A 72,089-nucleotide genomic window follows, 5' to 3' on the forward strand; every position below is an offset into this window, starting at 1 on the left:
AAATAATAAATCAAAAACGACACTACAAACCTGAGGTAATTGTAAATGTCACTGCATCCTCCCAAGACAGGAAGAGTATAGGGGAAGTGATTCTTGTTGAATCTTCATTTAACTCACCTATTTAGTCTGTGTGGAAGATATATTTCCCTCAGAAAAAAACAATGGTTTATTGTAGACGTAGCAGGTAGTAACTCCAACTGCAGCTTCTGTTTCAGATGTGATCCCCTTACAGAAAGAAACCCACAGAGCTCATGGGACATGATTTGGAGCTACTAAGAGTTAAGAGCCTTTTTTTCTATATAAGGATTAGCAAAGACCATCAGCAACAGTTTATTTTCACATGATGGAGAGAGCATCATACTCCTCTGCCTTACCTTAAGCATACATGACCTATCTCTGTCATAATCTAGTGTACAAGATAATTGACAGACCTACCTTCTTATAAATTACCACATTGTCCATTATATCGATGAATTCATATGGATTGGACCTGATGATCAGGAAGTGGCAAATATCCTTGATGTCTTGGTAAAACACATGCATACCAGGAATAGGTGGTATATCTCCACAAATATTCCCCACCTCAGGGAAGTGTCTAGAAGCTCAGTGTCCTGGACATATTGGGATGTTCCTGTCAAACATAAAGACATGTTGCAGGATCTTGTAACACTTACCACCAAGAAAAAGGTATTATGTTCTGTGGGTCTCTGTGTATTTTGGAAGCAACACGTAAAACAAGTGAATTTGCTGCTCCAACCCATTCACTAAGTAACCTATAGGGCTGGCAGTTTTGAGTGGGTCTGGAGCTAGAAAAGACTCTGCAGTATTTACACGCTACTTTGCAATTTAACATAATCACCCAGTAGATGCAGTGGTGTTCAACGTATCTGAGGCAAATAGACAGGTTTTATGGAGTTTCTGGTAAGTTTTGATAAGGAACCACAGCACAGACCCAATAGCCATACTTACTTTGGCAAATAATTAATCTCTTATGAGAAAGAGCCCCTGGCTTTTTCTGGCTCCTGGTGGCAATTGATCATCTTATAAGACATGAATCATTGTCTGACCTGCCCAGTTATTAAGTTGAGGATACATAGCAGCACTCTGTTATCAAGTGGAAGCGGTTCATACAAGATTGGGCTCAAACAAGTCCTGAAAGCAAAAACAGTTACACGAGTAGGTGCTGCATATTTCCACAGCACCTACTCCAACTGCATTTCACCTCTTCCTCAACCTAAACAAAGACCACAGGGGGAATTCCCTCTGACCAACCGACTATGGGGAAAAAAATTCAGGCAATATGCTGATGTCAGTCAGGAGTAGACTGCTGCAGCATTATAGGCCCTGAAGGACCATGAGGGTGGGAAGTTCTCCAGTGGGCAGAACTGTAAGCAGTTGATCCCTTAGTCTCTTTTCTTGGAGTAAAAGAAGGATGAGAATTCCTCTACACTGAGCTAATGATTTGTCTTATTACTTCTTGGAAATAAGAATGTTAGAGAATTGGTGGCAAGAAGGCTCGTGAATGGACCGTTTGGAATGGGCACACATCTTTAGTACATTGTTGTCCTAAATGAATGCTGTATAGGAAAGCCAAGGACTGTTACTAATCAGTTGGACAGGATTAGCTGATGTTCTGTGAATGCTAGTCAGCCTTTCTTCAGCCAGTGTTTACCCAAAGTGGCATTGGCAGCAAGGATGGAGGTTATACATGAGCTCAACAAATTAAATTTACCCTTATCCAGACTGATTGGCTACTGTTACTGTTGAATGTCTAACCTGCCAACAACAGACATCAACACCAAGCACTTGCTAGGGTACCAGATGCAGAGAGGACTAACCAGCCACCTTTAGGCAGTTTGATTCTATTGAACTGCACTCACCATGGAAGGAGTTGAGATTTGTGCTCATTAGAATATACATACTTAATCTGCGTACAGGTTTGTCTTTTCTGTTTAGATTGCTCTGCCAGCATCACCCCCCAGAGTATATTGAATGCCATATTCACAATCCTGGTATCCATCAGAGCACTGCATTTGACTGAGGAATTCCTTTTACAGAAGAAAGAAGTGATGTGCTGGGCTGACCCCATGGGATTCACTGGTTGTATCATGTACCGTTTTACCCAGAAGCAATTGGCCTAATATTATGGTTGAATGGCTTATTGAAGACTCATTTACTGGATTGGCAGGGTAAAGGGCTTCCCTATGAGATGCAGTGCATACATTGAACTAGTACTGATCTATGACTAATCTATGACTAGTACTGATTTATGGCTGGCTCTCCCAAAGGTAGACAGGTTCAGGAACAAAGAGTAGAAGTAGAAAAGGCTCCTCTTACTGTTATTCCAAATGGATAACCTGAAAACTTTGTGCTTCTCATCTCTGAAATGTTAGGTTCTGCTCATACAAAGGTCTTGTTTCCCAAGGTGTTAATGCTTCCCCTGAAAGATAAAACAATGGTCCCATTGAACTAGAAATTGAGAATGTGTCCTGCCATTTTAGGCTCCTTTTGCCACCACACAAGCACTGGAGTGATTGATCTTGATTATTAAGGGGAAATTGAGTTGCTTCTACAAGGAGGAGTTTATCTGAAACCCATAGTATGTATTATAGAACATTATAGGTGATAGAATATATAATCTAAAACATGGTAAGTATATCACATACAAATATATATTCATAGCTCCATAATGCTTATTGACTGTTTGCTATGTGCTAGCATTAGGATAAATATGTTACATGTTTATCTCTTAATCTTCTCAACAGCTGTTGGGTATAGATATTCCCATTTTTTTGTTGTTTTACAGAGAACAACAGTGTTCTCTGTAACTCACATATTGAGCAACTTATCCAAAGTTGCAAAGCTATTAAGTGGAAGATCCAAGATTTGAGAACAGAGCTCTGATCCTAAAGCCCAAATTTAATTGATAAATTAAACAAAATTCCACTGTGCAAGACATAAAACACAACACCAACTTGCAACATCTACTTTCAACATTTGCATTAAAATTAAAGATGTAAAGAAAAGTAAAAACACAAAATAGGCATTTAACTATAGAAATTATACAAAGAAAATACAAACATAAGGAATACAGAAGATTTAAATCCAGTAAGACAAAAGCAGAAATTAATGAATTAGGACACAAAAATGACAGTAAATCTAAGAGATGATCCTCTGAGTGAATACAATTTGATAGTTTGTATGTAGTTTGAACAGGCATTAAGAAAATTCATGAGACTTGCTCAATGATTTAAAACAAAAAAGCTGATGAGAGGGCCACAGGTGTGAATGTAATCAATACAACATTATTCCTGTTGATTGACTAAAATTCTTCCCCCACTGAATTGATTCCCATCCTTGCATGTTATCTTGCTTCTGATCTTTTCCTTTCTAAAATATATTTTGAATTCTTTCTCTTCCAAAAATGTATTTCCTCTATTTATCTTCCATTTGTAAATGTCCAACAATAAAAATATTCTAAACTTATAGGGAATGTCAATAATTAATGCCATCTTTGAATCACACACGCACACTTTAGTCTTGTAAAATCTCTTGACCCACAGAAAGAGTAATATTACTACCTATGAACCAAGAAGAAAAAGCCAGAATACAAGAAGATATGCAAAGGTGAGTTCACAGATTTATTCTAACATAAATGCATTAAATTTTTGAAGCAGCCTCTTCCTCTTCCTGTGTTTTAAATATTACATTAGCCTGTACTTCTAATACATCATAAAGTTGTCAAGGTTTGTACTATTCTGGGAGAATAGTGAAAAAAACTGTAAAATACTCCATGCTGAAAAAGATCTGGAATACGATATTGAAACAGGTTATAGTAGCTGATTCAAGAGACAATCTGTTTCTTGACGACAAAATTAGCACCATTATTATCATTACTAGAATCAAAAAGTATTGAAACTCTCTTACATTTATTGCATTATCCTTGGAAAAGACTTTTAGTTAAACGAATTTCATTCCTCTCCACAAAAAATACAAAAATGGAAATAAATGCAACCTTTATAATTATATGAGATTTATATCATATCTACACACACCATGAGCATACAGTATCCCTAACTTAGCATGCATATAAGATATATGCAAGAATTACTTTACTTTCTTCTGTAAATGCCCACCTATATTAGAAAGTAAATGATGCAGTCTCTCTATTTTAAGATCAGGACAGGGAGGAATAAAGGTAGATACACAATGAGAAATTATTATATTGTATTTGGTTAATTAAAACAGGTTTTGTGGAGGATGAAATTTTGAGAAAGGGTTTTGAATGATGGTATGTGGAAGATTGGAAGAAGTGACATTTCTGTTCAAAAGATGCTTCCCAAATGAAGTGCATGGGTAATAATAAAGCATAGATTTGCCCGGATAGAGTGCAAAGGGGGCTCTGAAGCAGTTGTGGAGTCACGGAGTTCTGTATTTCTTTAACTTTTCCTCACACTTTTATTAGTATTAATTATATCGACTTCTGCAAAATTAGTTATTTAGGGTATTTAATCCATTTTCAATTATAAAGATGTCATGTAAAGTGGAGTTGTCTTCCAGTAAAGGTGGATAAATTAAGTATTGTGGTTTTAGGGACAGTACTTTTCAGGTTTCACAAGAACCTTAGGAGATTCTCATCTTTCTCCCTCTGGCTCTCTTTCCTAAAAGAGCAGTCTAGACTCAACACCTTGGTGGTGGTCAAAATTTTGCTACTACCTACTGTAAAACGTATTTTATAAATATATTTTATACCACAACCCCAACATACATATACACAAAAGCATGCATTATATAAACATATAAATATACATCATCTATTTTCCATATACAATCTATACAGAAACAAAGGCTTCCTGAAATAGCACGTATCTTCCCAATTGGTAATGTAGTATGTATTTTTGTACTATTCTAGTCCAGTTTATGCCAGAAATTTCTTTTTAATTTTGATTGCAATAAAATTCACGTGATGACTCACTAGTGGATCACGGCTCACAGTCTGACAATGTTGGAGCTCCTCGCCCAACACCCACTGATTTTGTCTAAAGCACCTGCTACTGCCCTCCGTGTCTCATTCTTTCCACCCTCTGGGCATCACTGCGTGGTTTTCATGCCCCTCCTCTCTACATATACTCACATTGCCTCCATTTTAGAAATGTACAGGCTAATCTAATTTCCAATTTATTTGTTCAACATTTGATGTAATTATCAATTCGGGTTTATTTTTTTCTGTACGTGACTTCATTGCCCTACCAAACTGTGTAGCAGCAACTATCTTGTGGTTCTCCTTGCATCCCCCCCAACTCTAATCACATTGAAAGTGTTTAGGAAATGGAAATCGCCCATATATTTCCTTATTTCAAGATTTAGTTTTATATTGACCTGGATATAGAACATATGGTTGAGATTTTAGAGGAATAAATGTGGTGAGAGGAGTATAATAGCAACATGGCAGAATCTAATTCCAGAAAATAAAAAAACAACGCCCAAAGTGACAACAGACCTTATTCAAGGAGAGTTTGAATCGTATTCAAAAACTGTTAAAATCTGTGTGTGTGTGTGTGTGTGCAACAAAAGCTTAGCCATGAAGTCAAGCAGAGATAAATATTTGCATCATAACTGTCTAAAGTTAAAAAATAAAATAAATGGAAATATGTCTATTGGTTTTTGTCATAATAGAAACGCAAGCTTATCCTAGGATTTTGGATAATTCAATGCACAACACTCAAAAGTAGAATGCTTACATTCCATGAAATTTAGTCAGCCTAATTTATCAATGTCTCCAAATTGATCTTAGGACTATTTATTTCCTTTTTCACTTTAACTCTATGCTTAAATTCTTTATCTGCTAAAATAAAAAATGTTAATATTTCTCTTAGTAGTTCAAAAATTGACATGTCTGCTAATAGTGATTTTTTTCGTAATTCAGTTCTGCTCCCCAAATCATCTTAATCAAATTTTAATATAGCAGAGTTGAGGAAGTTTTAGAAAGGAAAAACAATTTTCAATAAATCACAGCAGAGAGATAAAATACATGCTGCATTAATTCCTATTAAGGTGTCATTCATTTAACGGGCATTTATAATTTTCTAAACAGTGTTCTAGATTCCACTCATATTATGTGACTATTGAACCTATTAACAAACTATCATTTAAGTAAATATTATAACTGCCATTGGCAATGGCTGCTGAAGGACAAGAGAACCAAATCTAAGGGAGCCCCGAGGTGGTTACTGCTGCCTTGGGAAATAGAGTGAAGAGTGTAGCTCAGATGTAGAGTTCATTTCTCTAATCCTACACCCTGCTGGATAGGGAAATAACAAAATCACCTTGCATTGACCTTGGTTAGAAAGGCATCCATGAACGTGGATAAATTAAATATCTTAATAATAGATATTTAGTAACGACTTGTATGAACACATGCCAAGTACCTATACTTGCTAAATTTAAGGATAATACAAAAATGAAAAATGTATGCTGGATGACAAAATAGAACTCAAGAAGTTTTCTATAGATTGAAAGGTTGAAAACAGATGTCCCAAATCAGACGATGGTATTTAACACATTAAAATATAAAATTCCCCGTGTAGGTTCCAAGAATCTTCTGAGTCAAATGGTACCTGGAAAACCACAGTATTTGGCTGATTATAAGGCCGCAACGTGAACCAAGAGTGGAATCCATCTCCTAGAAAAGTGTTAACATAAGCTCAGACTGTATTAGCAGTGTTCATATGTTAAAAAGAGATTATTCCCTTGCACAGATTAAACTACGTCCAGGTTCTTCTGCTCAGCTTTAGACAAAACTCTTGAAGGACAAATCAAATTATATTGTCTAGAAAGAAACAACCAGGATGATAATGGGTTTCTGAAACTATGAGAACTAAATCTTTCCAAAATGGAAGTTTTGTCATGTGAAAGGAGGATTAGATCTATTCTCTGTAACTCTACAGAATAGAACTATGATCAATGTATAGAAAATAGAAGCATATTTTGATTAAATATGAAGAATAAAATTGTGATAATGAGAGCTGTGCAGCAATGGAACACCCACGTCATATGCTGATACGTTGAGTCTGTGTCACTGGAAGTATTCAAACAGGTGTTTTCCCATAACATTGACAAAAGGATTCATGCACCAAGAATTACATTATTATTTCTATGGCATTCTGGGATTTAACTGTATCTCACAAGAGTAGCACAGCTGCAACTAGACAGTAGAGCTCTCTCACAGAAACGTGATGTTCTTGAATTGCTTGTCTAAAAGAAAATAGTCTAGAACACACTTGAAGATGAACTTGAAAACTGACGTTCATAAGCCAGATGCAAAATCATCTCACTGCTTCATTGTCTCACTTCATCTAATATAGTGAAATTTTGTTTTTAAAAAGGTGAGTCCAAACTTTCAAAAGCTTTGGATTTTACAATATCAGCTCTCTCAAAAAAAACCCAAAGTCTTTACTATCCTTAACTTCTCAGAAGTCACTAATTTTTTATCCAAGACCTATCAATCCCAGACATACATTCCTCCAAAATTTAAAACAACAACAAAAAATAACAAAAAAGAGTAATAAAACCAGATTCACTAACACCTAATAGGTAAAATTTGTCTTATCTAACACATATGGTATAGGCTTTTTCAAGGGAAAATCTTGTGGGCTTTAATTATAGAAGGAAAAGAGACTGTAATATCTAATGCAGGAAAAAGGAGTCTGTATAAGATTTTTACAGGGTACATTCTTTATTCTGTCTCCATAATAGAAAAAATCAGTTGACTACAGGTTGTATGAACAGGCTATTAAATGAAAAGTTGCCATCTGGATCCAGGCCAGGGAATAAAAGCATCACCCTAGATATTTACTCAGGAATCACAAAAGCTCATTTTAAGGTTAAGAAATTTGCATAACAGAAAGTTCTTATCAAAGTTTACTCTAAGTTTGGCTACAGTACACATGTATAAAATGGCTAAAATTGAATCCATGATTGGGCAAGTGTAGGGCCTTTGAAGTTCCCTAAAATATTCAGCAGCGCCTTAGCATTCCTCATGGTCTGTTGTACGTATGAAGAACTTTCATTTATGTTCTTTTTAGTTCCTGTGGCCTAATGGATTTTCTTAAGAGAACTGTATTAAATAGTATCTTCCTAGTGCTTGGAATAATAATTACATAATTAAGAAAATTTGAAATTTTTAATGTTTACCCACAGAAGAAACATTTTCAAGTTACATTTAAATAAGTCCTCTTATTTTTAACCCTTAATGCTGCCTTTTAAAAATGGAAGAAAATAATATTTTATATTTATGTTTTTATTTGATATCTAGTTTTTTGAGACAATACATGAATGAATTATAAAAGAGATAATAAATAGAGTTGCATGGAATAAAATGACAAAAAAATTTAGCAAACAAAATTACATCTTATAAGGATGCGATAAGGTTATCTAAAGAATAACTTTAGGTGAAAACTATTCTTATTTGGCAATATATATAAAGACAGTTAATGTTCATATACTTCAGCGCAACAAAGTGATTCCACCTGTAGGATTTTATTCAAAATAAATGATTAAGTATGACACAATGTTTACTCAAGGCTGCTCAGAAAAATTGGAAACAACGTAAAGGGTCATCAATAATGGTTTTAAAATATACACGATTATATAACCATAGAGCAACGCATAGAGTAATTCAAATTTTAATTAACATGAAAGGATATTCAGGTGAAAAGACCAGCTTATAGAAGAATACACATAATGTGAACATTTTTATGCGCATAGAAAAAGTAGTATGGAAAAGAATCCAAACTATTAACATGATCATGGCTGAGTTTGGGAGTGAAGGGAACAGATTAGGGAGTGAGCAGCTTCTACAAAGCTTTTTAAAAATATTTCCTAAAAAAACATTTTCTAGGTCTGGCCTGGTGGCACAGAGGTTAAGTTCCCATGTTTCACTTCTTGGTGGCCCGGGATTCGCCGGTTTGGATTGGGGTGCAGAAATGGCACCGCTTGGCATAAGCCATGCTGTGGTAGGCATCCCACATATAAAGCAGAGGAAGATAGGCACGGCTGTTGGCTCAGGGCCAGTCTTCCTCAGCAAAAAGAGGAGGATTGGCAGTAGTTAGCTCGGGGCTAACCTTCCTCAAAAAAAAAAAAAAAAAAACACATTTTCTTGTCACTTTAAACTACTAAATTTCAAATTTTCACATATTAAAAAAACCTGACGACTTAAAAAGCTTTATGAAATGATTTTTTTCAATTTTATTTATTTATTTTTAATTGCAGTAACATAGGGTTATGACATTATATAGCTTTCAGATGCACATCATAATACATTTTGAATTCTGTCATGTTCACCACCCAAAAACTAATTATAGTGCATCCCCTCACATGTGGGCCTAATCACCCCTTTTGCCCTCCCCCACGTCCCCCATGGTAACCACCAATCCATTCCCCATTGCTATGTGTTTGTTTGTCATTGTTTTTATCTTCTACTTATGAGTGAGATCATATGGTATTTGACTTTCTCCCTCTGTCTTATTTCCCTCAGCATAATACCCTCAAGGACCATCCATGTTGTCACAAGTGGCCGGATTTCATCACTTCTTATGGCTGAGTAGTATTCGATTGTGTATAAATACCACGTCTTCTTTATCCATTCGTCCCTTGATGGGCACCTAGGTTGCTTCTAAGTCTTGGTTATTGTGAATAATGCTGCAATGAACATAGGGGTGCATGTATCTTTATGCCTTTGCATCTTCAAGTTCTTTGGATAAATACCCAGCAGTGGGATAGCTGGATCACGTGGTAGATCTACTCAATTTTCTGAGGATACTGCATACTGCTTTCCATGGTGGCTGCACCAGTTTGCACTCCCACCAGCAGCATACAAGGGTTCCCATCTTTCCACACACTCTCCAACATTTGTTGTTTCCTGTCCTGTTAATTACAGCCTTTCTGACCAGAGTGAGGTGATACCTCATTGTAGTCTTGATTTGCATTTCCCTGATAGCTGATGATGTTGAGCATCTTTTCATATGCCTGTTGGTCATCTGTATATCTTTTTTGGAGAAATCTCTGTTCAGATCTTTTGCCCATTTTTTAATTGGGTGGTTGTTTTTTTTTTTGTTGTTGAGCTGTATGAGTTCTTTGTATAATTTGGATATTAACCCCTTATCTGATATATGGTTTACGAATATCTTCTCCCAATTGTTAGGTTGTCTTTTTGTTTTGTTGATGGTTTCCTTTGCTGTGCAGAAGCTTTTTAGTTTGATGTAGTCCTATTTGTTCATTTTTTCTTTTGTTTCTCTTGCCCAGTCAGACATGGTACTTGAAAATATGCTGCTAGGACCAATGTCAAAGAGCATACTGCCTAAGTTTTCTTCTAGAAGTTTCATGATTTCGGGTCTTACATTCAAGTCTTTAATCCATTTTGAGGTGATTTTTGTGCATGGTGTAAGGGAATGGTCTACTTTCATTCTTTTGCATGTGGCTGTCCAGTTTTCCCAACAGAATTTATTGAAGGACCCTCCTTTCTCCATTATATGCTCTTGTCTCCCTTGTTGAATATTAGCTGTCCATAAATGTGTGGGTTTATTTCTGGGCTCTCAATTTCGTTCTATTGATCTGTGTGTCTGTTTTTGTGCCAGTACCATGCTGTTTTGGTTACTTTGGCCTTGTAGCATATTTTGAGATCAGGGAGTGTGATACCTCCAGCTTTGTTCTTTTTCCTCAGGAATCCTTTGGCTATTCGAGGGTCTTTTGTTGTTCCATATAAATTTTAGGATTCTTTGTGTTATTTCTGTGAAAAATGTTGTTGGAACTTTGATAGGGATTGCGTTGAATCTATAGATTGCTTTAGGAAGTATGGACATTTTAACAATGTTAATTCTTCCAATCCAAGAGCATGGAATGTCTTTCTATTTCTTTGTGTCTTCTTCTATTTCTTTCAACAATGTTTTATAGTTTTCAGTGCACAAATCTTTCACTTCTTTGGTTAAGTTTATTCCAAGGCATTTTATTCTTTTTGTTGCAATTGTAAATGGGATTGTATTCTTAATTTCTCTTTCTGCTACTTGGTTGTTAGTGTATAGAAACACAACGGATATTTTACATTGATTTTGTATCCCACGACTTGACTGTATTCCTTTATTGTTTCTAAAAGCTTTTTAGTGTATTCTTTAGGGTTTTCTAGATATAAAATCATGTTGTCTGCAAAGAGTGACAGTTTCACTTCTTTTCCAATGTGGATCCCTTTTATTTCTTTTTCTTGCCTGATTGCTCTGGCTAGGACTTCTCATACTATGTTAAATAAGAGTAGTGACGGTGGGCATCCTTGTCTGGTTCCTGTTCTTAAAGGGATAGCTTTCAGTTTTTCTCCATTGAGAATGGTATTTGCTGTGGGTTTGTCATATATGGCCTTTATTATGTTGAGGTACTTTCCTTCTATACAAATTTTATTGAGAGTTTTTATCATAAATGGATGCTGTATCTTGTCAAATGCTTTCTCTGCATCTATTGAGATCATCATGTGAATTTTATTCTTCATTTTTTAATGTGGTGTATCACGTTGATGGAGTTGCGGATGTTGAACCATCCCTGCATCCCTGGAATGAAACCCACTTGATCATGATGTATGATCTTTTTAATGTATTGTTGTATTCTATTTGCTAGAATTTTGTTGAGGATTTTTGCATCAATGTTCATCAGTGATCATGGCCTATAATTTTCTTTTTTTGTGTTGTCCTTGTCTGGTTTTTGTATCAGGATAATGTTGGCTTTGTAGAATGAGTTAGGAAGCATCCTCTCCTCTTCAATTTTTTTGAAAGGGTTTGAGAGGGATGGATATTAAGTCTTCTTTGAATGTTTGGTAGAATTCACCAGGGAAGCCATCTGGTCCTGGACTTTTATTTTTTGGGAGGTTTATGATAGCTATTTTGATCTCCTTACTGGTGATCAGTCTATTCAAATTTTCTACATCTTCTTGGTCCAGTTTTAGAAGTTTGTATAAGAATTTATCCATTTCTTCTAGATTATCCAATTTGTTGGTGTATAGCTTTTCATAGTATTCTCTTATTATCTTTTGTATTTCTGAGATGTGTGTTGTAATCTCTCCTCTTTCATTTCTGGTTTTATTTATTTGAGCCTTCTCTCTTTTTTTCTTGGTGAGTCTAGCTAAGGGTTTGTCAATTTTGTTTATGTTTTCAAAGAACAAGTTCTTGGTTTCATTAATTTTCTCTATTTTTTTTTTTTTTTAGTCTCTATTTCTTTTATTTCTGCTCTGATTTTTATTATTTCCTTCCTTCTGCTGATTTTGGGCTTTGTTTGTTGTTCTTTTTCCAGCACCTTTAGATACGCTTTTAGATTGTCTATTTTGGATTTTTCTTGTTTGTTGAGGCAGGCCTGAATTGCTATAAACTTCCCTCTTAGAACTGCTTTTGCTGTATCCCACAGACTTTGGCATGTCGTATTTTCATTTTCATGTGTCTCCAGGAAGTTTTTGATTTCTCCTTTGATTTCTTCATTGACCCAATCTTTGTTCAGTAGCATTTTGTTTAATCTCCACATTTTTGTGGCTTTTCTGTTTTTCTTCCTGTAGTTGATTTCTAGTTTCATACCTTTGTGGTCAGAAAAGATGCATGGTATTATTTTGATCTTCTTAAATTACTGAGACTCGTTTTGTGTCCTAATATGTGATCAGTCTTGGAGAATGTTCCATGTGCATTTGAAAAGAATGTGTATTCTGTGGTTTTTGGCTGGAATGTTCTGTATATATCTACTAAGTCCATCTGGTCTAATGTGTCCTTCAAGGCCAGCGTTTCCTTATTGATCTTCCATTTGGATGATCTATCCACTGGTGTAAGTGGAGTGTTAAAGTCCCCTGCTATTATTGTGTTACTGTCTATTTCTCCTTTTATGTCTGTTAATAATTGCTTTATATATTTAGGTGCTCCTATGTTGGGTGCATAGATATTTACAAGTGTTATATTTTCTTGTTGCATTGTTCCCTTTAGCATTATGTAGTGCCCGTCTTTGTCTCCTGTTACAGTTTTTGTTTTAAAGTCTATTTTGTCTGATATAAGTATTGCTACCCTCCTGCTTTCTTTTCTTTGCCATTTGCATGGAATATCTTTTTCCATCCTATCACTTTCAGTTTGTGAGTGTCTTTAGGTCTGAAGTGTGTCTCTTGTATGCAGCATATACATGGGTCTTGTTTTTTTATCCACTTGACAACCCTATGGCATTTGATTGGATCATTTAGTCCATTGATGTTTAAAGTAGCTACTGATAAATATGTATTTATTGCCATTTTGTTACCTTTTTTTTTCTGCTTGTTTTAGTAGTTCTTCTCTGTTCCTCTCTTTTTCTCTTGCTCTTTTCCCTTGTGGTTTGATAGCTATCTTTAGTAATACATTTGATTTCTTTTGTCTTACTTTTTTGCTTGCTTATTATAGGTTTCTGATTTGTGATTACCTTGAGGATCCTATTGCATATTCTATGTATATAACAGTCTATATCAAGTTGATAGACTCCTTAGCTTGACCTCTTTCTAAAAGCTCTACTTTTTCACTCCCTTCCTCCCACATTTTGTTTTTCAAATCATATATAGTCTCTTCTTTAGTGCATATCTATCCATTACCCTCTCATCAATGAAATAGGTGATTTTAGTACCTTTGTCTTTTAACCTTCATATTTTCTTCACAGGTAGTTCATCTGCTGCCTTTACTATATTTTTACCTTTACAAGTGATTTTATTGCCTGTTGTTTTGTTTTGTTTTGTTTTCTTATAATAATTTTTTTTTAATCTCTGTTTGTGGTCATTGCTTTCCCACTTAAATAAGTCCCTCCAGCATCTCTTGTAGAACTGGTTTCTTGGTGATAAACTCTTTTAATTGTTGCTTGTCTGGGAAGCTCTTAATCTCTCCTTCTATTCTGAATGACAACCTTGATGGATAGAGTATTCTTGGCTGTAGGTTTTTTCCTTTTAGCACTTTAAATACATCATGCCATTCTCTTCTCACCTATAGGGTCTCAGCTGAGAAGTCCGCTGATAGCTTCATGGGTTTTCCTTTGTATGTCACTTGTGGCCTTTCTCTTGCTGCTTTTAGGATTTTCTCTTTATCTTTAATTTTGGACATTTTAATTATAATGTGTCTTGTTGCGGGCCTCTTTGGGCTTATCTTGTTTGGAGCTCTCTGTGCTTCCTGAACTTTGATGTCTGTTTCCTTCCTCAGATTAGGAAAATTTTCATCTATTATTTCTTCAAATAAATTTTCTGCCCCTTTGTCTCTCTATTCTCTTTCTTGGACACCTATAATCTGAATGCTAGCATTCTTGATATTGTCCCAGAGTTCCCTTAGACTGTTCTCATTCTGTCTAATTCTTTTTTCTTTTTTCTATTCAGCTTGGGTGATTTCCTCTAGTCTTTCGTCTAGCTTGTTGATCCATTCTTCTGCATCCTCTACTCTGCTATTGAGTCCCTCTAGTGAATTTCTCGTTTCCAGTATTGTATTCTTCATTTCTGAATTTTTTTAATATCTTCCAGTTCTTTGCTGATGTGCTCACTGTGTTCATCCAGTCTTCTCCGCATATCTGTGAACATCCTCATATTTTGTTTGAACTCTTTGTTGAGTAGGTCACTTGTTTCTGTTTCATTTAGTCCTTTTTCTGGGGTTTTGTCCTGTTCCCTTGCTTGGAAATTATTCCTTTGTCTCCTCATTATGCCTCTTTCTCTCTGCTTATCTCTATGTATTAGGTGAGTCGGCTATGTCTCCTGATCTTGGAGAAGTGGCCTTATGTATGAGATGCCTTATGAGGCCCAGCAGTGTGCTGTGCTCTCGTCACCAGCCCAGAAGATCCAGGTGTGACCCCTTTGTGGGCTACTTGTGTTCTTCTGCTGTGGCAGGGTTGCTCCCACTGCAGGTACCCAGGAGTCTAGTCTTTCCTTCCCTGGCCAGTTGTTTGTAAATCTGGTTTGGGGAGCCTCAGCACTGTTGGCTACAAAGTCTATCAGCACACTCCTATTGCAGTTTTCCTCTTAATTGGGTTGGTATCCAGTGTAGCTGGTTGCTAGGCTCAGGGGCTTACAGTTGTGATAGGCCTCAGGCCTACAAGGCTGTTGTCAGTTCTCTTAGGAGTGCAGCTGAGTGGGGCTGGCCCTAGGCACTCAATTGTTTCAGGCTTTGGAAGGTGGGGCTGATCCTTTTTATGGCTATTTGTGAAGCACAGGTCTTCTGCCACTGATAAGCCTCATCCCCCACAGGACCACACACACTGTCAACATAGTCCTGGTCCACGCACACTTCTCAACCCCCTGGAGCATACCCCAATGGGGCACTGAAGAGGCCCCCACCTCTCCACCAATGCCCCCCACAGTTCACCTGGTCCTCACACAGGCTTTGCCCCACAGAGGCAGACACCCTTGCCTGCCTGTAGAGGATCAAGACACCTAGTCAATGCAGGCTGAAAAGCAGCCTGAGGGCTTGCTGTTAGGTGGGGCCAGTCCTAGGGCAGGTTGCTGGCCCTGGCTGAACTGGATTAAATCTGTGCTCTAGTGGGCGTGGCAGACCCCTGGGCTAACAGGCCAAGGGGTGAACCTCAATGGTGCCCACCGGGGTCTGTGTCAGCACGCCTGGAGAAGTTCAGAACAATGGCTCCCGCCAAATGTCTCAGTCTCCGGAGAGGTCCCTCCTCTGACCAAGATGCCCCCAGAACCCACCAGGTGAGTCTCCTTTCACCAAAGGACTGTCAGCCCTCTCTCTGGTGATTTTAGGTTGCTGCAATGAGTGAGTCTGTGCGTGGGCCCTTTAAGACCTGGGTCTTTTCAGCTTTCAGCCAATAGCTCTTCTGGGGGTATCCTCTCTGCAGTTAACAGCCAGCAAAGCCAGACAGTAAGACCCCCGTCTCAGTTGGGCTGCATCTGAAGGATGCTTATAGCAGTATCGCCCCAGCTCCGGACCTTACTCCTCCAGGGAGGGCTGTGTACCTTAGGGTGGCTCCCGCCTGCCAGCTAAGAAGCTCTGCTGCTCCCAAAGGTGGCTTTTTTCCTCTCCAGCAGGAATTTCTGCCTCTTCTGACTTAGTCAGGACTGTCCCTTATTGTGGGGGTTCTTTTTATCCAGTTTTCAGTTTTCTCTCCGGGGTCATTTTTCCAAAAATACTTGTAACCTGGTTGTGTTCTTGGGAGGAGATGAGTTCAACGTCTGCTCACACCGCCGTCTTGACAAGTGAAATGATTTTAAAAGTAGTTTATTTTCAATGTAATTTTTAATCACTCTAAACAAAGTAAAATATCCTCAAAATATTAATAACTATGTTCCTGTTGTATTCTCGGGTGCTAAATCTTTTGCTGCCATCTTCTGGTACTTAGTTTTTAATGCATGCCATAGGATTTCCTTCCCCTTTTGGAAAAGATTTCCCAAAGGAGAAAAACTCATGAAGGTTTGTGTAAAAACATGAAAATGAGTGATTTTTCTTCTCTATCCCAAAAACAGATTTGTCTCAAAGGGACAGTGTACAAAGGAGGAAGGTATCAAGCAATTCCAAAAAAGTAACTGAAAGGGGGAGGAGGACATGGAAGAAATGACACATAAAGAAATCTTATGCAGCATGTGCTACTAGGAAAGAAAGGAAACATTAGATGAGCTAAGTAAGAATAATTTGGTTTTGTATATAAGAAACGCTATTAAATGTGAAGATTTCTTAAAACCTCAAAACATAATGAAGACTATACGCCAAATCAGTCTTGCTGGGACATTTCACAAACAAATATAATATTTCTTCAAACCGACCTGTGTTTTGAGATATTACTGTACCTCTCTCCTTCTCTTTACCACTAACTTCTGGAAAAAATACTGGTCTCTCTCCACCCCACTTCCTCATCTCCCATTCATTTCTAGATTTAATGCAATTATGGTTCACCTGCCTTCTCACCCAGTGGAGGGCTGGTAAATGTTTAACTCTGGGAGTGGGTGGGTAAGAGAGAATGCCCTGATTTGTAGCATTGTAGCATTTGCAAATTTTAAATAATTCTGTCATGACTGATTTCAAGCTACCAACTTGATGTTGCTGAACACAGAATTGGGACTAAATGTGCACAATAGACTCTCCTGAGAAGGTAAGAGCAGGTCCCAGCACATGTGTCTCACCCTTTCCTGAAACTGCCCTCCCCTATGCATGGTGCAGGTCACAGTGGCCTCCTAACTGACAAATGCAAACTCATAGTTTCCACCTCTAGCTATGTGACTATTAGGCAGCATTGGCCACTACCTTATTCATGAACCATTCTCCTCCTTTGTTTCTTTCCCGATTTCTCTGGCAGTCATTTCTCTTCCTATGCTTCCTACAGCCCCTGTCCATGCTGGGTTGATGTTTCCCAGGGTACCAGCCTCCATTCCCTTCTGTATTCACTCCTCATTATCTCAGCCTCACACCTACTCCCATATGTCGCAGACATCTCAAACTCACCAAGTCCAAACCCAGCATCATATTGCCCTTCCTTCCTCTTTGCTTCCCCCAGCACACACACCTTTTGCTAAATTTTCAATCACATTATTTAAAATACTTTTTAAATGTATCCACTCTTTTCCATTTTCATTGCCTTTGCCTTATTTCATGTACATGTCACATCTCTCCTGAGTAAATGCTGTAGCTTCCTGGATGATATCTTCCTTCTTGCCTCCTTCTAAGTTCTTTGGCCTCTAATTCATCCTTCAACTAACTGCCCAAATTACTTTTTTCTTTTTGAGGAAGATGAACCCTGAGCTAACATCTGCTGCCAATCCCTCTCTTTTTGCTGAGGAAGACTGGCCCTGAGCTAACATCCATGCCCATCTTCCTCTACTGTATATGTGGGATGCCTGCCACAGCATGGCTTGATAAGCAGTACGTAGATCCACACCCAGGATCCAAACTGGTGAACCCCAGGCCACCGAAGCAGAACATGCGAACTTAACCACTGCGCCAATAGGCTGGACCCCCAAAATTACCTTTTTTTAAGCATAGTCAAGTGATGATATTTTCTTGTTTTTCCTATTTTCTTATGGACTAAAATATGAATTCCACAGCAATTACTTCAAGGCAATTATTAATTATCTAGTCAATGTCCTAGGGAGCCATGTTTCACACTGACGCTAGCATTTAGCCCCAGAGTAGGTCATAATTGTCCCTGCTGTCCTGCAGTGTGTAGCAGGCGCCAACAGAAATAAGACATAACAACATAGAATTATGTAAATACTGCCTAGTTTTTTCCATTCTGAGAAGAAGAAACTTGCCTGAAAATATCATGGATATGAAAAGAAAAATATGGCATAGAGGTTGTATTAATTTCCTATTACTGCCATGGCAAATTACCACAAATTTACAACAACACACATTTATTCTCTTACAGTTCTGGAGGTCAAAAGTCTAAAAGGGTGACTAGGGCTGTGCATCTTCTGGAAGCTTTAGGGGAGAATGTGTTTTCCTGGTCTTTTCCAGCTTCTAAGAGTCTGCCCACAGATTTTGGTGCACGGGCCTGCATCACTCCAACCTCTCTTTCCATTGTCATCACATCTTCTTTCTGATTTACTCTCCTGCCTCTCTCTTGTAAGGGCCCCTGTGGTTGCATTGGGCTCACCCAGATAATGCAGGATAATCTCCTCATTTTAAGATTATTTAGTCATATCTGCAAAGTCCTTTTTGACGTGTAAGGTAACATATTCACAGGTTCTGGGGATTAGCACATGGACTTTGGGGGGCCTACCACAGGGGTTAGTTAAGAGCACTGGTTATGAGTCAGCCTGCCCAGGTTCAAATTCTGGTTCTGTCAATTAATACCTGCAATATCTTGGGAAAAATATTAATTTTTCTATAGCTTCCTTTTCCCATCTGTAAATGTAGACACAAAGGACCAATTTTACAGAGTTTTATAAAGACTAAATTAAATGAGTACAGTTGAAGAATATACTAGATACAGTATAGTTAGCAATACATAGGTAGTAGAGACAGTGTCCACCCACATCATGCATTTTTGTCTAGAAGACTATCTGTAGGGAGCATTTAACTGAAGACATTTTTCTGATGCAAAAACAATTTGTTCAGAATGACAAGTTCTGAGTTTGAATGAAGAATCATTTTTCTCTTGCTGTATAATAATTCATGTATCTCTATGTAACAACCCAAAAGAATACACATTTTATATTTGACTGACAATGGCCAGTATTCCATGGTTCACAAGGAGCTGATAAACTCTTTTAACCGGTGTAGTTGGTCATGGTTGGCTTTCCTCAAGATTCCAATGTCTCCCTTCTATAATAAGTCTCCTGCTGTTCTCATCCCACAAGTCGGCATTGGTATTGGTAAATGCACTTGTATCTGGGTGCTTACTCTCATTCTCTTCTGACTTGAGCATTCAACATTTAATGTGAATATAGTCGTTATCAATTGACACCCGTGGGGATTTGCCTTCCGTAGTGCACTTCTCAAAATGCTAGACACATGCTTCATCTTTTCAACCAGGGCTGCCTGTGGGCACAAGGTTGTTTGTCTCTAAGTGTGCTGCCAGTCACAGGACAATAAACAATTTGCCTGCTGAGGTGAGGGCAGGGAACTTCTGAAGAAGAGTCACTTCTCAGTTGCTTTGTGATATCGAAACGGATCTTCTCAGTCTCCTCTCATGCCCATTAGGCGGCACAGTCTGAGCACCATTAGCATCTCTCTGCTCAAACACTTAAACTCACAATGCTTGTGGTAGGCTCAATATTGCTAGGCCATTTCCTCTGGTTAAAGCGTACTTCTGATTCTTCCTTATCTTCTTCCTTATCCTTCCTAAACTCATTTACCAACTCAAACTTACTTTCTCTATGAAAACTTTCTAGAGCCTCCAGGAAGAATTCTTCCCTCTCTCGAGAGCTTCTTACTTTGTACTTCTACAGAGAAATTACCAAAATGTGTAGTCATTATTCGTTTAGCCTTCCAGCTATCTCTAGTCTATAAAATCCTTAGGCAGGGATCTCATCTCATTTACCTTCAATCTTGTGAACTTTGACCCTGAATATTATTGACATAGGTGAACTCAACGAACGAATGAATGAATGAATGAGTGAGTGAAGGCAAGGTTGAGAAATGAAAAGGGGATTAAACTCAGAAAACGGTTGCTCAAAAATTTGATCTGAGATCAAATATATACTAGAAAAATGAAAAATAAAACAAACAGGAAATGTTACATAAGTCACTGAAATTTTATGTTGTGTGTGTGTTTTTTTTTTAAGTGAGCATCTGTGAATTTCTTTTGGAATGTTTCAGAAATCATTTTTCACTTTAAAATTCTATTCTTTTATTCACGAGTTCTTTTATTCAGCAATTGTATATTTATTGCAAACTATACATTAGACAAAATCATACTATTAATTCAGGTATTATACAATGTTATTAGTAACATATTATACTGAAGCTACCTGAAAATATTAATAAAGTGTTTAATATTCTTCTGCTTAAGATAGGAGAATAGTAGAAAGACCATTCTTTAGGTCTTGTGGAGAAGTTAACTAGCTCAGGTTAACTGTTTTTGTTTACTGTAGCTTTGTAAGGCATAACTTGATATCACTTATTAATTATTTTGTATTAAGTTGAAAATAAAAATATAGTGGGTTCTGTAGAAAAGACAGAATCTTCTACTAAAGGCTTTTTTCATTAACTTTTTTGAATCTATTTTCTTAAGTCATATCTAAAGGAAAACTATATTAGTTAAGTGATTGAAAAAAATGAATAGAACAGAGATTTTTTTGAATAAACATAAATATTTGAACATGAGTAAATGAGTATTTCACATATAAGGAAAACATAGCTGTTGTCTTCTCACTCTGGGCACAGGTACTATGACAGAATCATATTTGTTGATTAACAATTTATATGATCAGAAAGATAGTAACTGGTGAGAATGGAAAATCTTTCTTTTATACAGAGACTCAAAAATGTTTGAAAACATCAAAATTTAGCAAATGTTGATCAAACAGTTTTCCAATCAACAACAAGTGGAGCATACACTGAACACGTTTTAAAAAGTTGCATGGAGAATATTGTTAAAAGCACATTTTCAACAAAATTTCACATTTCCTGTTACGCACAATAGTTCTTCAATATTTTGACTTATTAAATTTATATCTCAATGTGATTTGCTTATAAATAATTGTCGAATAAGTGAAAATTAATAAATTTTAGAGATATGGGGAAAAATACCAGGAGCGAATTTAATTACTAGTCAATGAATTCATTCAGACAATTTAGCTAAGATTAAGCTTCTTTTAAATTAAAAATAGTAGAAATCCATGTTATTTCAAAGTCTTTAAAGAAGCGTTTTTGTCTATTTTTTTAAGGATTACCTATACTAATTAAATGATGTTAATTTTGGTGACTTTAGTAACACACGATCTTGGGGGCTATTAGGTCATTTTGTCTGCTGACTGGTTTGATTTTAACTACATTATCCACTGCGTGTACAAAGAGAGAATCTTCACACTACAGAAACACTTGGAATGGGTTTTCAGCTATATCGACAGGGGACGACTTCCGTCCCGGTCTTTTGCGGCTGAGTTGCGTAAAGAGCGTATCTATTATTGACTGACTGCAGTCCCAGGCACTCTTGCAAGTATTCCACCTGTATTACTTCATTCAATACTCACAGCAACCCTAAAGGTTGCTATTATTACCTCCCTGTATTCAGAAGAAGAAACTAGGGCAAAAGAGACGTTAACTTGCACGACATCACATGGGTATAGGGAAGGGGCGCCAGGATCCAAACGTGCAGTTTCACTCCCGAGCCTGCAAACGTCGCTATCACGCTATTCTGTCCCATCTGTCAGTACAATATTCCAGTTCACAGAACTTCATGTCTTAACTGTGGCAAAACGATGACTGTGCTTTGGCTTACGCGGTCTCTACGGATAAAGACGCTCACTCGGCCGGAGAGCGAGAGGCTCCAGGCGCCCCGGCGGTGCTGGCCGGGTCCCGGCTCCCAGGCCAGAGCTGAAGCACAGGCGGCCGATAAAGCACCCGTCTCCGCAGACTCAGAACGGTGATGTCATTTCCTTCGTCTGGGTGGTTGCCGGGCGACGCGTTGGGCAGAAGCACTGCGTTGGGTACCTGAGAGACCTGGCGGTGGGGAAGTCACTCCCTCCCGGAGACGCTGTTTCCTAGCAACCGCCTCCCACCTCCGTTTTTAGTCCCGCCCCTTGCGCAGTCCCGGGCTGCGTCTCCCGGGGCCGCCAGGTCGAGGCCGGAGCGCGGGGTTCCTGCCCAAGGCCAGCTGTTCAGTCATCACGGGCGCTGGGAGTCCGCCGCAGGAGTGGCGGGGTGAGTACCGAGCAGGGGACGGGGAGTCGGGGAGGGACGGGGCGGGGACGGCGCCCGGTGAGCTTGGGCTTGAGAGCGCCGGGTCCTCGGCGGGCGCAATGCGGAGCGGGCGGCGACCCGGGCGCCACCGGCCAGGCCCGGAGCGGCCCCGGGGCGTGCATTGCGGCGGGCGGCCGAGGCTCTGGCCTCCGCCCCGAGCGCAAGAGATGATCGCGGGCCCCTTGGCACAGGGATTTTAATGCAGCTCATCGCGGAGGCTTCGCTGTGTTTTATCTAGTCCTATGAACACTTTGGTGAGAGGGAAGAGTGACTGGGAAAAAATATTACCATTTGTGGTTTAGCAGTATGATCTTTTTCTTTCCTAGCGCTGTACGCAAGCAATGTTTTTCCTTTTTTTGGTGGTGCATTTAGTTATATCTTTTATGCGGACTATCCTCGTGGTAGCCTTTTGAGTAAGTATAACTGCTTCCGAGGCAATGTTATGCTTCTTGAATAGCAGAGACGTGAAAAATACAGTTTCTAATTGAATTGGCATCATTTTATTGTTTTAACCTATTGCGGTCATTTATTTGCTCATCTGTAAAGCAGTTGCAGCATTATTTTAGGATAACTTCAATTAAAATTTCTTTTTGAAAACAAACTCAGGAGAATTTTATATTTCTCTGCAAGAACTCGCTTTACATTTTTAAGTGAAGATGTAGCTCAGTGTTCATGTGATGCTTTTCTTGTTTTCGTTTGGCTTTTTGGGGGGGCACTAAGTGTAGTAATAGAAATTCTCAAGCGTGCAAAAAAGTTTAATTTGTTTTTTGTATATTTCAGCTCCCATCAGAAGTTAAATTATTCCTGTCACTTGTTAGCCGTTGTATAAAGGTAAAGAGTTAAAACAAAAACCGAAAACACTATGTCTGATGAAGTTTTTAGCACAACTTTGGCATATACAAAGAGTCCAAAAGTCACCAAGAGAACTACTTTCCAGGTAAAGTATTTCAAAGCGTTTTTATTTTGAATGATTTCGCAAGGTAAACACTGTATTAGGAGTGTTGGGCCTGAGTGATTCTAGGAACAGTCTCTATCAAGCAGGAGTAAATCTTGCCTTCCTTTTGAGATTTTGTAGATGATGGTGTTTGAGCTCCAGTATTACCAGCTCTTCTGTGTGGCTTTCTATCAAACTAGCTGCAATACTAGGTTCTTACTAAGTTAGAAGTGAAATCAGCTTTTACAAGTTAAATTGCAACTTTAAATTGCTATTTCCATATAAAGTGTTTTTTTTTTCTGTTGTAACTTAATGACATTTAAGTTTTCTGTACCCAGTGACTATAATTTTGAACTCAGCCTCTAAATTTGCATTTTTGAAGAGATCCGTTACTGCAATATGTTGAAACGAAAGATCTTAATAGGTAGCAGTTTCTTCTGAAATGTCAGTTTGTAATAAATCTCTCTAAATTGAGTCCCCTCAGTTAATTTATTTGATATTGTCTGTCTCCTCCAATTTAATTGTGAGCTCCCTGAGGAGAGGGATGTTGTCTGTGATGTTCTGCCCTGATGAGTCTGAGGGCTTGGGTGCATGGCATAAGCCAGGCTTTTGGTGGGTATTAGTTAGATGATTGAAACCTAAGTTTGGAAGCAGTTATTAATCAAGCATTTGTTTAAAGAATTAACCCTAAATATGAGGCCTCCACATTTGGGTGGAAATTGATTTTAGTTCTCTCATTTCAGGATGAGCTAATAAAAGCAATTACAGCTCGTTCAGCCAGACAAAGGAGTTCCGAATACTCTGATGACTTTGACAGTGATGAGATTGGTATGTGAGAATATGGAAAAGTAAACCACTTTTCTTCTTTCTGTTTCCTTAGTTACATTTAACCCATCCCTCCAAAAAAAATCACTGGGTTAAAATAATACCTGTGAATTCACTGACTTTACATTTGCAACTTTTGGGTTTTTTGCTGAGGAAGGTTTGCCCTGAGCTAACATCTGTTGCCACTCTTCCTCTCTTTTTGCTTGAGGAAGATTAGCTCTGAGCTAACATTTGTTCCTGTCTTCCTCTATTTTGTATGTGGGTCACCACCACAACATGGCTGACAAGTGGTGTAGTTCCACACCCTGGATCCGAACCTGCAAACCCAGGCTACTGAAGTGGAGCTTCACTGAGCTTAACTGAGCTGAGCTTAAGTACTATGCCACAGGGCCAGCCTGATTTCCAAATTTTTAATGAGTAGAAAGCCACTTATAATTTTCTAAAAGTTGTATGATTGACCTTGATTGTTTCTGAATGTGTACATTAACTGACAGCAGCTTTGCAGTAAAAGGATGCTAGTCAGTGGGAAACCACATTGGAGACAAGAAGTTCATCTTTAGGATCAACCCTATGAGACCCTACAGCAAGTTAATAACTGGGGCCCGTAGAACTAGACTAGGTGCACATCAGAATCACTTTTCTATAAAAAGTGCTTTTTATGAATCAGATTTTTTGGCTGTGATAGGGGCTCAGTTTTAATAACCCAGTCTATTAGTACTGATATGGGTCATTTAGTTTCTTTGGATTATATAAAAATATTAACATATTAGATTTCAGGTGTAAGAATGCAGAATTCTAAACTTGAAATTCAGTGTTTTATGCTTTAATATTCAGTGAATAACTCAATATTCTCTGTAAAAATAATCAGAACAATAGTTAAATCATTGCTATGTAGTTAAGTTAGCGTTCTTTATTATTCCTTCATAGTAAAATCTAATACTCTAGTATGGATGGAGTTGTAGTTCCAAAGTTTGTACAGAAAAAAATGTAATTAGCAAATAACTAGTTAAATTCGTCCATTTACAAATGTTCCTGACGTTATGTAATGAAGTTTGCAAATAAGAGCTTTACAGTCCAGAATCTTATTTAACTGTCGCATGGCTGAAGGTTATTTTCATGAACCTTTGGATGGTTTTTCTCGAGTAAGCGCAGTGCTTGGCACAGTGCTCACATTCAATAAGTGTGTTTTGAATAAATTAATGAAATTGAAATTTTTATTTCATAAATAGCCAATAAAAACTGTCTCAGCTGTTTTTCAGAGCTGCAGATCTATTTTACAAATGCATCTATTCATGGTTGTAAATTCATTTCTAGTCCTTAAGGTAATCTTTTTCATTAGTGTAACCTTCAAAACTTTAAAATATGCTAATGAAAACGTTTTTTCTCTTCCATTTTGCGGTTTCCTTAGGTGATTTTTCTGACACCTCAGTAGATGAAAATTCAGTTAAGAAAAAAATGAATGATTTCCGTATATCAGATGATGAAGAAAAGAATTCTCCAAAACGGTCTTTTTTGAAAACCAAAAAATTGAACAGGGACGTAACAAAAGATGAGCCAGTATTCTCCATCAAAAACGATGAGCAAGTGGCACCTGCTGGTTCTGAAGACGTGGTCATAAATCCCTTATCTGAATCTCAAAATAAACGTCAAGCAATTGAGAAAGAGAAAATTAAAATGAAACCTAAACCCCGAATTCTTCCAGTCAAAAGCACATCTTCAGGTAATTTGTTAGGTTCCTATAATTGCATTTCTTGAAAGTTTCTTTTAAGATAATCAATCACAAAATGCCTTCATATGGTAGCTTGTAAGTATTTAAGAAAAAAAATAGGACTTAAGTTTTCAATTTTACAGATATAAATCAAGACAATAGAACCATAGAGAAAACCCATAATTCTGATGTACACTTGTGTGTTCAGTCTTGCATCTGTGCTGGTAGAAGGCCAGAGTACCTTCAGTCGTCCACAGCTGGGGCCCCCAAAGCTCCTAGGTCCAGCCTTGCCTAGGCCTGTGAGCTTCAGTTTCATTTTTAAGGATAGAACTGCAATGGAATCCTTTCGGATCCAACTCACTCCAGAGGTTAGAGTTATAGCAGCATTGGGACTAGCCCTTAAAACAGTCATTTCCGTGCCGCTATTTGCCAGAATATTTTTTTGACATTTGTATATTTAAAGGGAGAGAGTTTTGTTGTTGCCGTTGTCGTTTAACCCTCCAGACTTTCCTTAAGAAAAGAGAATCTCCATTCGGTTTCTCTATCCCTAGGAAAATCCACCAAAACTCTCTTTCCTGAGGAGAACTTCCTGGTGAGATCTGGGATCATAGTAGTTTCTCTAGAATTATTCTAAACTCTAGGCACAATGGAGCAAAAATGGAGTGAAGCAAGAGCCAACCCCTCTGAGGTCCCTTGGACCCCCACACAGACACGTGGGTATAGAGGGTTAAGAGTTTGGTGTCTTCCTGTCTTTCTCTTTCTGGTTTTTTTGTTTTTGTTTTTGCTGAGGAAGATTTTCTCTGAGCTAACATCTGTGCCAGTCTTCCGCTATTTTTTTTTTTTTTTTTATATGTGGATCGCCACCACAGTATGACAGCCACCGAGTGGTGTAGGTCCATGCCCAGGAACCGAACCTGGGCCTGTCTGTCAGAGCACACTGAACTTAACCACCAGGCCATGGAGCAGGCCCCTCTTTTTCTATTTTATAGAAAAATTTTAGTTGATGCTAACCCTCATAAAAATCTCTTCCATTTACATCATCATTAAGTATTGTACTGGTAAATATTTCGTACTTGGCAAATTAGATATCATTGGTAACATCAGACAAAACTTTTTCAGACATGTATTAGGGAACCACTCCTTCCTTCCCATCACCCCATATTCACGTTAACTTTCAAATGAGGAGAAGATATGAACAGAGCAGGGAATACTAGGAAAAAAGCCACTGTATATTAATTATGTGTGACCTCAGCAAATAGTGTAAGCTTTACTGTTCTTGTGAGGAAGAAGATAAAACCTGCTTTTCCTGCCGTAAGAATTTTTTTGAGACTCTATTGAGGTATGTCGCATAAACTATAAAATTCTACAAAAATGTATTTACAAGGCATAATGAAACAGAATTAACTTGCTAAAATGCACCTTTCCAGTTTACAGAGTATAGTCAAAAATGGAGAGAAGGGGAACGTTATTGAACTTGGTGAATAGTCCAATAGTTCACCATTTCCCAAAGTGCATTCCACAGTTTGTTAATTGATATTATGGGGAAATCACAAAGTTACAGAAATTTTACTGATTTCTCTTTTTTTGTTCAGATTGGCACCTGAGCTAACAACTGTTGCCAATCTTCTTTTGTTTTTTCCTCCCCAAATCCCCCCAGTACATAGTTGTATATTTTAGTTGTGGGTCCTTCTAGTTGTGGCATGTGGGACGCTGCCTCAACATGGCCTGATGAGTAGTGCTATGTCCGCGCCCAGGATCCGAACCCTGGGCTGCCAAAGCGGAGCACTCGAACTTAACCACTTGGCCACGGGGCCAGTCCCATAAACTGATTTCTTTATGAGAGAACTTCATGGAGCCATCAATAAAGAAATATGCACAGTGACTCTTCAAGAAGGACAGAATAGGCAGCGTTTCCTAGTCCTAGGTGAGTTTAGAAACCTATTTTTGTGGATTCTATTTATCCTATTTGTCTTGATTCTGAAAATCTTTTCATTAGGTTAATAAAATGTGAGCATATAGAAGCTAAAAATTGGTCAGATATAGGTAGAAGTATATAATTAGAACTTTATGGTAGATAATCGGCAATAATCCACCTGTTTAATACCATTTTTTTTAGCCTGTGGCAAGTTAAAATGAAGAGAGAAATACTGTTTTTTAACCACAAGATGGCACCAGGATTCTAAATGCTATACACAAATATGCAGTACATACTGTATTTTTAAACAATCATTAGCCATTTGCAATTCAGTATATGTAATATAAAAATAATCACCAAAACAGGTAATTGTTTATGTTTGATTATAAGACAAAGCATGTTGAAAGTGTACAGGCATGTTTTTTTTTCTTTCTGAAAACTCAACCGTACTTCTGGAAGTGGAATTTTAGTATAAAATATATTAAAATCGCTATTCCTAGATTCTTCAGGTTGAAGAAAAGAATTGAGGCTAGTGGTTAGTGTTAGGCATATAGAATTCATTAAGTATTTGAATGTATAAATGAATAAGTGAATAATTCATGAAAGAAGGAATGTATTTCATGCTTTATTCTTCTCTAAATTTTTAGACTTTTTTTTTCTTACAGAGTTTGGAAGTTAATATTTTTAATATGGTGAGATATTGCTGAGTAGCAATTAATACTTTATAAGAATATTAGAACCTGAAAGTTCCCCTTGTTCTTGCTTGTCTTTTGTAAAAAGTGCAATAAGCAGACTCTTTGACTTTATTGAGCAGCTGTCACATGGGTAGTGATTGTAGAAAGTGATTTTTATAGGATATGTTGTTTTTATTTTAACATTAAACTGACTGAAGTCATGAACTTTGGAGTCAGGATGCTGCTCCTTTAATTGCACAAGGTAGAGTTTATGACCGTGGGAGCATGACCTCTTTATTCCTCGTTTTATTTATCTGTAAAATGGGGATAGTAGTTCAGCCACCACTAAGGGTTTGAAGCAATTAAATGAATTCATATATTTGAAGTGCTTAGGACAATCTTGGTGTGAATTAAGCACTCTATAAATGTTTTTATTATTCATTTCATTATTTAGTGTTTGTTCATAAGCAGATCATTCTATTTATCCACACATCTTTGTTGTGAATACAATATATTTCAGTATGTTAGAAGCATTGTGATGGTAACTAAGAATATGACATTAAAAAGATTCAGTACCAATCCTCCAAGACTGTCTTAGTCCATTTGGACTGCTGTAGCAAAATACCACAGAGTGAGTGACTTATAAATAACAGAAACCTGTATCTCACAGTTCTGGAAGCTGGCAGTCTGAGGTCACAGTGCTAGCATGTCAGGTAGGGACCTCTTCTGGTCAGACTTCTCATTGTGTCTTTACGTGGATGAAGGAGCAAGGGAGCTCTGTGGAGCCTCTTTTATAAGGGCATTCGTCCCATTCATGAAGGTTGTGCCCCCATTACCGAATCACCTCCCAAAGGGCCTGCCTCCTGATAGCATCACCTTTGGGGTTAGGATTTCAACATAAGAGTTTGAGGGGAACACAAACATTCAGACCATAGCAAAGACTTTACAGTTTAGTGGGGAGGTGGACAAAAGGTCTAGTAAGAACACAGGAAAGTAGGCACCTAAGTTTGCCTGAGGGCATCAGGGAAGGCTTCCTAGAGGAGATGGCCGTATTAGCAATAACTGGCAAATAATAGTATCTGTAGTCAGGACTCTTGGTTTCAAATGATGCAACTCAAGCAAACTTCAGTGGAAGGGGGAATTCATCGCCTTCTTGAGCGTGGATGTCAGGAGGCCTTGCTTTAGGTGTCATTAAGTTTAGAGACTCAGTACTTTCATGTCACCTGGATTTTCTCTCTTTACTTCTGCCCACCCTCCCTGACTCCCTGACCCTCTCATTCTCTCCTCCCGCAACTGTCAACTCCCCAGTTACTCCATCCCTGGGTCCTATTTTTTTGTCATTTGGTCTGTGTCTCAAACAGCCCTTCCCTCAGCAGGGGAGAATGCCACTAGCAGTCTCCAGTCACATCCTTCCAGCTCCATGACTATGACCGCATATCCTTTGACTCCAAATAGAAAAATACTCACCGCCTGACCACCTGCTGTGGCGAGGGGAAATGAAGTTTCTGTGATAAGCTGGGGGAGGGGTGTGCATCATGGGCCCACCCTTCTCACTGAGGTATGGAGGAGATACTTGCTAATCTACCAGAATCACATGGATGGAGAGAAGGAGAGACTTCCCCAAAGAAAATAGGAGTGATAGACAAACCAGTAAAAAGAAAAGTTAATGTTCATTTACCATGTATCAGGCACTGTGCTGTGCACTTTATGTATATTATCTCACTCAAGTCACACAGGCATCTTAGGAATTATGAATTTATTTTACCAATGGGAAAACTGAGGTACGTGGAGGTTATGATTTGTGTAAGGTTACAATGCTAATGTGTCACAGCCAAGATTCAAATCCGAAATATCTGAAAGAGTCAAACTCATACACAGAGGAGGTAGAATGGTGGTTGCCAGGGGCTCTGGGCCGGGGGAAGGGGGAGGTGCTGTTCAACAGGTGTAAAGTTTCAGTTATGCAAGGTAAGTTCTAGAGATCTATGCGACGCTATGCCTTTAGTTCACAATAGTATATCGTGCACTTAAAAGTTTAAGAGGGAAGATCTCTTGTTAAGTGTTCTTACCACAATAAAAAAAATTGACTCCATACCTTCTTTCAGACATTTTACAGTAGTCTGCTTAAAGTGAGGCTTGAAAGACATGCACCCATTTGTCAGGAGGAGAAGCAGGAGGCGGACAGTCTAGGCAGAGGGATCAGCTTGGGTAAAGGTGTGACAGCAGCAAGGACGGTGGCATAGCTGAAAATAGCAGTTAGCACAGCATTTCCGGAACACAGATAACAAAATGGGTGTGCCAGTGAACAAGGCAGCACGTGTAGCCAGGGACAAAACCACGAAACCTTTTATATTGTTCAGAGGCAATTAAGCTTTTATTCTGTAGGATTGGGTGATGGGGAGCCATTGAAGAATTTTGTGGAGAGGAGTGATGTGAGCTGATTTGCATTTTGTAAATATCGCTGCGGTAGTAATCTAGGCAAGAGTGGATGAGGAGCTGACTGCGGGGATGTAGGAAGCGGGGTAAATGAGAGAGATTTAGCAAGTAGAATCAGTAGGGTATAGTGATGCTTTGGGCATAGCAGGGAACAGAGGGGGGACTCTAGGTTGACTCTGGATTTGGGACTGAACCTTTGGCCAGAGTTTAGGACTTAACTAAAATTGGCAATGAAGCATTGATAGTGGTAACGATTTGGTATGGTGGTTGGCTCTTCTAGCACCACTCCTAAGCCCATTTATAGGTAAAAGGAAGAAGATGTTAATTAGTTTGGTTGTGAAATTTTGTCAGCAGAGCGCATTGGTAAAATAATGGAGAAATGAATATGTATAACAGGTAAAATTTATGCAAAAAGGTTATGTGAAAATTTTTCATATAGTGTTTTGAAGGCTGGAAGCGTACCAGCATTAGATTCTTGTTTTAAACTTTGAAGGAATGGAAATAGTAACTGAGAAATTTTAATAACTGCTAAAGAAGTTGTAAGGACTCAATGAATAGTGACACAAATCATCTAGTTCTTCATTTCTCCCTCCAGTCGGAGTTGGCACTTTGATGCTCTGTACTGACACTGTCATCTTCATACTTACAGCGGCACCTACCCTTGTCTTGCCATTTTATTTCTTTAGAATTGTCACCCTTCCCAACCTGTAAAGTCCTTGGACAGGGACGTTGTCACTGTCTTGATTATGAGGTCCATAGTGTGAGTAATGTGTACAGGACCTAGCAGCAGATACTCAGCCAAGGTTCGATGGATGAACCCCTCATTTCATAGAGGTTGAAACTGGGACATGATTTTGTTTAATTTATTTTAAAAAGTTTTTTTTAATATTAGGAGAGTTCATAAAGTTGAAGAGTTAACTTCTCACAAGGGCCGGCCGCATGGCCGAGTGGTTAAGTTCGTGTGCCCCGCTTTGGCAGACCAGGGTTTTGCCGGTTCGGATCCTGGGCGCGGACATGGCACAGCTCATCAAGCCATGCTGAGGCGGCGTCCCACTTGCCACAACTAGAAGGACCCACAAATAAAAAATATGCAACTATGTACCGGGGGGCTTTGAGGAGAAAAAGGAAAAATAAAATCTTAAAAAAAAAAAAAAAACAACCAAAGTATACTAGTTATTTCCAGGATGGCAGCTATTTTTAAATTTTGATTCTGAACTATGGCTTATTTGTGCTTATGGGAGCTCTGTGTAGGGAAAGGTTTTGAGCTTCTGGACTCTCCAGGACAGAGGGCCAAGGTGCATGGGCACAGGAGGGAAGTGTGGTGGTATGCTGGGGTGTAGTTGAAGCCATAGTCATTTTTTTGTACACCCACCTTAAAACATTTTACTTTTCAGCAGAAAATAGTAGCAGCCTTGAGGCAGACAACCACTTTAAGCCTTCACCTCGGCCAAGGAGCATGTTGAAAAAGCGTAGCCTCAGGGAGGAGAAAGCAGGGCTGGGAGAAGACAAAGAAGCGGCCCTCCATGAAGAATTAGCAGCACGTTCTGCGCCTCTACCCCTCCCGAGGCTGAATGGCGGACACCTGGGAGCTGAGAAGCAGGCCTTCTCTGAAAACCCTGATCCTGAGGTTAGCACCACAGCTGAACTGCTGCAGTGTGTTCTTAAATTCAGGCTTTTGCATCTGATTTTGAGAGAGAGAAAGAAAATAAATATTTGTGTGAATGCATGTGTGCATGCGTTTTACTTGTTTTCTCAGACACTTGATAAGAAAATAAGGTTAAGTTTTTTTAATATACTGTATTCCATTCAGTCTAAAACTCCATTTGTAAGATAGTTATTTTACATGCTGCTAAGAAAGAGGAAAACTGACAACTAAGCTGTAACACACCAGCAATTAGATGCGTCCAGTTTCAGAGAAAGTAAAATGCAAAAAAAAAAGGTCACCTTTTGAATCTATGCAGTACTGTATACCTTTAATTGTAAGAATTTATAGTTTTATTTAGGTATCTTTGAATTCTATAGTTTATGCCTAAGGACAGTAGAGTCTGTCATTCTTTTGATTTCGTTCACTCAGCAAATGTGTATTGAATAGTCATGGTCCTGTATTCTTTGGCGCGTGCCAAAATAGGAGTAAACGTGATTCTTCAGATTTTCGTCAGGTAGTTTACTGTGTATTCTTATTGGGGGAGAATGCTTGGCCCCCTCTTTGTACATTTCGCTGTGGTTATTGAACTTCCACCCCACATTTCAGAAGGAATAAGTTTCAGAAGAACATTCCTCCTCCATAATCAGCTTGAGCAGCTCAGGGAAAAGGAACTGAATGGTACCTGCTAAGCTGCTTGCTTTTTCTGCTCATTCCTCTGTGGTATTGGTGGGTAGGGATTTCCTTGGGAGGCGGTAAAAGAGCTGGGAGGAACTCTTTGGTACTCGTGCTAAATGGCTGAATCCCTCTCGTTCAGACCGGAAGTACGAGCACAATGGGCAGCTGATTCAAACCTTGTTCTGTAGTTCAGTTTTACCAGTAAAGTTGACAATTTGATATATACATCTACCTGACTGCACTGTGCTGTTTCCTAATTTGTTCTGAAAATCAGGAGAAGAAAAGAGGGTGTTAGCAAACCCAAACCATTATTTTATGTTTAGTAAAATTATCCAGTGAAGAGGATATTGTGTTTACTGTAGGTGCTGTAGCGAATTGCCACAAACTGAATGGCCTAAAACAACAGAAATTCATTCTCTAGGTTTTGGAGGCCGGAAGTCCAAAGTCAAGGTGTAGGCAGAGCCGTGTTCCCTCCAAAGGCTCTAGGAATGAATCCTTGCTTGCTTCTCCCAGCTTCTGGCAGTTGCCAGCAATCTTTGGCAATCCTTGGCTTGTAGCTGCACTACTCCAGTCCCTGCCTCTGTCATCATGTGGCCTTCTGCCCTGTGTCTCTGTGTCACCCTCTCTTTTCTCTAAAAAGACACGAGTCATTAGATTTAAGACCTAGCCTCATCCAGTATGTCCTTGTCTTAACTAATTCCATCTGTAAACACCTTCTTTTCAAATAAGATCACGTTCTGAGATTCTAGAAAGACATTAGTTTTGAGGGGACAATATTCAAACTGGTACAGATACCTAACTTTAAACACTCTTTGCTAGCATTTCTATGTCCCTCAATTAAAAAAAAAAAAGTTTCTAAAATTATTAAAGTAACATATTATGAAAGAAGACCTAATTGAAAAATATCTACCCATAATTCCACCATGTAATAACAACTACTCGTTATTCTTTTCCCCTTTTTAGCCTGTTTTCCTATACTTGTTTTATCATATTTGTCATCATAACATTAATAATGTTTGGTATCATGCCTTTTCTTTGTCTCTTAGCAATGGATCATGACATATTTCCATGTTGCTGGGTGATCTTCAGACTACTTTCACTTTAATGACTGTAACAGAACTATTATCTTATTGTTGGGTATATTGGATACTTCTATTTTTAATAATTTAAATTTTCTGTATTCCTCATTGTAAAAATCATGCTGACTGTGCACTGAATCTTCTTTAGTCCACCTTCTCAGGGATTTCCCATCTATTTTTTTTTCAACTCTTCTCTTTCCTGTGTCTGTAATCTTTGGCTCTTCCATTGAAGAGTCTTTGGAAGGGTCTTTTTGCAATCAAGACTGGAAGGGTCTGTTTCCATCCACATTTAACTGTGTTCAAACCTCTTTAATTTTGTATATACTCTCACTTGGCGCTGTACCTCTCCCCCTACTGCCTTATCTTCCTGAAATGTCACAGCCAGATATTGAAGGGTGACATTTGCTTTCTCACTACATCCTCACCTCCCACCTTTCCTTTGTGTGTGTGTGTGTGTGTGTGTGTGTGTGTGTGTGTGTATGATGATACATATGTATGTTCAGATGATAAACTAACCTGATGTTCCTGGGATACAGTCTGGTTGGTCATAGTGTAAGATTTTATTGTGGGATTTGATTTGTTAATATTTTGTTAAGACTTCTGATCTGTATTTTGGGTATGAAACCAAAATTTGAGGGCCAGCCGGTGGTGTAGTGGTTAAGTTTGCACACTCCACTTTGGTGGGCCGGGGTTTGTGGGTTCAGATGCTGGGTGTAGGCCTACACACTGCTCATCAAGCCATGCTGAAGCAGTGTCCCATATACAAAGAAGAGGAAAACTGGCACAGATGTTGGCTCAGGGACAATCTTCCTCAAGCAAAAAGAGGAAGATTGGTGTCAGATTTTAGCTCAGGGCCAATCTTCTTCACCAAAAAAAAAGGTTTGCTATGATTTTTTCCTTAATTGAGAGACTTCAGCAGTGAAATGATCTGGGTCTGGAATTTTCTTTGTGGAGAGGTCTTTGACGCTAAATTTTTTTTTTTGATAGATATTTCAGTACTCAGATTTTCTATTTCTTCAGTTTGGTAATTTATGTTTATTGAGAAATTTGTCCGTTTCATGTGTGATGTTGAATTTATAAACAAAGTTTGTTTGTGATATTCCTTTGTCCTTATGAGGACAATAGGATTATGACATTTCATCTTTTATTTCTAATATATAGTTTGTGTTTTCTTTCTTTCTTGTTAAATGTTGGTAGGCATTTCTCAGTTTTATTAAACTTTTCTAAGAACCAAATTTGGCTCAGTTACTTTTCTCTATTGTTTGTTTCCAGTTTCACTAATTTCCACTCTTTATTATATCTTTCTTTTGCTTTGTTTGGGTTTAATTTCGTTACCTTTACATTGGGCAGGTTGTCCATTGATTTTAAGCCGGTCATCCTTTCTATTAAAACCATTGAAAGCTATACATTTCCTTCTATGCACTGCTTTAGCAACCCTCAATTTTTTTGATGCCTTTCATTTTCATTATCATTTCTTTAAATATATGTTCTAATTTCCCTTGTAATCTCTTCTTTTACCAATTGGTTATTTTGTGGTGAATGATTTTATTTCCGAATATTTGGATCTTCTCTAGATATACTTTTGTATTGATTTATAATTTAATTTTATTGTGGTCAGAGAATATATCTTATATGATTTCACATTTTTAAAAATTGTTGAGGTTTTTTTTTAATGGCCCATCCAAAATGGTTCTTGTGAAAGTTCCATTTGCATTTACAAAGTATATGTGTTCTGCTAGCATTGGATGTGATGTTCTGTAATTTCAGCTTGGTCAAGGTGGCTGGTAGTGTCATTCAGATCTTTTCCCTCCTTACTGAGAGTTTGTCAGGTTGATTTACTGATTACCAACTAAAGGCTGTTAAAATCTCCAGTTATGTTTGTGAATTTCTCTGTACTCCCCTTTAGTTCTGTCAGTATTTTATAACTTTGTTATTAGGCACATACACATTTATTATTATTATGTCTTGACCCTATTTAGCATTCTGAAATGTTTCAACCTCTGGTAATTCTTCCCTGATCTTGCAGAGTATTTAATTCATTTACTTTTAATATAAGTATGTGTAGGCCCAATTCCTTGCTATTTGTTTTCTCTTTATCTGTTGTTTCTAATTGACGTTCTTCTTCTTGTTCCTCTGTAACTCTTTTCCTGCCACTTTTTTGAGAGTTAATCACGTATGTTTTAGTTTTCCATTTTGATTCCTCTGTTGCCTTTTTAGTTATACCTATTTGCTTTATATTTTTAGGAGTTTCTCTGTGGATTACAAGATGCACCTATAAATTATCACAATCTACTTAAAGTTGATATTTCATTAATTCACGATTAATATGGAAACCTTGCAGCAGTATTGTTCCATACGCTCCCTCGTCCACTGTGCCGTTGTTGTCTTATGTATTCCATCTACAGGTGGTATAATTCCCACAATGCAGTGTTTTAAATTTTCTTTAAATAGCCTTTTAAACTTTTTGTCTTGGACTTTTAAAGAAATGAAAGAAGATAAATCAAATTTTTACAGTTTTCTTAAATATGTCTACCATTTCTGGGAATCTTCATTTCCTCCTGTGGACCCAGATTACCATCTAGCGTTATTGCCCTTCAGTCTTCAGAACTTACTTTTACATTTCTTGTAGCAGGTTTGCCAGTGGCGGATGCTCTCAGTCTTTACTTATATAAAAAGTTTTTATTTCATCTTCGTTTTTGAAGGATGGTTTAGCTGAATGTATGCTTCTGGGCTGGCAGTTCCCTCTCCTATCCCCAGCTCATTATAGATTTCCATTGTTCCTGGCCTCTATTCTTTGTTGAGAAATCATAGTAATTCATTTTGTTGTCCTCCTATCTATAACATGTTGGATTTTTTCTGGCTGCTTTCAGGAATTTTTTCAAGATTTTTGTCTTTTTTCTTTTAGTTACAGTTAGACTGTAAGGTACCTCAGCGTGGTCTCCTTTATATTTATCTGCTTGGGCTTCACTGACTTTCAGGATCTGTAAACTGATACTGTCCATGAAAATGGGAAGTTTTTAAAAAGTTTTTCCTGCCCTATTTTTCTTTCCTCTCCTTTTAATACTCTAATTATATTTGCATTGAAATTTTTGATATGTCTCACTGATCTTTAAAGTTCTGTTTGTGCTGCTTCAATCTTTTCCCTTTGTTTTTCAGATTGAATAATTTGTATTGTTCAGTCTTCAAGGTCACTGGCCTTTTTGCTATTTCTCGTCTGCTGTTAAGTCTATCCAGTGAATTTTTTATTTCAGCAGTGTAGTGTTCAACTCTAGCCTGTCTATTGTTTTTTTTGTGTTTTCTAGATCTCTGGTAAGATCCTCCATCTGTTCTTTCACCACGCATATATTTCCTCTAAGTGCTTGAACATATTTATAATGCCTACTTTAAAGTCCTCATTTGCTAATTGCACATCTGGGTCATCTCTGGGTTGATTCCTGTTAACTGTTTTTGTTTTTGCTTTCATGGGTATGTGTCACCATTTTTTGTTTCCTCACCTGTTTAGTAACTTTCAATTGAATACTAGATATTAGGAATGATATATTGTAGAGATTCTGGATTCTTTTGTGTTCTGCTGAACATGTGTTTGAGCACACAGATATTATGGCTGAACTCAAATTCCCCACTCTGTCTCCCCTGCCATGGATATCAACTGAAATCTCTTCTTAGTTGTTTCAGTTTCTGGGTGCTATGATTGTTACAGGACCCTCTGAGGTCTTCCTCATGCCATGTGTAGATGAGCCAAGGCCTGTGGATTAATTTTCTATGCAGATTTTAAATGTCACGCCCTCTGCAGCTCTTCCTCTAACTTCCTGGATGATATTCCAGTCCAGTCCTAAAGTCTGTCCTCTGATCCCTAAAGCCAGTACAGTAAGGCTGCAGTCTTCTATTACTTGAGCTGCACAGATAGGGGAATGCCTTCAGACAAAAACCCACTGACTCGCAAATCTCCTCAGGCAAAGCTTTGTCTCAAGGCAGGCTCCAATGTCTCGGCCCTTCTGCCATCTTCTCAGATGATTTCTGTCTGTTGTCTTTGACATATACTTGTCTTTGTATCCATAAAATATGTTAGGAAAGAAAATTAAAATTTATTATTTCTGCAACAAAATCAAGCTTCTTACATTATAATGTCATCACTGTTAGGCTAGATTTGTTGTTATTACATGCCGTCTCAAGTCAGCTCCAACTCCTGGTGACCCTATGAATGAGTGATGTCCGCAGTGTCCTAAAAGATGTTTAGTTTAGTCATACAAATGTAATTATTTCATTTCAGAATTCTGAGGAAAACTCAAGTGCATGAAATCAATGTGCTTTTCCTATCTAAAATATTTGGTAGTGGTCGTCTACTTGGTTTTATAAATTGCTTCACTTGGAAAACTAGTAACATTTGCTTGAAACTAAAGGTTTTTAACTACTGTTTTCTCTATACTTTCTTAGGAAGGAGAATTAGAGAAAAAGATATCACGTCTTTGCCTCAAATATTTATAAGATTTGATTTTAAAGCAGCAGGAGTTTTGAAAATTGGTAAAAACAAATATAGAAGTGGCAGCTAAAGAACTAGAATAGCTCTTTTAGTGACCCCTTTTAATGATCAGAACATCAAGGCTTGAAAGGAAAGCATGTATGCCTCTATTGGTTTAACACCTTTATATTTCAGCAGCAAATTCGTAATAATGCAAATTTCAGAGTTAAGAAATAGTCTTAATAATGCTACTGCCCCCAACAAATCTTGAGAACTAAACTTACATGGTAAATACATTTTTTTTAAAAACAGGATGCAAGTCTATCATCATTATCCCTTAAAGAAAGTGTTGAAGATTCCTTTTCACCAGGATCAGAGGAAAAAGCATCCATAAAAGGTGGTTATACCTAATTATTGTATCTTATTTTATTTGTGAACTCTGTATTTCTTAGAATCCCCTTTATAAAAGAAATAATACTTTGCAAAGTTACAGGAATGATATGTTTGTGTTTTCATGGGTTTTAATCTCAGCTATGCAGTTTACTAACCATGTGATATCAGATGCAGAACTTAATCTCTCAGTGCCTCAGTTTCCCCCAAGATATAAGACCTATCTCATAGAGCTGTTGTGGAAATTGAAGTGATGCTGTGCATTTTGGCCACTAGCCCAGTTCCGGGCACTAAATATGTACTGTTATTATGCATGTGTTGCTGTGATCATCTGCAGTACAACATAACAGTTGGGTGGACTTTTAAAGTGAGACTAGGCTGGATTTGAATCCAGACACAATTATATGAGCAAAGTAGCTAACCTGTCTGGCCCTGTATATTGATCTCTAAAATGGAGACAAAAGAGCAACCTACCTCATTGGGTGGTTCTGCGAATTAAATGAGTTAATAATACATGTAAAACACTTCGAATAGTACCATAGTAAGCACACAGTAAGTGGGAGGTGTGAGTTGTTATTTCTTTCGTTAGTCCTATGACATGTAGCTTAATGAGAGCTAAAGGGCGTGGCTGTGTCTAAGGCTGGGATATGTAACATTTGTTAAGTGCTTACAATGTAGTATACTTTTAGTCATTTTACATATGAGAGAAGCTGAAATGCAGAGATACTAAGAAACATATCCAAGGTCAGTGATGGAGCTGTAATTTGAATCTTTGGCTCCAAAGTCTTTGTTCTTTTCACTGAATACACTGGTTAGCAGCTTTAAAGAATCTAATAGTGATACTTTTGAGTCATAAGTACTCTCCAAATGTGAATGTATAACTGTGATTATAAAGTGATTTTAAATCTAGCTTACCTCAAAACGAGTTCTAAAAAACGACTGTAGTGAAAGCAGCAGAATTAAGACTTTGGCAGTGAAGATACAGATTTGAGCAGGAGGTGGATCCTGGGAGAACTGAAACTTGGTGATCAACACGGAAAGCACTGATTTATTTCTGTCGAGCCTTCTGAAGTGTGGGAGAAGCAGAATATAAGAAACAGAATATTAGAAGCAGAATTAGAAGTTCTGTAAAAGCAAAACTGAATCCTCTCCTGCCAGAGCCTGAGCCTATCCTTGGAGCACTGAGAAGGTGTGTAGTTGGCCTGCCTTCAGTGCCCCTTGTGGGATCAGAGGCAGCACTGCCTCTTAGTGGGAATACAACCAACTAGAGGATGGTTTATTCTCTGGGTGGTGGACTCTTCTAAAATTGCACGAATTCTTGATTCTCTCTGCATCCATACAATTTTATAACTGCACTGCCAGTAACTGTAGTAGCATAGAGATGTGTGCATCCTGCTTACACAGCCTCTTGTTCCAGCTGAGAAGCACAGGCTTTCAAATAGAACCTTTTACCATCTCGCTTACTTCAATAATACGTCAACAAGCTCTTTTGGTATGTCTTTATTTTAGGGTAGCTATTTCATTCTGTCAACTAATATGTTGTTTGTTTTTAAGCATTAGGTATCTCAAATGCTTTAATAGATTGAGTAGCTATTTTTTCTTTTATAGATCACTTTGGAAAAAGTTTATTCAAGTTGAATATGATAGTTTTCTTCATATTTTGTTTTGCAAGAAAAAAAGGATTATAGACAGTCTTCATTTAGTGGAAAGAAAATGATCTATTATCCACCTTCTTAATTCAGAAGGGACTTTTAGTGCTGTTACTCCTTCTTAATTCAGAAGGGACTTTTAGTGCTGTTACTCTGTCTCAAAATAGATCAGAATGAAGAATTCACTGAAAACCATAATTCTTTGAAACCAAATGAAAATGAAGAGAATTCATCTTTGATTGACTTTGCTACTACTGCACTTGAAAAATCCAAGGAAAGTCAAGTAACTACTGATGACCTTGAAGAAGAAAAGGAGAAAACCGAGTTGATTATGAATGATGATTTAACAGTTAATCCACCACTACTGAAATCTCAGAGTATCTTAATATCTCCCAATGCAACTGAATCTGCAGAGGTATTTATATCAAATTACACCTTTTATACTCCAGCTTAAAACTCAAAATAGAACACTAAATATTTTATCTTCCAAGTTATGTACTTCTGAATTACCTGTGGAAACTAATCTTTTGATGGTGGTATTATATTGTCAAATAGTTATTATTTAATTCAATAGAATTTTAACTTCAGGGAAGGTTTGCAGTGAATACAATAAAACTCAGTGTTTTCATTAAAAATTGTCTGAGGTATATGATCATAATATACTTTTATTTTTATTGTTTTTGCTGAAGAAGATTCACCCTGAGCCAACATCTGTGCCAAACTTCCTCAGTTTTGTATGTGGGACGCCACCACAGCATGGCCACCGATAAGTGGTGTGGATTCACACCCAGAAACTGAACCTGGGCTGCCGAAGCAGAGCACGCCAAACTTAACCACTAGGCCATGGGACTGACCCCCATAACATACTTTTAAATATTTCAGAAATACATACCCATAAGTGTGTAGGTTTCTATGGGTCTTCATGTTGTAAAAATAAGCTATCTGGAACAATTTCTAAGGTTCTGAATTAGTTTGTTATTCCTTTGGATATCATCTTTAAACATTTAAAAAATTTTAATGAAAATCTTTAAGAAATGTTTATCAACATCCATCCTTATTTAAGTGGAGGGACAGGGTATTATCAGGAATGTTATGGATCTTGAGAACCAGACTTGCGGTGTATAGGATTACTTGTCCCTATGCTAAACTGCACCCGAGCACTATGCTTTTAAATTTTGAGCCAACTAGTGGCATAGTGGTTAAGTTCAGTGGCATGGGGCTTACGGGTTTGGATCCCAGGCACGGCCCTACACACAACTCATCAAGCCATGCTTTGGTGGTGTCCCACATACAAAATAGAGCAAGATTGGCACAGATGTTAGCTCAGCAACAATCTTCCTCAAGCAAAAAGAAGAAAGAAGATTGGCAATAGATGTTAGCTCAGGGCCAATTTTCCTCACCAAAAAAAAAAAATTATAGCATAGCATTTTTAGTCTTTCTTTCTCCTGAATTTAGTCTTTATCTCTTCTAGCTCAGTTAGCTGGTGATTATGTGTATATTCGTATTTGGGGAGGACGATAATAATAGCTGAAAACTTGTGGTTGAATAGGACTTTTATATACAGAATATTAGCTTTTTATTAAAATTTATGGAGATGGTTCATTAAACCATATTCCAGGTATATTGTCCTTAGCTGTTTTGCTTAGAAAAAGCCCACTAATTTCATATTAGGGATGTGTCTACGTCCGTGCTGTCACTTTAATCTAACACACATCTATCTGTGTAAAGTAGAAAAGTTATTCCTTAGAAGGAAGAAGAGTATTCTGGAGTTTACAGACAGGATCTTGGAAATGTCTAGTAGAGGTAATTCTAAATTAGAACAATTTGTATATAACAATTTATATATTTATATGTAATTTATATAAAATCATAACGTATTTCTTTTAACTGGATCCTTGGCTTTATTCTTACTCTCTACTGAGTGATCTTTCTTAAGTTGGAATCTAATCATTCCCCTGCTATGGCCTCTGTTGGATTTTCATCATGAGAATAAAATCCAAACTCCTTACCGCTTCCTAAAGACCGCTTCCCGACCGTGTATTCCTCCTCTCCCCGCCATGCAGTGTGCTTCAGCATCCTTCACCTTTCCCTGGTTCTCACAAAGGTCAAGCTCGCCCCTCTCAGGCTCTCAGCACTTACTCTTTTTTTCCACAGCAGGCCACGCAGCCCCTCTCCACCCATCATCGTGTTGGCTCTGAGGTCAGCCCTCAGGGTCGCCTCCCTGAGCCTTCACTAAAGGAGCCCCCAGCTCACTCCAGTCACTCTCGTCACTGGACCCTGGTTTATCTGCTTCATGAGTCACGTTTGTTTGTGTGTTCATTGTCAGTCAGCCCTCTCTGAAATGTCATATCCTGAGGGCAGTTTATTCACTTATTTGTTCCCACTGCCTACAGTACTTGACACGTAGTAGATGCTTAAAAAATGCTGATTTACTGGCAGTTTGGCCCCCAAGCCTAAGTGTGATAGTTCTAGTTTGTAATCAATCCATCTATGAATTTTTCTGTTTAATAGAAAACAATGGAAGATAGGAATATGAAGAATAAAAAGTCAACAAATAATAGAGCATCCAGTGCCTCTGGCAGGTAATAATGTTATCAATATCTTTCACTTATGGGTTTACATTCTAACAAAGCTTGTTTTAATATAACTTCCATAAAGTAGATTTCATTTGCTGTTACTTATTTTCTCTTAATTTCCATCTCGTGAGCCGAGTGGTGTAGTTACTTCATGATAAAAACCCTCAGTTGATTGTATTCTTTTATAAAAAGGAATTGATTAAGGATTCTCCATACTCTGCATTGCTCCCAGGATAGAATTTCTTTCTCCAGTTTTTCCTGACACGGTAGACATCAAACGGCAATGCAGCTGACATCCAGCATTATCCTTCTCTATTAAGTGTCTCTGTCTAACAATGAAAAGTTGTTCTTAAAGCCTTGAGGTTCTATGGACTAAATTGGTTTATTAAAATGATGAGAATCTGTATAGCTTCATTGACACTGACGATAATGAATGCCTAACTCGTCCATGCTAATTACAACCTTCCGAATCTTTTACATTATCATTAATCAAATGCTCATTAATCAAATACAGCCAGGCTCAGCAAGCTTTTTCTGTAAACGGCCAGTGAGTATGCATGTGAGGCTTTGTGGGCCGCACAGTCTCTGTTGGAACTGCTCACTTCTGCTGCTGTAGCAGGAAAGCGGTCATAGGCGGCACATAGATGGATGAAGGTAGTCGTGCTGCGGTCATGTTTACTTGCCCATCAGACGGTGGGCCAGATTTTCCCACCAACCCCTGGAATAGAGCATGCTATCTAACTTGATGTTTAGAATGGTTTATGTAACAAAATAATACAAGAAACTATTAAAACCTACTTTATTAATATTGTGTTTTCCATGTAACTTGAGATACAGTCCATGTTTCTTCTAAATGTTCTAATTACAAACACCTAAAACAGCAATCACTTTGGAGCTATATAACTTAGTTATAAAATTTAAATTATATTGAATAGGGCTCTTTGAGTACTGAGAAAAGACCATGTATCATTTTCAAAGTAATTATAATTTATTAAATTATCATGTAGTTTTCAAAAGTAGTAGTTACAAATTCTGATGAATCTTTCTTCTACTGAGTACAATTGTAATATTTTATCTTGATTCGTTTGGGTCTTTTCAGATTAATGACCTCTGAGTTTTTGAAGAAATCTAGTTCTGTAAAGAAATCTCCATCGACAACTACCTCTTCTCACTATCTAGGGACTTTGAAAGTCTTGGACCAGAAGCTCTCACAGAAACAGAACATGGAACCTGACAGAGCAGATAACATAAGGGCAGCTGTTTATCAGGTAAAAAGGAAAATATTAAAAGTTGAAAAATAAGAGGAATTAATCACTTGCATAATGTTACCTGCTCATCAAGGAATAAAATGGCCCATCAGAGATGATGATTTAATACTTAATTTATTGGGAAAGATTTTCCTTTATGAGCAATCCAGAGCTTTTTTTACTAAATCGTTTTCTTCCAGGCTTTGTTTAACTTATCATAGTTGTTTTTTCCTTAAAGAGAAGATGCCATGGCAATTTATAAAAATCTAGCAAAAGAAAATATATCAAAGTCTGTATATGCTTCTATACTTTTTATCCTTATAGTTGATATTGTTATGAACAAAAAGAATTTTAAAATGTTTTAAACTTAAAATGTTTAAAATTTGATACTTTGTATTTGAATTAGGCTTACACAGGAAAAGGTATTACTAATTTTTTTACAATTCCAAAAAAGGTCTTTTTTTGGTATTATTATACAGAATAGTACAATTTAGAAAACTGTACATCTAATTTCAGAGAAAAATGTTAATATGTATAGCTATTATATTCAATTTTTGAAGTATGTTAATACTAAGAAAGCATGCTTATGATTTTCTTAATTAGTACTCTTTATATTTTAGGATATTATCAGAAAAATAAAAATGATACTAATGTATATAGAATTTATAAATTTTGTGTTTTGCTTCTTTAAAGTTTTAATCAAATATTTCAACATAGATAAGAATTCTAACATTTGGGAAACTTTGAATATCACATGGCCTTTTTCTTGTTCTTACAGGAGTGGTTAGAAAAGAAAAATGTGTATTTACATGAAATGCACAGAATTAAAAGGATTGAAAGTGAAAATTTAAGGATCCAAAATGAACAGGTATTCTGAAATATAGAAGAGAAAAATATTCTGGATTTTTATGTCAATAAAATATCTCTGAATATTTAACATTTCTAAATCAGCTGTGTTTTTAAAATTTTTCCTGTGTTTTTGTCTATGAGGAAGATTGGCCCAGAGCTAACACATCTGTTGCCCATCTTCTTCTTTTTACTTGAGGAAGATTGTCGCTGACCTAACATCTGTGCCAGTCTTCCTCTGTTTTATGTGGGATGCCGCCACAGCATAGCTTCACCAGTGGTGCTAGATCTGCACCCAGGATCTGAACCTGCGAACCCCGGGCTGCTGAAGCAGAGTACGCAAACCTAACCACTACGCCTCAGGGCTAGCCCCATAAATTAACTGTTTTTTAAATGGCCAAGTAATTTGTATATAAAAGAATTGATTTCTGATTTTTACTTCTCTGGTGCTTTAAACAATTTTACTTTGATATGAATATATTATACCTGTTGTACGTGGAAACACAGACTCACAGAGATTTTTATTTTTTATATGTGTGGAATAGCTTTGGCACTACTGAGTATGAACTCATTATTGCTTGTAACCACCTACTTACTCCACTTTTAAAAACTGACTTCAGTCTTACAACTTAGCCAAGAATATAAAGGATCATCAGACATTAACCTTCAGTTTTCCTCTTTCCCATCTTGAATTTTATGTGTATCTTCAAGACCAGCCCCTACCTGAGCTCTGGACCCATATCCTTCCTGATGCCTGACTCTTGTTTTAGTCCCTCCTGAACTTTCAGTCTCTGCCTTTAACTCCCGCCTGTTAGCCTCTTCATCTTCCCCTAAATCATCTGAAAAAAAGCCTTCTTGTGCTGTTCAGTACCGAAATTGATTTAGAATGAAACATATTTCCCAAATGCGTGGCACTGTATGGAGCCGCCCTAGGGGGAGTGCCTGTGCACCTGTGGCTGTGTTGCAGCGTTATACTGCTGTGGTCAGGGCCAGACTCCTTCCCTCTGATCGCCACCACTCAGTGAGGGAGGCAGTATTTTTACTTCTAAATTATGTATCTCCATAATAAGGCTTTGTAGTATTTAACGTTAAGTAATATTGTAAAGCAAACATAGGATATTATGGGATTAGATTGAAGTAAGTAAAGTAATAACATACTCACCCTCACCTACATATTTTCCAGTCTGGCACACCTTTTCAACATTTGGGATGTGTTTGGTAAGAATTTCATGCTTTGATGGCCAAGAAAACTCAGGTTCAATGCAAAGAGCTACGACTTACTGAGGGACTTGGTCAATTTACCTTCCTCTGACATACTTTATAGGCCTGTAACTTTCCTCACGTTTTTCCTTTACTGAAATAGTTTATTATGAACATTTTACAGTACCGCTTAGCCTATTACAGTGTATTTTGCTAACATTTGTTTAGTACATTTCCAAAAAGAAAGTTGACTTTCTTCCCATGGATAGTAGTATATCAATATCTAGTAAGTGCTTTCAGAAAAGGACATTTGAAAATGGCAATGAATAATTCAGATAACATTTTTTATAAATTAACTGGTCTACACCATTCTAAATAAATTATCTGCCTTGAAACCTCATTTCTATATATGATGAGTCTCAAGGGAATTAAAGATAAATACATAGGTGTATATCAATATCTATCTATATTTGTCTAGCTATTTATAATACATATATCTGTTTATTACTTTTCCAAAATAGAAAAGAGCTGCTAAGAGAGAAGAAGCATTAGCATCATTTGAGGCCTGGAAGGCTATGAAAGAAAAGGAAGCAAAGAAAATAGCTGCAAAAAAAAGGCTTGAGGAAAAAAACAAGAAGAAAACTGAAGAAGAAAATGCAGTGAGAAGAGGAGAAGCCCTACAAGTATTCAACAGCTTTGAATGTCTTTCTTAATTATTTTTAAATACTTGGAATCTAAATTAGTGACTGTGTTTTCACTTATTTTGTAATGTTCACAGTAAATAAGAAAATCATTCTGAACTTTTTCAGGCTTTCGAAAGATGGAAAGAGAAAAAGATGGAATACCTTAAAGAGAAAAATAAAAAGGAGAAAGAATATGAAAGAGCAAAGAAACAGAAAGAAGAAGAAACTGTTGCTGAGAAAAGGAAAGATAACTTAACTGCTGTTGAAAAATGGTACTCCAAAATAGGGAATATTTTGAAAGATTTAAAATTAACAACACTTTAGGCTTTTGTAATATTTATTTACTTGAAATTTACTAATGCTTCTCAATCTTGTTATTGCAAAGATATATTAGGGAATCTGTATTATAAATTCTCCTTTAACTTCCCAGTTTTTTGTACTATCCTACATAGGAATGAAAAAAAGGAAGCTTTTTTCAAAGAAAAAGAAAAGGAGAAAATAAATGAGAAAAGAAAGGAAGAACTGAAAAGAGCCGAGAAAAAAGATAAAGATAAACAAGCTATTGATGAATATGAAAAATGGCTGGTAGGTATTATTTGTTAACACACTTGTGTCTTTTTAATGTATTTTTGGGGGATTTTTCTGTCCCTAATTCCAATTCTATTTGTCCTAGCCTACTGTCCATTTCTACCTGGAAGCTGTCTTGTTGAATTCATCCTTCCTACATATATCATATTTTCTTTACTTTCATCATTTCTATTAATGCTTCTACTATTCCTGAAAGTACTCAGGCTTAAAACTTCAGTCATAATATTCTTCCTCACCTGCATCCCCACATTTAGTCACTTACCTGTCATGTCCGTTCTTCCTCTTAACAATTCTCATATCTAAAAATCATAGAAAGCTGATAACTGTACCACTGTCACAGATTCGTTCCACCAGATCATTTTCGGTGGAACTTGGTCACGACACACACTAACAGTGAATTTAATGGTAAGAAAGTTATTCACTTTTTATTCTCTTTTGATCTTTCTGATGACCTCAAGGAGAAGGTCTTGTTTAGGTGCTTTTTAATGAAAGAAGGCAAGTATGAAGTTTGCAAGGAAAATATCTAGCTGGACTTTTTGTTTTTTTATGTTTTTTTGTTTGTTTCAGAGTACTTATATGTATACTTTTCATTGATGTCAAGCAAAATACTGCAGTTAACATATCACAGGTTTCAGCAGTCAAAAGTGTAAAATTTCTCCACAGGGTTTAGGATCCATTGGGGTTTCTTTCCAATAGGATTTATCAAACACTTTTTGAATTCATGCCAATCTGCTAGTTAAAAAATACTATCCAGGATATTTGTAGTTGCATTTCTCTTCTTAGGATCGAGGTTGAGCATCTTTTCATTTGTATAAGAGTTATTTTTTTTTCCTTTAAGCTGTCAATTCATGGAATTTGCACATTTTTCTATTGTTTTTTTTCTTACTGATGTTTAGAAGCTTGTTTATGTACTAGGGAAATTAGCCTATCTTTTCTGATATGGGCTACAAATTTTTTTCCCATTGTTTTGTTGGTCTCTCAGCTTTGCGTATAGTGTTTTATGCCATGAAGAGTTTTATTTTATTTTATGATGTCAAATTTATCAGTCTTGGGTTCTGACTTTCAGGCATAGTTGAAAAAACCTTCTCCATAACTTGAGGTTAAACGATGTCCTCCCATTTTTCTTCTAGTAACTTTATGGTTTTAATATCTTAACATTTGATCTACTTAGAATTTATCCTGATGTATGGTGGGAAATACGGTTCCAACTTTATTTTTTCCAAATACATCTTTTATAAAGTAGCTCATCTTTTCCCCACTGATTTCAGGTACTGCCTTTATTATATATACATTCCCAGATTTTGGGGTCTGCTTCTTGACTTTCTGTTCCATTGATCAGTCTCATTGTACATGTTCCAGTACCATGCTGTTTCGTGATATGTCTTCATATCTGTTTGGGTTAATCTTCCTTCATAGCTCTTCTTTCAAAGTATTTCTGACTATTACTGTTTACTTTTTCACATAAACTTTAGAATCAACAGTAGCTAGAGAGGCATATATATGGGACCCAAAACAGGCTATTTAAAGGTAGGATAAAAAGATGAAAGACTTAGGAATAAACTTAAGAAATGTGCAAGACCAATATGAAGAAAAGTATAGAACACCCCTGAAGGACACAAATGAAGACTTGAGAAAAATGGATCAAAACCGCTCTTGGATAAAACACTCGATCTTATAATGGTGCTATAAAGATGTCAATTCTCCCTGAAGTAATTTAAAAATTTAATGTAATCCTAATAAAATTACCAACAGAATTTATTGTTGTTTATGTGTTGACTTTGCTGCTGCCATATGCTAATTCCATGCAGAAAAATAGTAATAAAATAAGGGGATCCAAATGAGGAAAGTAGTATTTCATGATGATTTCTTAGATTTCTTTGGCGTGTCCGGCACGTGGGTCCTGCGAGTCGAGCAGGTGGTTCCGGCGTGCTCGGCAGGTGGTCCAGGCGTGTCCGGCAGGTGGTTCCAGTCTGTCCAGGACGTGGTTGCAGCGTGTCCGGCACGTGGTTCTGGTACGTCTGAGAGGTGGTTCCTGCATGCCCGGCAGGTGATTCCGGACTGTCCGCCAGGTGGTTCTCGCATAGCCAGCTGTTGATTTTGGCCTGTCCGGCAGATGGTTCCGGCGAGTCGAGCAGGTGGCTCCGGCGTGCTCGGCAGGTAGTTCCGGCATGTCTGGCAGGTGGTTCCGGTCTGTCCGGTAGGCGTTTCCGGCGTGTCCGGCACATGCTTCCGGCACGTCTGAGAGGTGGTTCCGGCATGCGCAGCAGGTGATTCCAGAGTGTCCGCCAGGTGGTTCTGGTGTACCCGGCAGGTGATTTTGGCGTGTCCGGCAGGTGTTTCAGGCGAGTCGAGCAGGAGGGTCCGGCATGCTCGGCAGGTGCTTCTGGCGTCTCCGTCACGTGGTTCTGGTGTGTCTGAGAGCTGGTTCCGGCATGTCCGGCAGATGATTCCAGAGTGTCCGCCCAGTGGTTCTGGCATACCCGGCAGGGGATTTTGGCGTGTCAGGTAGGTGGTTCCGGCGAGTAGAGCAGGTGGTTCCGGCGTGCTCGGCAGGTGGTTCAGGCGGGTCTGGCAGGTGGTTTCCGTGTGTTCGGGGTGTGGTTCCGGCATCTCATGCACACGGTTCTGGCACGTCTGAGATGTGGTTCCGGCCGGCCCGACAGGTGTTTCCGCAGTGTCCGCAAAGTGGTTCTGGCGTAGTTGGCAGGTGATTTTGGCATGACCGGCAGGTGGTTCCAGCAAGCCCGGCAGGTGATTTGTTCTAAGAAAAATGAAGTCTTCTAATATTAAGGAGACGTGTACTGACTCTGCTAGCATCACTTAGAGTAATTAAATGTAAATGTTTAAGTTTTCAGTTTTAATTTCACATACTCTTAAAAATGGAATAGAATTTCCTTAATGACTAAGTGACAGTTAGGTACATTATGTTTTATTATAGTGTTTAGTCACTTTTTCATTCTAAGCAATCTTCTGGAGAACAAAAATTTGTCAGACATAAGACGAAAATAGCTTGTTTCAATATGGAGTATCACCTCTACAAATATAGTGCTACCTATAAAAACATCCATATGCAACGTGTTACAGGTCTACTTCCCTTTTACCAATTTCTTGTTGGAATTCGTTTACAGATAGGATGGAAAAATACCCCTGTAAGAAAGTCTAATGACTTCAATTTTCATGTAAACTAATATCTCAAAATTTTGGTGGACAACCTAGCTTGTGTAGTGAGCATTTGATGAGTCATTGATTTGGGGGAAAGTTGTAGCCAAAGATCAGTAAGAGTCTCTTCTTCGTGCTGGTTCCCGGAGTAATTCAGAGTTAGCTTTAATAAGAAAATAAGTAAAATGTTCTGTCCCTGGGGCTGGCCCCGTGGCCGAGTGGTTAAGTTCGTGTGCTCCGCTGCAGGCGGCCCAGTGTTTCGTTGGTTCAAATCCTAGGTGTGGACATGGCTGCTCATCCAAGCACGCTGAGGCAGCGTCCCACATGCCACAACTAGAAGGACCCACAACGAAGAATATACAACTATATACTGGGGGGCTTTGGGGAGAAAAAGGAAAAAAATAAAATCTTAAAAAATAAAAAAATTAAAAAAAAGGTTCTGTTCCCAACAGAAGGACTTTTCAACAAGTTTCTTTTAATTCTTACCCCAAATAACATTATTAATCCATGTTAATTGATATTAAGGTTGATAATTAATTGTTTATTTCGTGTCCTTTTTTAGCACCTGCTTGTAAGATCAAACTTGTTTTTGAGTTCCTTTCCCCATGTTAAATAGAATGGACAGAAAGAGGTGTGTTCAGTTAGTTTCTGTGGACACAGCCTGGTCAGTGCTTTTCCCCCACCTAGCTAGAGAGTCTGCCTCTGTCTCAAATACTACAATGATGGACAATGATCCAATTACAGCTCTTATTTCCTCAATTAGGAAATTTGAAAGGAGGCCCCCTCTTTGCTTTGTAAGAGTAGCAACCATGCAAACATTCTCATGACATGGAGCAAAATGTTAAGACAGAAAAAAAATCTCATACTTCTCTTCACTCCTTTTGTTGTATGTGAAGCATTGTATGCTAATGGAAACCTTGCATTGTCAAAGTCTCCTTGTGACATTGATCAATGCTGTGTATGTACTGATGAAAGAAGCACAGACACCTAATAATTTACCAGAATACCACCCCTCCCAAGTCATCCAGCCTGCAGAGGCAGGGCTGTCCAAGATTTCCTGATACTGCTGCTCTTTGAGGATTATGAGGAAATCACCAATACGAGGTAACCACACCACTCTATCGTTTTAGCAGAGACTTAAAGAAATGAAGAGATAATCCAAGCTGCAGGATGGAAAGGCCAAATGCTATTAAAGTTTCAAGTATTCTAGATTAACGTTCAGATTTCATATGAGTCCTCAGATACTCATTTCTTTGAAGGGAGTATGTACAGGGGAAGAAAATGGTTTGAAATTCACCTGGTATAATAAAAGTATGAGAATTTGGAAGATAATATTTTCAAAATAATATGAAGCAAGACTGTTCCTATCAAACAATAAAATATGAACTTAACCATCTCACACTCTGTGAATCAGAATTCTTCTACCCTCCTGCATTATTCACATCATGTCCCAGGATACGTTATCTTAAATAAAAATAACCCCTCTCAATTCCTTCTTTCTCTCCAGATATGGTCTCACATTTTGCTGCTCTTTTTATAGCTAAACTAGAAAGTTTTGCTTATACTTTCTTGGTTCTCCATATCCTTTTCATCCTCAACGCACTACAGTCTTGTCTCTTTCCCACAACTATACTTTGAAAGTTATGGTTTTGTCAGGGCTTCTAGCCAATCAAATGTATTCTTTTCTACTCTTTTTCTCGACTTCTGAGCATTCTGCACAGTTGACTCCCTTCTGCTTGCAACTGTCTTTTCCTCTGGCTGTCATATTCCCGCAGCCTCTCTCTCACCCCTCTCCCTTCCTTCTCTGAATCACTTGTCGACGTCTCTTCTTTTACCTGTGTTCTAAATGTTGCCGTGGCCTGCAAGGCTCCATATAATCTTACTCATCTACCGTTTTGGTCTCCCGTGGTACTCCTCTTCCATCTCCCACCAGATTATAGTCACACTCTTGTTTCCTCTCACATCCCAAGATTTTTCCACTTGTCAGAGCCCTCCACACTGTTCTCTCTGCTTGAAATGCTCTCTCCTCAGTGCATATCATGAGGGGCTTCTCTTACCCATCATGTCTCACTTTAAAGTGGCTTTCCCTGAGTCCACTTTTCTTTGAAAGTAAGTACTCCCTTTTATTCGTTATCAATCACAACAGTTTGTTTATATGTTTCATAGCGATTCACACAATTTAAAATTATCTGTTATTTATTTACTTTTTTATCAACTGTCCATTTTGAAAGTTCCCTAAGGGACAGGGACTGTATCAGTGTGTTTGGGTTTTATAATCACCTTATGCATGGCGCCCACTATGCTGCTGGACCCAGAGTGGGATCTCAGCTCATAACAGACGGATGAGTAAACAGAAATTGAAACAGTATAGTATCAGTAGAATAATAGACCCACAGGACACCTCGGGACCAATTACAAGTAAGGATGTGTTATATAATAAAGTAACACAAATTAATGGGTGCAAGGAAATAACAGTTGGGATTATTTGTGTGACATTAGGACATAAAATCACCTCAAAGAATTACCCTCAGCTATAGAAACTCCAGAAAAATTAAAGCATTAAATATAAAATGCCAAGCAATGGAAGAACCAAACGAAAATATTAAACTTAATATTTATCAAATCTCATGAGGATGAGATGCTATTCTAACCTAGAAGTGCTATAAGAAATAAAGGAAAAGATGAATAGATATTGAATTTAAAATCACTCATATAGCAAAATAAAAAGTCAGTGTAGGCGGTGGTTGGAGGGTGAATTCCTGTAGCCTCTTTGGAGAATAAATCATCATTGTCCAGCGACGTTGAACATATGCATACCCTACAAACCGGGAATTTCACTCCTAGGCATGTACATGAAGGGGAAATCTTGGCCTTTAAGCACAAGGAGTCACACAGGGATGTTTATAGCGACATTGTCTTTGTGTGGGGAAAAAAATGTGAATATCAGGTCTTCAACAAAAAAAAAAAGATTAATAAATTGTGGTATGTTGATATGCTGGAATTCAGTACATCAGTAAGCTAGAGCTACAGATCCATATAGATGGATGTTAGAAATATGATGATGACAAACGTTACAAGGAATATATAGCATGATACATTTTAGTACGAATTCTGAAAACCTGCAAAACAAAATTATTTGTGGTTTGAGGATGAATACATGTGTAGCTAAAGTATTAAGAGATGCACTGCAATGATAAGCATCAACTTCAGAGTAATGGCTACCTCAGTAGGGTGGAGAGAGGAAGGTGCGATGAGAGAGTGGACGCGGAGCTTCCAAAGTGTTGGCGATATTTTATTTCATAAGTCAGACAGCGGGTGCACAGGTTTTCATTACATTACTCTTTGAACAGTTGTCTAGGCTGAAATATTTAATTTTATTCTTAAAATTAAGGGCTAAAAGTAATATAGATAAAATGTTTCCTGCAAAAATAATATTTATTGTATGAAAATACTCAAATTGCTAAAAAGTAAAAGCACTCATACACATACAGTTAGATGAGCCAAATAATTGAGCAAAAACTTCACAAAAAGGCGAAAGTAATGAAAATGTGCTCAAGCTCAATAATAAGCAAAGAAACAGGAAGCTGAATTTTCAACTATTTGCAAAAGAATTTGTAGTATCCCGTGCTGCTGTGGCATGTTCAAGCTTTGCATTCAGTAAATTCTGAGAATGTGTTCTCAGAAAGTTGTCACTAACTTCTAATAATTATTTTTGTTGCAGTGTGGAATTATAGGTCTTTTGTTTCTATTTTACATAATTATTTTAAAATATCACTTTTAATATTGACAAAATTAAGCAGTGCATTAATACCTGTTGGTAGTATACTTGGTAATTAGCCATATTCCCTAGCTGCTGTTCCTTTATAACCAATTAAACTAGGAAATGACATTTAAATATCCTCTAATAGATTATTTTATTCTTCAGCATGCAACTTAATTTGAAAATAATGTTCATATATGTATATAAATTTATAGTTTTCTATTTTTCTCTTTAGGAAAAGAAGGAAAGGCAGGAAAGAATTGAACGGAAACAAAAGAAACGTCATTCCTTTCTTGAAAATGAGGCACTTCCCCCGTGGAGCCCTCCAAGCAGAACTGTGTTCTCAAAAGTGTTTTGATAATTCCAATTCTTACGTTTAGTTATTTATCAATTTGCCAATTTTAGCCATAGGTTTAAAACTATTCATTTAATTATTTACCGTTAGAGGAGTCTATTTTAATTAAATGCCAACTACTTCTGCTCACAGTGAAAAAGATGCTTTGGAGTTTAATCACTGAAAGCATTTTTTGAACTGTAGATAAACTGCCTCAAATGAAAAGCTAATAATCAGATTGCTCTTACCATTAATATATAACCTTTATCATGTCCTGATAATTCTTACAGTTGGATGATCCATGATCACTTTCACTAAGCTGTGCATGTTATTTAAGTATGTTTATTCCCAATAATAAAAAGGAAACCATCTAGGTACCATAATTATAGAAATAATTGAATTGGGGAGTAATTATGCATCTAGCTTCAGGTTTTAAAATGAATAGTTGCTGGGGAGTATGCATGTATATTTCTTCTAAAACAGATCTTTAGCTCAAAGCAGTTACATTTGCACTGTGAAAGATAGAATTTTGGTCAATTGAGGCAGTAGTTCAGTAGAACTCTAATTGTAGAGGCATTTTATTTAAGAATTTGCCTTACATTTTATATATGAGTATATTTTATCTGTTCCAGGCTTACGTGACAATCATAGGCACTATATAATGAGCAGACCTCTGAAATTTGTCTTTCTAAATTGTCTCACTTTATTATTTCAGTGATACCAAAAGATATCCTTTTCATGATAGTAATATACTTACGCATTAGTCAAGGTCATTATCACTATTATTATTTTGCAGACTAAAGCCATAAATAGGTGATAAAGGCAATTTTTGTCTTCTTAATTAATCCAGAGTCTTATAGCTTATATTTAGAAGACAATTGTATGGGAAGGTAATTTGTAGACATTATCCAAAGAATCTTCATTTATTTGTTTGATCTCTGCATGTCCTTGTATTAATGGGACTCATACTTGAACTGGTCAGCTAGTTTAGCACAGACCAAACGTGGGCTTTCGGAGTAAAACAGTTACTTTAACCAATGCTGCAATGCAATGATGGATGAGAATACACAGTCACTATTAAGCATCTCTTGTATCCTCTCTGCTGGATCTTTACAAGTGTTATTTCTCGTCTTTACAACAACTATTCAGGGCAGGTGTTATTAGCCTCATTTTGCGGTTAAAAATACTGAGACTCAGAGAAATCAAATAACTTGCCACATATTTAGCATGTGACTGAGTCGAGATTAGAACTGATTAAGTCTGTCTCCCTCCAGAATCCATATGTGCATTTTCATGTTCTCATGTGGCCTCAGAGAATTGTAAGTTCTGTCCAGACCTCTGTGTTATATCAACCTTACAAACGTATTTTACCTCCCAGATCCTAAAGTCATGTTTTCTATCTGGAGATTATCTGTCCCTTAAGAGATAGCCATTTGTGGGGCCAGCCCACTGGCGTAGTGGTTAAGTTCATGCTCTGTGTCAGTGACCAGGGGTTCGCAGGTTCAGATCTCGGGTTCAGACCTGTGCACCACTCATCAAGCCACGATGTGGCGGCATCCCACATAAAATAGAGGAAGATTGGCACAGATGTTAGCTCAGTGACAGTCTTCCTCACCAAAAGGAAAAAAAAAAGAAATAGCCTTTGTTATTAGAGATGGTGAACCTTATGAGATCTAAAAAATGAAAAAAGAATTTATACTATTTAAGGAGCTAGTCATACAGTTTGTATCCAGTATCAGAATGTCAGAAAACCCAGGAGGTCATGAAACAGAGGCTTTGAGATGGTCGCTCAGGAGGTTTCACGCTGAAATTAACCTTCTTGCTGCAGTGTGTATGCAAGAAAGTTGTCATGGATCACTTTGTAAGATCACCTTAGTGCTATAGATAAATAATAGAAATTTCATAAATGAAACTAGAAGCCTTTCCATGTTGCCGACACTAGAATACTTCATGAAATTGTAATTATTACCAACAATACGTATTATCAGCAAGGGATTTAGGGCCTCTCTTATTCATCCGTGTGTCCCCCATAGCGCCAAGCACAATGCTGATTGTATCCGATTAGCTATTCAGAGCTAAAAAGACATTTTCAAATTCCAGGGAAGTAAAAGGAAAAATGGAAGAAAGTACTACTACTTTTAGGGATGTAAGATCATAAATTTCACAGTAAATATTTACCTAAACTTCTGATCATTTTCTTCTACATTATTGTATTTAGTGGCTTACCATTATCACTTCTTACTTGTGAGAATTGAGTGAGATTAGCTAATTAATGTAAAGCATATGGCATATAGTAATGACTTGATAAATGTTCATTGTTTTCACTTATTTACCACCATAAGCCCTACATTTCCTCACTTTCATGTGTGTGAAAAAAGGTAAACATAGATGGGGTTGATGATGGGGTTATTTGATGTTACACATTTTTAGCATACGAGAAGAAATCTCTGCTTTTCTGGCCCGTCTAGGCTGCAGCACTCAGAAGAGAATAGAGAGGTTGCCTGTATTAGAGACTTCTTGAAAAGAAGTCTAAACACTTATTTCTTAGCATTGCTTTTGAGAAAGGATGAAAAGGGAATTTGAGGTGTTTGCAAAGACCCAACAAGTCATTTCCCTCAAATGGGTATTTTTGTCTTACTATGATAAGTAGTATTTTATTTCCTGTTTACAGCAACCTGTGCTGCTTTAATTATGTAATTGAATGAAATCTCTTCCCCTTTGGCAGGGAAACTGAGTTTTGAGAGCTGGGTGACAATACAGTACTGTTCACTTTCTGGGATCCAAAGGGGAGAATCAAGCCTGATAATATTCTCTGAATCTATTTCTCTGTTTAAGGGCTATGATTTCCCCATATTTCCTTAAAATGTATGAAATATCAATATAGACATTTGTTCTTTAAGTTGTCATTAATTTATAGTATGAGGGAATTTTAATTCAAATTGAGGACACTAAAAACCTATAGATTTTCAGATTTAACTTCTAGTTTTGTAAATTGTATTGAACTTGAAGAATGCTGACACTTCAAAGTAAAGGAAATAGTAATTTAATGAATATTTTATTACTGAAAAGAACAATTTCTCTAGAAATTTAAATATTAATACCAAAAAAATTAATTTTATACAGAATTTAAGTTCCATAATAACCAAGAAAATAGTAGTGTTACATAAATGAAAAGAAACTGTGGCATTTTAGATCAAAAGAAGATTGAAGTTTTCTTAATGAAAGAAAATAAGAAATGTTCAGGGATAACAACATTCCAGTGGTTTGTATCGCATCACATTTGAAAATGTGAGTAGTTTACTCATTGTTTTAAATAGCGCTAATCTGCTATTTTTCACTGTTGCCAAAGCAGGACCTGATAGTTGTTCGCAGTTGTATGTACCTCAAAGTGATAGAACGCTGCATCAGAAAGGAATTTTAATAATTTAACAAACCTGCCCCAAACTCTGTTTTTAGTTGAAGAAACTGATTTCCAAAGCCTTTGACTTGCTCAAGCTCAGACACGACTTAGCATCAGAAATCGAGAATGAGAACTCAAGCATCGGGCATCCCCGTTGTGCTCTGCCCACCATCCACAAATGTGATAATCTGATAAAACTTTCACCCGGCTCTTGTAACTGTGGTCATTATTGACTTCAGCTGATTTTTATCCTCTCAGATGTTCCCTTATTCTCCCACTGACTTCTCTATAACTGTCCACGGATCTAAGCTGGTTGGGCACCTACTCTCCTACTTAAGGTGTGGGGAAATACTCAAGTTTCTTAAATCCTGAGTCATGGGCTAAAATACAGTAGAAAAATGGAATTTCACAAAATGGGAGAAATTGCATGTTAGTCAAAATAGTTTCCAAGAATAAAGTAGTACAGGAAATAAATTTCCCTGATTCAATCTTGGCTCTGATTTCAACAGTGTTATATTAAAAAGTATTTAAACCCATACGCTTCCATTCTACACAAAGCAAAGATGTTACAAGCTTTCCTGCTTCCTAGGTACGTTGACAAAATAGTAAATGCTATGTAAATGCTTAACTGGAGACTTCTCTGAATTCTTTTTACTTTAAAATGTCATGTGATTCGATTATTTTGAAACATATATGTTACATGTAATTGTATAATGTGAACTTGTGTGAACTAAATTCTTGGAATTGAATTTAGGATGTTTTAAGAATTATTCAAGGAGATATACTTAATGTCTGCTTTTTAGTAGCATATTTTCATGTAATGCTTAATTAAAGTGAACCATTCAGGATTCATTGGGTGAAGTTATTTATTGACTGCCAAAATTTCATTTCATAATGATAGGAAATGTGGTATGAATTTTATTTGTAGGCTAAAGATGAAATAATCATATTTTGTTGATATACCTTTTAGTAGAAATGACTGAAAATTTAAATATAAAACTTTTTTTTTGCCTAGAACAGTACACAGATTACAAAGGTAATGTAATTATATAACAATCAAATAATTAGAAAATGCAAATAGCAAAAATTACCTGCCCTGTCATCTCCCAAAGACAATCACAGTTAATGTATTATGTACTCTTCCAGTTTTTAGTTTCCAGTGCATGTTTCCCTGAAGCTCAAATTCAGCTGGGAGTGAAAAGGATAGAGATACAGTTCACTCTGTCTCCCTCTATTTTTCTCTCTGTCTCTCTGTCTCTGTGTCTCTGTCTCTGTCTCTCCCATGCTACCTATATGTGTGTGTGCATACATGTGTATATGATGTATATATAAAATACAAACGTGCATATATACATATATTCAAACATATATATTTTTATTCTTTAAAATAAAAATGAGATCAAACTACATGTTTGGTAACCAGATTTCCCACTCAACAATATATGTTGAACATATTTTCATGTTATTATACCTTTCTAATAATCTTTGATGCTGAAACTAACCTATTTTTGGGCAGTTTGTTTCCTTACAAATGTTTACTATAGTAAGTAACAATACATTCATCATCCTTGTAGTCAGTATGCTTGTTTTAAGATGTGAGGAACCTCATTAAATCTCAAAAATGAAAAAAGAATTCATAATATTTAAGGAGTTAGTCACAGTAACTCATAACTAACTAACTAACAGTCTTGTATCTAGTATTAGAATGTCAGAAAACCTAGCAGGTTATGGAGCGTAGGCTGTGAGATAGTCCCTCAGCAGGTTTCACACTTTGAGGATTAACCTTCTTGCTACAGTGTGTGTGCAAGAGAAGAAAGAGGTCGTGGATCACTTTGTAAGATCACATTAGTGCCATAGATAAATAAGGGAAATTTCATAAATAAAACTAGAAACCTTTTTAAGTTGCCAGAACTACAAGACATGGAATGGGAGTCATTTAACGGGCATAGAATTTCAGTTTTGCAAGATGAAAAGAGTTCTGGAGATTGACTGCACAACAGTGTCAATGTACTTCACACTACTGAACAGTACCCTTAAAAATGGTTACGATGGTAACTTTTGTCTTATGTATATTTTACCACAATTTAAAAAAATTGCACAGCAAAACAAACAAAAATGCTTACTCATTCATCTATAGGAGGGATACAGGGAAAACTTCTCCCTTAATTATAGAATATGTCTTTTCTTTTAGTCTGTCAGATCAATTTGCTCAGCTCAGACAGATGACTCATCTTTGATTCCGTTACAGTTGCTAGAAGAATCATATGCTAATGGCTTACACCTAGAGTGAATGTTGAGTAAGAAAGCAACAATTCAACTAAGGCTTTCAATAACTCTTCCTTTCAAATGTTTTTTTTCTTGGGTATTCTTGCCCACTTAATTTTTGAGATAAGCTTTAGAGTTCTTTTTAAGCTTTTAAAGCAAAATTATGGTTTTTAATAGAATTGCAGTAACCATGCACAATAAGAAAATCTGTTGGTTTGAAAAAGGTAGGATGAGACCACTCCCTTTCCAAAGGCTAAGTTCACTTATATTTTTGTATGTGTAGCAGTTTAACTTTTTAAAATAATTAACTCTGTGGTGGTCATGGATTCCCTTTGGGGGAAGTCTACTGTGAGCCCAACCCATCCTACACTCGCCCAGAGTAACTTAGTTACTCTCTTTTCTACGCTGTGTCCTCACCCCAAATAACTTATTGGATGCCTCAGCTTTGTAGGTGTATGTATGTATTTCCTCATTTTAAATAAGAGCTTTATGAGGACAAGAACTGTATTTTATACATCTTGATATTTCTAGTTTATCAGTGGGCTCTGGATAAATATTCCGTGGCTGATAAATGAGCAAGTTAAAAATAGAATATGAAAGAGTGCACGTGTATTTGTGATGACTATATAGTATGTATATGAACAAGGACTCTAGTATTTGATGTAATTATAAGAATGGTGTTACAAATTGAGTATTATAATAACTATTGCAAATAGTTTAAAATTTTATTTTAAATACTACGTATTTTTTTCAGTCCTAAACAAAAACAAAAATTTTTTAAATGGAAAATTGTGTGTGATTGCATTAAGTTGGAAAAACTCACATATATTCTAATATTTACAATTAAATAGATTGAGCCCTATTGAGAGAACTCTTTTCTTTCTTTCTTGGTGTCCTTCTTCCTGTGGTGTATTATGCAACAAGAAAGTTAAGGAAAGAAGGAAGAAAGGAAGAAAAAAGGAAAGAAGGGAGGGGGGAGACAGAGAGAGAAAGAGAAAGAAAGAAAGAAAAGACACAGAGAGAAAGAACAAAAGAAAGAAGGAGAGAAAAGGAAAGAAAGAGAAAGGAAGGGAGGAAGGAAGGAAAGAAGAAAGGAAGGAAAAAGGAGACCAGCCCACGGCTCAGTCTCAAGAATGAATCCCAAGTAGAATTATCTTTTGACTAGAGCTGAAATTCAGATATGCCCAAGTACGGATGCTGAAATCAGACTCTGCTGTGATGTGTCAAACCTGGTGAGTGGAGAGCGTGGTCGCTCTGTGGCTACTGTTATCTCATTACTAGATCTTGAGCTCAGAGTTATTATACGTTTAAAGCTTGTGATTGCGATTTCTACAAATGCTGCTAGACGTTGATTGTTCGATATCAAAACTGTTAGTTCATCAAGCAGTGAACAAGCTGTCATGTGCCAGGCTCTTCTATGAACCTTATGGATATGGATTGCCATATAATAATAATAATAATAATAATAGACATAATCCCTGCCTTCAAGGAATTTACATCAGTTTGGGAGGAGACAAACAAAAATCACTAAACAAACATGCAAATAAAATAATTTCAGTCTCTGATAAATTTTATGAAGAAGATAAGATGGTTTAATGTGTTATAGCATGATTGGCATGTAGAAGATTGTTTTTTTTAGCATTAAGATTAGAGAAGGCCTCTCTGAGTAAATCACATTTGAGTTGTGACCTAAAATGATGAGGAAAAAACAACACTGGGATCACACTGGAAGAGCAGTCCAAGCAGAAGGCACATCTAGTGCAAAGGCTTCAAGGAGGGAAAAGCCACCGTGGCTTGGTGATGAACAAGGAGCAGAGAGGAAGGAAATGAGGCCAGAGAGGTAAGTAGACTCTAGCTTATGTAGCAAGTTGGAAGCCATTTTAAGGAGTCTGTATTTTATTCTAAGTGTAATGAGAGGGTTGTAGTTAGGGAGGGAAGTCATGTAACTCATACTTTTAAAAGTTTTTAGGTTACTATGTGGGGGATAGCTTGTTGGGAGGCGTCTTTACCAGTCCATGTAAAGATTGATGGAGTCCTGGTCTGGGATTGTGGCAGTGAAGATAATGAGAAGTGGTTGGATTTGAGATACATTTGGGAGATAGAAAAACAAACTTTCTCAATGGATTCAATATGAGATATGAAGGAAAGAGAAATCATCAATGACTTCAAGGTTTCATCATAGCCTGAGAGAATAGATGGATGGTGACGTCCTTCACTCAAATAGGCTTAAAGGTGACAGATTTTGGGGTGCAAAAGTGGGGAGCAGATAACAGATTTGATGGGATTAGTCCTAGAAGTCTCAGAGTCTAGCGAAGAGATTAGGGGAAGGAGATGTTGATTGACCTGAGTATATGGCTGACTCTGTTTGCTCTTTACATACCATACAGAACCCCATGACACACTCACAATTCCAGAAGGTTCAGTTCAAGGGGCACTGCTAGCCTGGGCCATGATGTGTGCAGGGAGCCATCACATCCCATGACGACCTATGCCTGGTGTTGAACCGAATCATAAGTCCAATCACCACTTCCCTTGCTGTTTGGTAAGCCTTTTCTGTCTTCTCCCACCATATTTAGTAGGGGCCACTTCAGTGTATCATGACAAGGGGTAATGAAAGAGATGGTGTCTCTATGTTTTTACTTCCAGAAAGTTGCTTGGCCCCTGTGGCATTTTTCTCACTCTCACTTTTTTCAGCAACTTTCCAATTTTGTATATCAATCAGTATATGGGAAGATCAGTGTTTGTCAAGCAAAACGCAAACACAAACTTAACATCCTATTCCAGAGCTAATAGCTGATAGATTCACAAAGTACTGAATTCACAAATGTGATATTTGTGATTTATAATAAGAAATACATATTCAGTCTTAGTTCACATTTCTTCCACAGAGTTCCTAAAACCCTTGGATTTGCTAAATGATGAGAGCAACATAGATGTCTTTTGTTGTGCTAATGAGGTGACTTTTGGACCATGGCTCTTTCTCAGCAACAGAATTCATATTTTTACATATTTGATGAATTTGTGTTTTTCAACATCAACAACTACATCAACTAAACAAACAAAACTCTTAGAGTTGATTAACACTGTGAGGTCCAAATGAAAGAGCTCTGGTGGTTTTCTTTCCAAATTCCAAACTAGTGTGTTAAGGTACATGTGAATAAGCCAAAGCACACTGGTGTGGCATGAATGCTGCAGGTCTGTCTCTCTTTATCAAGGCAGTCAGCGGAGTCTTGGGACAGAACACTGGTTGAGCAATCATCTCCAGTGCAGACTACTTCCTATGGGCTTCTAGGAGGGTGCCACAAGATGACTTGGGTTTGCTGATATGCCATTCTGTACCTGCAGATTACTACACAGTGAGAAACAGTGGAAGTCATTGCTCTGCCTCAACTCTAAAGATCTTCAGCCATATGGAATCTATTTCAGTAGCCAGCTGCATAGTAGGCCACTTCCCATGGACAAGAGTCCATGAACTGCTGGAGGAGACCATATCTTGGGTGCCCAAGAAGCACAACTATGGTGGGCAGCCCAGGTAGGACCAATGGAAGTTGGATGTGCCTGGAGGCCAGGTGGAGTCTCCTGGAGGCACAGTTCTGTCTTCAACTATATGCTCCCTTTCATAGTTTCTGTGAGCTTTTAGTACAAGCTAACTGCAGGGTGATGGCTCTGACCATTCCAATCACTCAGGTGCCATTCTGCAAACCAGAGTTCCATGATTATTTTGATATACTATATTTGACATGAAAATAGTCAATATGATTTGAAGTCCCTTTACTTTGTAACAAGAAATTTTAACATTATAATTGTTCATGAAGGAAAAGAAGGTTGTTTGGTGCTTTAAATACAATTCCAATTGTAAGATTTTGATATGTACCAATCAAATTAGTACAAATAATTACCTATTTGTAAGGCACAAAATATCTCTTCAAAAATTTTATCAACTATTTATGCTAACAATATGTCTCATCCACAAGGATGACTGAGAGTTTGATGAGATTGTTTAAATGTCATGATAAGGATTGCATATGGATGTCTCAAATATAAAACCTGACAGGAAAAAGTCATGTCGACAAAAGCAAATTCAAGTTTCTCATTTTAAATTTTAAAACATTTTATTATGAAACTTTATATAAGTTCATTATTTAATTTATTCTCTAATTTATATTTTTTACTTTTGTGTAAAGAAAATACAATTAATTTTGTTAACCAAGCCTATTACAGGCACCCTTAAACACTCAGGGTCATGAATAATAATACTGTGTTCTCTGACACCATAGGAAATATCTTGGGAAACACAGCTCTACCCTTCTTCATGATTGGATGTCTCTTGTCTCAGAAATACATAACCAGAGTTGTGATTCTTCTAGAACAAAGAAGATCTGTCCAGGTCAACTCATTTTCTCCATGCTAGTTATAGAGTTGGATGGCAAAGTTTTCGATGATGCCTTTTTTCGTTAAAAGAAGAAAGAGAAGATGTTTAATCACCCTGAGTAGTAGACAAACAATAAAAATTCCAAAGACAGAAAAATTAGCATTTTTGTGAGATATAGGGATGTCTTGGGCAATATTAATGAGTCTACATAATATGGAAGCCCAGTAAGTGGACTGGATGTGCCAAGTGCTGGTCTAGGTAATGAGTATACCCGAATGGACAAAGCAAAGTTTGTGACCTCATGTAGTTTATATTATAATAGGATAGAGAAACACTGAACAAACAAGTACATATATAATGTCACATCCATCAGTTCCAAGTACAATAACCTCTTAGCAGGGTAAGGAGAGGAGTGATAGAGGCTGCTATGAAGGATTATCAGAGGTCTGTCTGAAGAGAAGTCTGAGCAAAAACCTAAAAGGAGTGAATGACAAACCATGTGTGTACCTCGAGGAACAGCATTTGGACCCGTAAGAACTCACTGGGCGTGATAGCAACTTTGGTTTTATATTAAGTATCATGGTAAAATTGGAGAGTTAATAACAAGTTCTTATGATACGGAAAGTTTCCTCAGACAGTTGGGTGCACAATGGAGTGTAGGAGGGAAGAGTGAAGAATTTGGAAGCTATTGCAATTGTTCAGAAGAAAGACGATCGTGCTTGAAAGAGGTGCCACGTCATCAAATTCCAGATGTGCTTAGAGGGAGAAGCTGCAGGATTTACTGACGAGTTGGATGAGGATATGGAAAAGATAGAAGAATCAAGAATGGGCTGAGGAGCTGAGTGAATGATGCTTCCATTTATCAAAATGGGAACACTGGAGAATCAAGTTTGGGAGGGAAATGAAGAGTTCTTTGCTGTAAATGTTAATTCCAAAAGGAGAGATCATGTAGCTATTTGATTTGGTTATTCAAATCAAAGGAGAGATGCTCCAGAAATGTACATTTGGGCATTATCAGCATACAGATGGTATGGTGTGGAGTCATGGGATTAGGTGAGATCACCTAGAAAGTGAGTATAGATAAAAAAGAAAAGCAGGTCCTAGACTAGACCCTAAGGTCACCCAACATTTCAAGCTCAGAAAGAAGAAAGGTCCAGCACCTGGGCCTGAGAAAGACGGGCCAGAGTGGTAAGAGGAAATGCAGGAGAGGTGGATTCCTTGGAAATCAATGGAGTAAAATGTTTCCAGAAGAGGAATGATGCAGCGTCGAATCTTTCTGATGGATCAAGAGACTGACAATTGACCTATCCTGTAAAAGGAAAATCAGTGTGACCTAAAAATAAGATTTCAGCAGAGTGATGGGGATGAAGACCCGATTAGAATGTTTCTAAAAAAGAGGGAAGAGAGGACATTAGGTTAGAAGTAGAAACCACTCTTTGAGTATGCTTTGCTGTGTCCAGGACCAGAGAAATGGGAGGAAGCATCCTAACTGAAGGGGATGTGGGGTCAAGCCTGGGTTTATCTGTTTTTATCATGGAGAATTTATAGCTTATTTGCAACAATTATTTAACAAAAATGGAAAAGAATTGTGACGTGTGCTTTTACAGGCAGTACATATTGTAGAAATCAACTAATTTACATAAAAATTATCCATGCCATTCTGACAATAATGTTAGTATTTTTCCGCCTTAGCGAGCACAATCTAATAAGAAAAAAATATCTTGAGTAATAAAATTAAAATGCAATGCCTGTGTATCATAGAAATGATTTGATGTCTGTCAAGGTTCTTTCAAGTCAATGTTACACATTTCTGTCCTTGCTTTTTTTATATTAATCAGCCATAAAAGTTGGAAATACTGAATGTTTACTTGAAATATTTACAGACAAAAAGTGCAAAGCTTTTGATAAAATTCCCTAAGTAACAAATATTTCTATTTGGAAATTCATTTAAATAATTATAATTCACTGTAGATTAACATGTAATCACAGAAAATGTATTAAATAAATATATCCACAATTAATTTTTATGTTGAAAGAAACACAAGGAAAATAAATAGAATATATAAGTACTATGTATTCATACGTACTACATTAAAATTTTCATTAGTTGCTGAATGTCTCAGCTTAAACTACCCCCACATCAAAAAAAGAAAGAAAATGTCAATTTTCAAATAAATGATAATTATCATCTATGAGTCATGAAAGCAAGTGAAATCTGTCATAAATATAATATATAAAAGCTACTTCCAGATGTTTTTGACTGGGTAAAAGTATGTTTTATTTATGAATCATACAGGAGAATTGCTTAATTGGAAACTCCCGGTAAGATAAATTTGAAAGAGAAGCTAGAGTATTCTTTGTTGCCATTATGCACCCGAAGTAACCAGGGAGATTATTAACTGATCAGTTAAAAATTAAAATTAAGTTAAATTAAAATGGAAAATTTGATGAAATGAACAGATACATAGGAGATTTCGAGGCTTTATCCCAGAACACTTTCATGTGTACTTTTTCTTTTCCTTCCACCACCATTTTAAAAGCATTTGTACACATATTTGTTTTTATCACTTTCTCATTGTATGAAGAACAGGAACAAAGCACTTGAACAGAGCTGGGCTTTCAGTGGCAAGTGGTCTTCCACATGGAAGCAGAAGTTACAAACATGTGACAATATATAATCTTTCCAGAGATATGATTATTTTTGTTACCTTTCGGCATTTGGTATAAGTAGACTTCTTTCTGACTTTTTCTGAGTTTTTGTATCCCCTGTATAGACAAATACCTAGAACCAAAATCAGACAAGTTAGAGTTCATTGTGACCCGTATAAGTTACAGACAATGCCACTTACCTAGCCAATATTTATTCCTCGATTCTTCCTTGATAACAGAATCATAGTATGTCTGGAGTAACAAGGTGCCCAGGTAAATACTGACTTCCATCCTTCCTGTGGCTAGTGGTGACTAGATGACACACTTCTGCCTGTGAGACTGGAGTTGATATCTGCTGAGAAGTTTATAACTGATAACTAGAGACAGACGCAGTGAGCTTTTCTATCTTCTTCCTGCCTCGAATATAGACATGATGGTGGGAGCTGCAGCAGTCATGAGGAAAAGCAAGAGATTCCAGGATATATTGGCTGCCAAAATAAGGCAATAACTGCTACTTCTGGATCTATGTTCTCATGAGAAAAATAAACCCCTGGGTTTTAAAGCTGCAGGAAATAGACTTTCTATTACTTGGAACCAAATAGAATTCTGACTGTCACACTCTTGTGCTATTCATACACACAGCAAAAAAGTGAAGCTGATGTTCCACAATAGACACAATATTTGCATTCAGTATATCCTAATATGTTAGTCAAAGTAATGCTGGTTCCAATAGGCGGGGTCCCAAATTTCAGTGGCCTCAATGCTGTAGGAGTTTATTCTTCACTCACTTAAAACTCTTGGACACAGGGTCAGGGGAGTGGAGATGGTGATGGTTGTGGCACTCAGTCTTTGCAGTCAGAGATCCAGGTTCTACCATCCTTCAGCAAACAATTCCTAATATTCAGCTGGCAGAAGGAAAAGAGAACGTTTAGAGAAATTCATGAAGGATTTTGTATGCCAGGCCTGGAAGTGGTGGAGCACATCCCTTCTGCCCATTCCGGTGGTGGGAACTCAGTACCTGGCATCGCCTCGCTTCAGGGGAGGTTAGGGTAAGTAAGCTAGCTGTAGATCCAGGAGGAAAGGGCAGAAGATTTGAAAAATCTTCAGTCCGTCTCTGCCATGAGTAACAAGTAGAGCTTTGATGTATATCTGTCAAATTTATCTCTTCTTTCGCCAAATATTTGTAATCATATATATGTATGTGCATATAAGCCAGCTCTAGTGGTCTAGTGGTTAACATTCGGTGCTCTCACTGCCATGGCTCGAGTTGGTTTTCCAGTCATGGAACCACATCACCCATCTGTTGGTTGTTGTACTGTGGTGGCTCCATGTTGCTGTGATGCTGGAAGCTGTGCCACCGGTACTTCAAATACCAGCAGAATCATCCATGGTGGACAGATTTCAGCAGAGCTTCCAGACTAAGACCGAAAAGGAGGAAGGACCTGGCCACCCACTTCCAAAAAAATTGGCAGTGAAAATCCTATGAAAAGCAGCAGAGCATTGTCTGATACAGTGCTGGAAGGTGAGAGGACAGTGCAAAAAGACCTGATCAGGGTTCTGCTTTGCTGGTCACAGGGTCACTAGGAGTTGGAATTGAGTTGGCAGCACTAACAATAACAACATGTGCATGTCTATATCTATATCTATCTATCTATATATTTTTAAAGATTGGCACCTGAGCTAACATCTGTTGCCAATCTTCCTTTTTTTCTTCTTCTTCTTCTTCTCCCAGAAGCCCCCCAGTACATAGTTGTATAGTCTAGTTGTAGGTCCTTCTGGCCCTGCTATGTGGGACACCACCTCAGCACAGCCTGATGAGCAGTGCTAGGTCCGTGCCCAGGATCCGAACAGGTGAAACTCTGACAACAGAAGTGGAGTGTGCGAACATAACCACTCGGCCACAGGGCCAGCCCCTAAATCTATATTTATATTAGATTTTAGCATCTATTGGGCACTACCTTTATTCTAAGCACAGTGCTAAATATTTTGCTTGCATCTTATCATTAATCTTCTCAAACATGCTATGAGTTATGCTCTATCATTATCCATAGAGGACAGGGATACAGAGGCTCAGTGAGTTTAAGTAACTTGCCCAAGAAAACAGATCAACAAGTGTTAGAGCTAGGAATCTTTCTTTGTTCTGGGACATAACTCTATTTTTAAATAGTACTTCTGAAACTGTGTTGTGTCAATGATTAATCATGTCACATCCATTTACAGGCTTGACAATGTGTTTTGATGTCACTTATTTAAATAGACTGAATGTCAGTTTCTCCCTCCTAAATATCCTTTTCTTTATATACCTGCCAACTGTCTCTGGCCTTTTAGAACCTGGAGTGAATTTCAGGATTATTGTAGGTGAAATTATCTTTGTTTCTAAATAATTGGTTGTATAAACAACTTCAGATATTTCTGCTTTATCTGAATGTAATTCATAAGGAATTGGGCAATACTCTGATGTGCTCTGTGGTGTACATCACATCTGATCTTCTTTACTTTTCTGCTCTCTGTCACTATCTAGGTTTTCTCTCTATTGTTCTGTGTCCTGGTATTAGGGACAGTACTCTCCTCTGGTTCTATATAAAATGGTATTTGAACTGTTCCAGAAAATTGAGAAAGATGGAGAACTCCCTAACACATTCTATGAAGCCAACATCACTCTGATCCCCAAACCTGACAAGGACAACACAAAGAAGGAGAACTACAGGCCGATATCACTGATGAACATAGATGCAAAAATCCTCAACAAAATTTTGGCAAACCGATTACAGCAATACATCAAAAAGATTATACACCATGATCAAGTGGGATTTATACCAGGGACACAGGGATGGTTCAACATCCGCAAGTCAATCAACGTGATACACTACATTAACAAAATGAAAACCAAAAACCACATGATCATCTCAATAGATGCAGAGAAAGCATTCGACAAGATCCAACACCCATTTATGATAAAAACCCTCAGTAAAATGGGTATAGATGGAAAGTACCTCAACATAATAAAGGCCATATATGATAGACCCACAGCCAACATCATACTCAATGGACAAAAGCTGAAAGCCATCCCTCTGAGGACAGGAACAAGACAAGGGTGCCCACTTTCACCACTCCTATTCAGCATAGTTCTGGAGGTGCTGGCCAGAGCAATTCGGCAGGAAAAAGAAATAAAAGGAATCCAAATAGGTAACGAAGAAGTAAAACTCTCGTTGTTTGCAGACGACATGATCTTATACATAGAAAACCCCAAAGAATCCACAGAAAAACTATTAGAAATAATCAACAACTACAGCAAAGTAGCAGGGTATAAAATTAACGTGCATAAATCAGTAGCATTTCTATACACTAACAATAAACTAACAGAAAAAGAACTCAAGCACTCTATCCCATTCACAATCGCAACGAAAAGAATAAAATACCTTGGGATAAACTTAACCAAGGAAGTGAAGGATCTATACAATGAAAACTACAAGACTCTCTTGAAAGAAATAGGCGATGACATAAAGAGATGGAAAGACATCCCTTGCACATGGATTGGAAGAATAAACATAGTTAAAATGTCCATACTACCTAAAGCAATATACAGATTCAATGCTATCCCAATCAGAATCCCAAGAACATTCTTCACAGAAATTGAACAAACAATCCTAAAATTCATATGGGGCAACAAAAGACCGCGAATTGCTAAAGCAATCCTGAGCAAGAAAAACAAAGCCGGCGGAATCACAATCCCCGATTTCAAAACATACTACAAAGCTACAGTGATCAAAACAGCATGGTACTGGTACAAAAACAGGTCCACAGATCAATGGAACAGAATTGAAAGCCCAGAGATAAAACCACACATCTATGGACAGCTAATCTTCGACAAAGGAGCAGAGGGCCTACAATGGAGAAAAGAAAGTCTCTTCAACAAATGGTGCTGGGAAAACTGGACAGCCACATGCAAAAGATTGAAAATTGACCATTCTTTTTCACCACACACCAAAATAAACTCAAAATGGATCAAAGACCTAAAGATTAGGCCTGAGACAATAAGTCTTTTGGAAGAGAATATAGGCAGTACACTCTTTGACATCAGTTTCAAAAGAATCTTTTCGGACACTGTAACTCCTCAGTTGAGGGAAACAATAGAAAGAATAAACAAATGGGACTTCATCAGACTAAAGAGCTTCTTCAAGGCAAGGGAAAACAGGATTGAAACAAAAAAAACAGCTCACTAATTGGGAAAAAATATTTAAAAGCCACTTATCCGACAAAGGGTTAATCTCC

General features: G+C 37.5%; 1 protein-coding gene across 2 annotated transcripts; it reads left to right on the forward strand.

The window, feature by feature from the left end:
• Positions 1 to 21,793: 21,793 nt before the first annotated feature.
• On the forward strand, positions 21,794 to 59,383 carry MAP9 (microtubule associated protein 9). Of its 2 annotated transcripts, none has more exons than XM_014737978.3 (14): positions 21,794 to 22,313; positions 23,133 to 23,289; positions 24,030 to 24,114; positions 25,520 to 25,831; positions 32,236 to 32,468; positions 39,012 to 39,096; positions 40,906 to 41,153; positions 43,250 to 43,320; positions 44,414 to 44,582; positions 45,340 to 45,429; positions 47,129 to 47,290; positions 47,417 to 47,562; positions 47,743 to 47,875; positions 55,033 to 59,383. In XM_014737978.3, exons 2-14 carry the CDS (start codon positions 23,215 to 23,217, stop codon positions 55,153 to 55,155), a joined length of 1,932 nt encoding a protein of 643 aa, XP_014593464.3. In that variant the 5' UTR covers positions 21,794 to 22,313; positions 23,133 to 23,214; the 3' UTR covers positions 55,156 to 59,383. The 2 variants fall into 2 exon arrangements, with proteins under 2 accessions (XP_014593464.3, XP_023492171.2); XM_023636403.2 differs by having other exon boundaries at positions 21,850 to 22,313; positions 32,239 to 32,468.
• The last annotated feature ends 12,706 nt before the right edge of the window (positions 59,384 to 72,089 follow it).

The sequence above is a fragment of the Equus caballus genome, chromosome 2 (genome assembly GCF_041296265.1).
Source record: "Equus caballus isolate H_3958 breed thoroughbred chromosome 2, TB-T2T, whole genome shotgun sequence".
NCBI lineage: Eukaryota > Metazoa > Chordata > Mammalia > Perissodactyla > Equidae > Equus > Equus caballus.

Excerpts from the sequence above, each read along its gene's own strand:
- MAP9 (XM_014737978.3), top strand. The coding sequence starts at position 23,215 with ATGTCTGATGAAGTTTTTAGCACAACTTTGGCATATACAAAGAGTCCA. Across the intron at positions 44,583-45,339 it reads TAAGGGCAGCTGTTTATCAG|GAGTGGTTAGAAAAGAAAAA; the intron begins GTAAAAAGGAAA and ends TTGTTCTTACAG. Across the intron at positions 47,291-47,416 it reads GAAGAGGAGAAGCCCTACAA|GCTTTCGAAAGATGGAAAGA; the intron begins GTATTCAACAGC and ends GAACTTTTTCAG.